The sequence below is a fragment of the Cervus elaphus genome, chromosome 7 (assembly GCF_910594005.1).
Source record: "Cervus elaphus chromosome 7, mCerEla1.1, whole genome shotgun sequence".
NCBI classification, from domain to species: Eukaryota; Metazoa; Chordata; class Mammalia; order Artiodactyla; family Cervidae; genus Cervus; species Cervus elaphus.
The window spans coordinates 28772068-28831092 of NC_057821.1; the positions used below are offsets into that span (position 1 = coordinate 28772068).

The 59025-nt window shown below is 48.8% G+C and overlaps 4 protein-coding genes across 12 annotated transcripts; 3 read left to right on the forward strand and 1 right to left on the reverse strand.

The window, feature by feature from the left end:
- Positions 1–25237: 25237 nt before the first annotated feature.
- Positions 25238–26516, forward strand: IER3 (immediate early response 3). The gene is made up of 2 exons (XM_043908033.1): positions 25238–25491; positions 25592–26516. Exons 1-2 carry the CDS (start codon positions 25282–25284, stop codon positions 25850–25852), a joined length of 471 nt encoding a protein of 156 aa, XP_043763968.1. The 5' UTR covers positions 25238–25281; the 3' UTR covers positions 25853–26516.
- A 312-nt stretch (positions 26517–26828) lies between these two features.
- Positions 26829–37075, forward strand: FLOT1 (flotillin 1). 3 transcript variants are annotated; one of them, XM_043908029.1, is made up of 13 exons: positions 26829–27147; positions 27301–27509; positions 27833–27908; positions 27996–28086; positions 28313–28456; positions 28594–28713; positions 28806–28901; positions 29107–29259; positions 34431–34612; positions 34769–34814; positions 34918–35055; positions 35303–35467; positions 36731–37075. In XM_043908029.1, exons 2-13 carry the CDS (start codon positions 27467–27469, stop codon positions 36758–36760), a joined length of 1284 nt encoding a protein of 427 aa, XP_043763964.1. In that variant the 5' UTR covers positions 26829–27147; positions 27301–27466; the 3' UTR covers positions 36761–37075. The 3 variants fall into 3 exon arrangements, with proteins under 3 accessions (XP_043763964.1, XP_043763965.1, XP_043763966.1); XM_043908030.1 differs by having other exon boundaries at positions 26861–27147; positions 27453–27509; XM_043908031.1 differs by lacking the exon at positions 27996–28086 and having other exon boundaries at positions 26864–27147.
- Positions 37076–37844: 769 nt separating this feature from the next.
- Positions 37845–42285, reverse strand: TUBB (tubulin beta class I). Its single transcript, XM_043908028.1, has 4 exons — positions 42049–42285; positions 40569–40677; positions 40204–40314; positions 37845–39923 (listed from the first exon to the last, which is right to left on the reverse strand). Exons 1-4 carry the CDS (start codon positions 42103–42105, stop codon positions 38866–38868), a joined length of 1335 nt encoding a protein of 444 aa, XP_043763963.1. The 5' UTR covers positions 42106–42285; the 3' UTR covers positions 37845–38865.
- Positions 42286–44534: 2249 nt separating this feature from the next.
- MDC1 (mediator of DNA damage checkpoint 1) lies at positions 44535–58511 on the forward strand. 7 transcript variants are annotated; one of them, XM_043908023.1, is made up of 16 exons: positions 44916–45028; positions 46528–46669; positions 47616–47996; positions 48082–48148; positions 48497–49926; positions 50718–50783; positions 50952–51044; positions 51527–52324; positions 52432–52475; positions 52967–53538; positions 53653–55006; positions 55091–55210; positions 55331–55513; positions 55727–55852; positions 55946–56056; positions 56995–58511. In XM_043908023.1, exons 1-16 carry the CDS (start codon positions 45023–45025, stop codon positions 57160–57162), a joined length of 5661 nt encoding a protein of 1886 aa, XP_043763958.1. In that variant the 5' UTR covers positions 44916–45022; the 3' UTR covers positions 57163–58511. The 7 variants fall into 7 exon arrangements, with proteins under 7 accessions (XP_043763954.1, XP_043763956.1, XP_043763957.1 ...); XM_043908019.1 differs by lacking the exon at positions 44916–45028 and adding an exon at positions 44535–44720 and having other exon boundaries at positions 52967–55006; XM_043908021.1 differs by lacking the exon at positions 44916–45028 and adding an exon at positions 44744–44882 and having other exon boundaries at positions 52967–55006.
- The last annotated feature ends 514 nt before the right edge of the window (positions 58512–59025 follow it).

A 59025-nucleotide genomic window follows, 5' to 3' on the forward strand; every position in this document is an offset into this window, starting at 1 on the left:
CAAGTCTGACCTGGGTAATTCCTAATTGGCCAAGCGCACCCTCAGCAAAGCCAGGAGAGGGGAATAAAAACACCAACTTTGGAAATAATTTGATATTCAAGACAAAGAAGAAGAAGGAAGAGGAGGAGATAGAGAACAGGAAGGCATCAAAGTAGTCAGGCATCTAGGAAAAAATCACATAGTACATCCTTAAAGCTGTCTGGTTTTATGCAGTTCTTTTCATTTTTAATTACACTGGGATGAGGGGCACCACAACAGTTTCTGTGTTTGTCCACCGTCTCGATCTGGCCTTGCCTGGGGCGTGGGAAGCGGTTGTTGTAATTCCGAAAATACCCAGTGCAGAGTACCCATCGCAGTTCTTACAGAAGCTGACAACCAGTCCCATCAGAGAGGTTGCCCTTGAAAAGGCCCAGCACTCCACATGCTCGGGAGAAACTGAGTCCCCAGAGGCCCAAGAATCATCCAGGAAAGAGGTTACAGCCTTTTCAGCCTCCCTTCTCAGACCAGACAGCCAGCACCCTCCAAAACCAAGGCCTGCGTTGGTGTGGGCTTCCTATAAAGTCCCACCCAGCCTGATTCTTCCCTTTCTTTCTGAAACACACATACAAAAACAAACCCCTTAAGGGTCAAGGGTCCACAACTTTAAGGACTTTGTGTCCTGACAATGCAGAAGAGGAACGGAAGAATTCCTTTATTCCTTGTTAATTCTCAATAGATTATTGTTATAATAAATGCATAAAAAATAAAATGAAATAAATGCATAATAAGTTGTCCTGCTATATAACATATTTACTTAAATTTTCTCATTTCTTCAAATATGACGCCTCTTGGGAAAGTTATTGTGGGGGAGATCAATTAATAATCATTTATGAAATGTTTCTTGGATGAGGAAAACTATGATGGTCATAGTGCAGGAGATTTAAAGAAAAGACAGGATTCTTCTGAGAAATTTTAGTCCACTTTAGAAAACCAAACGCATATACTATCTGAAAAATCCTTTGAGGACAATGCGGGCCAATGGATACTTATGAAGCATCTACTCAGAAAAGCTAGTATTTGCTGATACCCATCCCACGAGGTGCCAGCCCCTGTATTAGTTCCCTGGATACTGCAACCATCCTGATGGAGATGCTTCCCTCACAATGGAGCTCCAAAGGACAGACATGAGACAAACAGAAATGAGGCGGTGACTCTTATAAAAGGTGAAAATAGGTCGCCGTAGGAATGCAGAGCCAGAGGACAAAACCCAGGATGGAGTATCAGGGAAGGCCTCCATTAGGGACTGACATTTAACTGAGACTTGCAAATGACGATCCAAAATAGAGAGACATCAGAGCTGGGGGAGGGGAAGCTGAGTTTATTGCTTATCTACAAGGGAGAGCCATGTTCCTCAAGAAGTAAGTCCAGTGGGTCTCCCTAAGAAGAAACTGAAAAGCCAAAATATAGACCCAGAAGGAGGAAGCTCACCAATAAAGTAGGAATTCAGTTCTGGTCTGTGACTCACAAAGGAAGTTGTACATGCCACCATCTTCAGTTCTTAGTTCTCAAAAGAGTATGTGATTCTCAAAGAGGTCCAAGTCAGATCCTGTGATGCCTCGATGGACTTGGGCCAAAAGAGGGCAAAACCATATCTGCTTATTGCAAAGCTAGATCAATTTTTCCTTACAAAGACACAATAGAAGTGGAGCAGGCAAAGGAAGGAAGGAAGATGATAGAGAACTTAGATCTGGTGACAGAAGGTGATAGAGGGCTTAGATATGCAAGAGATCTGGACATATTTGAGGAAGCAAGAGAAACTCAACTTACAGAAGCAGGAAGGCAGAGATTCTACAAAGCAAACGCATTACCAAGGACAAAATGAAACAATGGTGTCACCTCCCCCCAAGGTTTAGGGACCCTTCCTCCATGTGTCACTCAATACCATCAATAATCATGTACTTAAAGATGTAGTAGAATGTCCCACTTACTGCTCTGTGGATCCTTCAGAGGAGGGCATGGCACCCCACTCCAGTATTCTTGCCTGGAGAATCCCATGGACAGAGGAGCTTGAAGCCTGGAGGGCTACCGTCAACGGGGTCACAAAGAGTCAGTCACTTAACATGCACAATCCTTCAAAAGGCTAAGGGCTCCTTGAGGGCAAGAACTGGGTATCCTATACCTGGAGTCAGGTCAGGCCTATGGTAACTGATTCACTGTATTTGTGAAATTGACTATTTTAAAGTGCTGAGAGGACAGATACACAGTAATCCAAGAAGGCATCTTGGTGCCAGGTGTTGTGGTTTCTTTGTATCCAGGGCACAGTGGTAGATGCTAGGGTTGTCTGAATAAACAAGAAAGCCAGTCATGGACCTTAAGTCAAGTGGCCAAGACAGACGTTAAACACAAGAGGACAAAAATTATCGTTTATTTCTAGCTGTGGTAAGTGCTACAAGGAAAAAAAAGTACTGGGTATTGTGAATGCGTAATAGGGAGACTTAACTGAGAGAATGACCTTTATGATAGTAAGGGTGAGTTGATTGACTCACAGAACTAGGAGGTGAAGAAAGAAAGAAGAGGAGAGGGGGAGAGAGGGAGAGACTTTAGGAGTAATAAAAAGGAACAATACAGGTACATGAAGGCCTGATGGAGGAGGGAGTGCTGGTGAGAATACTGGAAGGAAATCCACTGGAATGGGAACATTAGCTACATTGGGATTGTGGAATTTGGGGTACTTATTATTTTCTTCCGTATGTACACATTTTGCATTTCACAGATTTTCCACAACAAACAAGCATTATTTTAATCATCGGAGGGGGGCGGGGTTGGGAAGGGAACATTGTAAGTTTAAACAAAATAATAAAGGATGTGGAGAGAATGGGTGTCATGGAAGAAGGGGCACATTCCAGAGGGACTAGTGACTTAAGCGGTGAGTAATCTGCGTGGGGGAGAGCAACAAGCACTTGATGGGGCTGGAACAAAGAAGCAGGGGTGACTCACGAATGATACAGTTGAAGCCGGTCCACCAAGGTCCACGAAGGTGAGGCCACAGAGTTGGAGGTGATATGAAAAGTCACAGTGAGCTCCCTTCAAAGGGAGCTCAGGAGCAGGGAGAGCAGGCACTGTAGCCAAGGGGAGCAGGATGGGGAGAAACCTGAGACAGAAGGACCCTAAGTGGGCCCTTCGCGGCTGCAGGGTGATAGCAGAGACCTGGTAAGGCCAGTAATCCTACAACATGGAGTAGATCTGGTCTTTAGTCACTTCCCCGGAACCAAGGGCTTAGGCTGCCCTATGCTTTCTACCCAACAGCAGAAGTGGAAACTGCGGTTTCCAAAGGTCCTTCCTGATCTGCAATCTCTCAGAAATAAACTGTTAGCCTGGAGACATTTCTAAAGAGATAAAGTCAAAGATTGGGTGTGAGAGGGTGGGGGTGGCAGGGCACAGGCAGGATTTGGAAAATTAGGGCCTGATACAAGTTCTAAGATCTGTTCCACCCACTCCTGATCTAGATAAGCACTCCTGCCACCCACACTGGATACTAGGCCAGAATTTCCTCCTGAGCCTGTGATGCAGTTGAGGGCTGGGATGTGAGTTGGGGTGGGGATGGACATTGGCTCCCTTCTCCCCTCCAGACTGGACCTACTGGAACTGCCTCAGCCACTTCCATTCAGGCTATCACCCACCTCTTCCCATGAGGTTGCCTCAGATCACCATCTGACTGGCCCAGCTCTTGGCGTCTCCACTCACCCCACACTCCTGACATAGGTGCTGCCCACTTAGAGAGATGACCAACTGGCCATCTACCCAGCTCAGAAGCTGAGCGCAGCCCGAAGGCCTGTGCCCTAGCCCTCACCTGCTCTCTTAAGAAAAGAGGTTCACTATCACATTAAATGATGGTATGAAATCACCATGCTAAATCAGTGCATCAAATGCAGGATTGGCCAGTCAGCAGCTGAGGGGTCACTGTCCATAGCCCCATAATTGGCCCTGGGCTACTATAAGGATGGAGCAGGCCAGGGCACTAAAGGAACACTTCCGCTTTTTGGAGGCATCAAGTTCTTAAAAAAATAGCTTCAACCCAGAAGACCTGGATTGACGTCACCAGCTGAACTCTTGCTGGCTGAGTCATCTGAGGGGTAGACCACTTACCCAAGTCTGTTAGTTTCTTCAACTGTGAAATGGTCACGATAGCTAGTTTAGGACCAAGTGATGCAGCATTTGAGAAAAATAGACTTAAAAAGAGTTCTTCCTCTCACAAGATCAACTGCAGGCCTACTACTCCTCAAAATGTTCAGGATAAAAGATAAAAAAAGACAATAGTAACAGGCCAGACCCCTGCCCTCAGGAAGTTCCTCCAGTTTCCATCATTACTGATGACTATTGACCAAGTAGGGCCACCCATAAGAAGCAAATGGAGAACTCTGACAGAGGATGAAAAGTTGCATTTTCCAAAGATGTGTGCCCCTCCCCCTTGCTCTTCTGGTCCCAGGACTGACACTCCAGGGTGAGTTCACGTTCCTTCCCCATGAATCTGGGTGTGGCTGTGACTGCCGTAACCAATGTGGAGTATGAGGAGAGCAATATGGATCATAATAAAGTGAGGTCATAAAAAGAACACAGTCCATGCCTGGTTCTCCTTCTCAGTAACCCAGACACCATGCAAGAGAAGCCGGGTCTAGACCATAGGAAAGGAACTGAGGCCCCCAGGTGATAGCCAGCATCCATGGCTAGATGCTGACCGAAGGATCTTGCAGATGAATGATCCCAGTCTCCAGGCTTCCAGTCTCCCAACTTTGACCCCAGACATCCTGGAGCAGAGATAAGCCATGCACATCCCCCCTGCACTCCATCCAAACTCCTGATCCACACAACCCATAAAGGTAATGTTGACTAAAAAGACACACAACGTGAGTTTTTGATTAGTCACTAAGTCATGTCTAACTTTTTGCAACCCCATGGACCGTAGCCTGCCAGGGTCCTCTGTCTATGAGATTCTCCAGGCAAGAATACTGAAGTGGGTTGCCATACCCTCCTTTAGGGGATCTTCCTGACCCAAGTATTGAACCCATGTCTCCTACATTGGCAGGCAGATTCTTTACCACTGAGACATTAGGGAAGCACAATGTGAGAGTTGTGAGTTAAGTTTTATTTGGGTCACAATGAGGATGACAGCCTGAGAGACAGCACCTCAGACAGCTCTTAGAGACTGCTCCAAAGAAGCAGTGGGGAGAAATCAATATATAAGATTTTGATGAAGGGGGAGTTCAGTGCAAGCAAGCACTCAATTTACAAAAGGTATTCTGCTAATCATGAGGAGCTGATGTCACCATGAAGGGATTTAATGCTTTTCTAGACAGAAGGAGCTGCAAGGATTGGGATCATGAAATAAGTTCCTGAAAATAAAACTATCTAAAGACCTGTTCCACCAGTTTCCCTGGAGCACAGAGTGCCTCACTTTCTATCTTGAACTCTCTTCAGGGAGGGTCAAAGGTCAGCAGCCACAGCAGCACAGGCAGATGGCAAATGCCCTTGTTGATGTTCAGTCGCTGGCAAATGCTCTTGGCAAGTGCCAATTAGTAGTTGACAGTAACAAAGAGTGTCATGCCCGCTAAATCTTGGGGTAATCTTCTAGGCCATGTTAGATAATCAGATCATTTAGGACTAGCAGGAATGTTCAGTTCAATTCAGTTTCTCAGTCATGTCCAACCCTTTGCAACCCCATGGACTGCAGCACGCCAGGCTTCCCTGTCCATCACCAACTCCCGAAGCTTGCTCAAATTCATGTCCACTGAGTCAGTGACTCCATCCAACCATCTCATCCTCTGTTGGCCCCTTCTCCTCCTGCCTTCAACCTTTTGCAGCATCGGAGTCTTTTCTAATGAGTCGGCTCTTTGCATCAGGTGGCCAAATATGGGGCCTTCAACACCAGTCCTTCCAAAGAATAGTCAAGATTGATTTCCTTTAGGATTGGCTGGTTTGATCTCCTTGCAGTCCAAGGGACTCAAGAGTCTTCTCCAACACCACAGTTCAAAAGCATCAATTCTTTGGTGCTCAGCTTTCCATACAGTCCAACTGTCACATTCATACATGACTACTGGAAAAACCATAACTTTGACTAGATGGACTTTTGTCAGCAAAGTAATGTCTCTGCTTTTAAATATGCTGTTTAGGTTGGTCATAGATTTTCTTCCAAGAAGCAAGCATCTTTTAATTTCATGGCTGCAGTCACCATCTGCAGTGATTTTAGAGCTTGAATGGGCAATGTAGAAAAAAAAATTTTTTTAGTATTTATTTATTTGGCTGTGCCAGGTCTTAGTTGTGGCATGAGAGATCTTTGATCTTCCTTGCAGGATACAGGGTCTTTAGTTGTGGTATGTGGGATCAGTGATCAAATCTGGGCCTTCTGAGCAGCATAGAAATTGAAGGAGAAAGTGCCCTAGAGGAGCTGAGTTAGTCAGATGGAATGGCGTTAAATGTGGAAAGCATTACTAGCCTTGACCATGTGGTTTCTAATTCTGTCCTGTTGTGAAATTGCTCCCTCAAAGGCCACCAACAAACTCCCAAATGACCAAACACCTCAGCCTTTTCTCCATACTCATTCTCCTTCAACTTCTTTCCTTGACTTCCCATCAAAATATACAGTCAATTATCACATGGATGTGCTTCTCTACCCCTCTCTGCTTTGCTTTACTCACTGGTTCCTCCTCTCCCTTGCACCTTCCTACTAGGCTGTAACCAATTTGCTTCCCAAAGACTTGGTCCTCTCTCTCTAACACTGGCTTTCAAAGAGCTCACTCCTTGATGAAACTACCACCTGTGTGTAGAGTCTCCCATGCCAGTATCTCCATAACTAGTCCTATTCATCAACTGTGCTGTGCTCACTCACATCCGATTCTTTGTGGCCCCATGCACTGTAGCCCACCAGGCTCCTCCATCCATGAAACTCTCCAGGCAAGAATACTGGAGTGGGTTGCCATTTCCTACTCCAGGGGAATCTTCCCGACCCAGGGATTGTCTCCTGCATTAGCAGGCAGATTCTTTACCACCAGAGCCACCTGCGAAACCCTATTCATCAACATGAACTCCTATCTTGTATTTCCAGTTTCCCTCTAGTCATGTGTCAATGCCTTATTTCTTTGCCCCCTTGAATCCAGCACATCCAAAGTGGACCCTCTGTAATGGATTGCTATCTGGGCCTCACCCAGATCCACTTTACCAGCTGGTCTACTCATCCCCAGGAACCAGGCTTGTTGTCTGATAACCCCACACAACTGTCCCCTTTTCTGGAAAGTTGACTCGGACCGAACGGTAGACAAGCCACTGCCCCCACAGCACACTTTGGACCGACCTCCACCACTGACTACCTGATGCGCGGCTGCAGAACACCAGCCCCCTCCTCTCAAGATGGCGTCGGCTCTGATTTGATTTGTGCCAGAGAATCTCCCTGTAGACTTGGATTATGGCTTAACCCACATCCTTGCTTAGATTCTTCCCTTTGTCATTTTATTCCCCTCACTCTTCTTCTCCTTCCCCCATCAGTCCTTTGGAGAAAATTTCCGTGCCAGGCTCTGCCTCTAGGTGACCCAGCCTAAGACATCTATCAAGCCAGGTTCACTTGTTTTCTCGTTTCTTGGCCACCCCACCCTGAAACTCTCTATCAGGTTAGCCATCAATCCTAACATATTTTCTAGCAAATGCCTCTCAGATGCATTTCTTCCTCCTCATTCCCACTGCCCCCACATAATCACCTCACCTGGGTTGTGAAATTGGTCTCCTCTCCAACCTCCCTGCCCTTTCCTGTTTTTCCTCCCCCGCCCTGACCCCCACCAACTGGACTCACACGTAAACGCCAGATTAAAATCTCTCAAGTGCCTTTGATCATGCAGCACCCCTACCCCAAAGTTCACTGTGTCCTGTTTCTAATGGCACTAGATAAAGATTCTTTTGTCTGTTTTCCTGGACTCTCACTGAGATCTCGCTTTCACCTTGCTTATTTAACTTCATTTTCCAGTATTTCTAATCTTCTATTCCAGCTGGCGCCTTCAAAACTCCACAAAGAGCACTTATTCCCATCACACCAGCGCGGCTCTCCCCTTTCTCCTATGCTTACCTAAACCCTGCCCGGCAGTGGCAGGGCCAGCCAGCTGTCCCCCAGTATCCATCCTTCTCTTCCTTTCCTTTTCCAGCCAGGCACAGGGCTGCCTTGAGTAAATAAGATATATCCCAGCCTCCCTTTGGAGAAGGAAATGGCAACCCACTCCAGTATTCTTGCCTGGAGAATTCCATGGACAGAGGAGCCTGGCGGGCTACAGTCCATGGGGTCGCAAAGTTTCAGACACAACTAAGTGACTAACACACAGCCTCCCTTGCTGCTGGATATGGTTAGATGACTTTGCTTCAGTAAGCAGAAATTCTGTGCTTTACTTCTGTCAGTGAATTTACAGAAAGGGATGTGTCTCTTTGCCCTTCTCTGTCCTACCGACTGGAATGTGGAGTTTGGGCAGCCATCCTAGATCATGAAGTAAACGACCATGTATTCAAGACATGACAACAAAATAGAGCTTCTAGCCAAGCCTGAACTGCCAATCTTAATCTAGACTTTGCTTCTGTCGGAGAAAATGAATTTATAGCTGCTGCTGCTGCTGCTGCTAAGTCATTTCAGTCGTGTCCGACTCTGTGTGACCCCATAGACGGCAGCCCACCAGGCTCCCCCATCCCTGGGATTCTCAAGGCAAGAACACTGGGGTGGGTTGCCATTTCCTTCTCCAATGTGTGAAAGTGAAAATTGAAAGTGAAGTCTCTCAGTCGTGTCCAACTCATAGCGACCCGATGGACTGAAGCCTACCAGGCTCTTCCGTCCATGGGATTTTCCAGGCAAGAGTACTGGAGTGGGGTGCCATTGCCTCCTCCGGAATTTATAGCTAGTAAACCACTATTCTAGTTTTTTGTCACTCACAACTGAACCTAATCCTAACTGACACACATACTCAACTTTTCTGTTAAAGTTAGCCATGATGAGTTTCTATGGTTCGAGAGCAAACACCAAGCAAGGAAGGTAAAAAGCTTTAGAAAAATTAAAGGAAGCTGAGGCAAAGTGCACAGGGCTTTAGAAAGATATTTCTAAATCACTACTGGCAGGGAAGTGGTGATGATTATGTAAGGAGAACCTAGGCAAGCCCAGTCAACATGCAGGCTGGATTTCCATGCACTGCAGAAATTCTGAGCAGAGCTGACCTTGTATAAGCGAGTGTTTATAAGGTAGTTGAACTGTTCTGTGGCTCTGCTCACATCTGGTGAAGGAAAGAAAACAGCGGATGCAGTGCTCTGCTGAGAAACATTTAACAACTGCCTGGAGGGGAGTCAAACTGGCTGCATTTCCAGTTTCCATGGTGTAAATATTCTCATCAAGGTCACCTAAAAGCTACCAATGTTATGTCAGTTGGCTCACAAAATTCATGAAAACATCACAATCTGCTCTTGTGAGCTGGTTTGAGCTGGTATGCGCTGGCTCCAGTACATGGGTGAGGGGCAGGGGAGATAAATGGCAATTCATGTAATCAACCTCACTAGGTGCCAGGCACTGTGAGAGGCATTTTACATGTATTATCTTCCTTAATCTTTTTACTTTTAAAGGGGTTCCCTGGTGGCTCAGTGGTAAAGAATCTGCCTGTGAATGCAGGAGACAGATTCGATCCCTGGGTCAGAAAGTCTTTTGGAGAAAGAAATGGCAACCCACCCCAGGATTCTTGCCTGGAAAATCCCATGGACAGAGAAGCCTGGCGGGCTACAGTCTATGGGGTCGCAAAAGAGTCAGACATGACTCACCTACTAAACAACAAGTATCCTTTTACTCAACCCTAAGAGGTAAGGCCAAACTTCCGCAACCATCACTCTTTTGGGAGAAAAATTCCAGTAAAGGTATATTTATATTTGTATATGTTTTCCACAACCCTGAAAGATACATTGGTCATTCCTACTGTGGATAATTAGAAAAAGTAGCAAATGGAGGTTAGGAAGGAAAAGTGGGGTTAAGTGGATGTTTTCTGGGTTTTGACAATGCAGCAATGACTCTCTCCTCTTCTGACAATAGTCTTTGGATTCTTTGAGGGGACTTACCTATGGGCAATCCCATTGAGCTGTCAGTTAGGATGTCCTTTATTCCCTGGGCCCTACCTAAACCAGACTAATCAGACTCTCTCTGCCAGAGCTTTGAATGATGAACATGAATGTGAGGAATGGAAGGAAAAAAAAAGAAAAAACTAGTTGTCATTCATTTCATCAGGTAGTGAGGGTGAGACTTGATTCCTACTGTGGAGTCCCAGGAGCTGCCCTGGTTCCTGGGTTCCCTGAGCCTGGCTCATTAACCTTCCTTTGAGTCTGTGAGCTACTCAATATCCTTGCAACACTCAGCTTTTCTAAGTTCGCCATTATGAGTTTCTGTGGCTTGAAACCAAAGCAAACCAAATGCTAAGGAAGAGGGCAGAGACTTTAGAAAAATTGAAGGAAGCTGAGGCAAAGAGCACAGGGCTTCAGAAAGACATTCCTAAATCACTACTGGCAGAGAAATAGTTACAATTATGTAAGGAGAATGTAGGCAAGCCCAGTCAACTCACAGGCTGGATTTCCATGCATTGTACACTGCAGAAATTCTGGGCAGAGCTGACCTTGTATAACTCTGAGTGTTAATAAGGCATTTGAGCTGTATCATCAGATGCTCGTCACTGGGTCATTAAGGCAACTCAAACTATTTCACATCTAGAGTATCCAAGTTACTCTGTGTTTTTAGAATCACTGTGAAACACATAGGAGTATTTTTTTTTTTAATATGTTGATCATTTGGGTGGAGGACCAGTGACAAAACACAGACCAGTAAGCACTCTTAGACAGCGTTTTATATTCTAAAAGGTAAGATGAACTTATAATTATCTCATTTAAAACTATTAGCAATGAAGAGCCTGGCAGGTTTCTGGTAGGGAAGCCAGGAGTTGTATTTGGGTTTGTGTGACTACCGGCATTTCTGCTAGTTCTACGCCCCAACCAAAATTTTCCCCATCACCCTTCCTTGCAATGATCTCACCCTGCTCTGAATTCCTAAAATGCTTGCTTTCTGTCTCAACATTCCATTCATTTGACATTCAACACTAATTTGCTGGGTCTTCATATGAGGAAAAGTACTTGTTAAGTTCTAATATACCAAATAAATAAATGTTAGTTATTATGTTATTGTGTCTGTGCATATATATTAGTGTGTGTGTGTTGTGTGCTCACTCGTGTCTGACTCTTTGCGACCCTTTGAACTGTAGTCGGCCGGGCTCCTTTGTCCCTGGGATTTTTCAGGCAATAATACTGGAGTGGGTTGCCATTTCCTCCTCCAGGGGATCTTCCGGACACAGGGATTGAAGGTGCATCTCCTGGGTCTCCTACATTGCAGGCAAATTCTTTACCACTGAGGCATCAAGGATGCCCATATTAGTGTGTACATATATATAAAATATATACATATAAGTATACACTATACATATATGTGTGTATATGTATGTACAGCTACAGTTTTATAGTTATTACATGTTTGGCTCTTGTTTTCCCTTGACTAGACTATAAACTTCTGGAGGCCCGTTTATCCATCTGTCTGTCTTCTGCTTCTCACAACTGGATCACATTTGACAGTCAATCTACTGATGACCTGAGTGCAGAGAATAGCCTCCATCATTTCTGTGACCCTCGGCCACTTATCTCCACCGCCCTCTTGTGTCCTCTGGGGCCACTTCTGGGAGGACTGGATGAGATAATGGGTGCAGAGCACCCTGGATTAGTTGGTTCCATGTGGCCTGTGAAAGAAAAAAACTCAACGGCTTAGTTCCCCCTTCAACCTCTTGTCTTCCTTTTCGCAGAAGTTTGGGTCATGCATGTGATCAGAAATACATTTCCCTTTTTAAGTAATAGGTTTCTGAAGAAGTAGTTTCTAGACCTCTGAATGGGTGGTATGAGACATCATCTAAGGAGAACAGGCTGATGATGACTGCTTTAAAAGTACTGAAAGCAAATGAAAGCCATTTGCCATCACTGAACATTTTCACAGGGCAGCATTTTTCCTTTTCTCACTCTACTCGCCATCTAGCCCCGTGCTATCCAATAGAACTCCGTAATGATAGAAATGCACTGTATCTGTGCTTCCTGATATGGTAACCACTGGCCACCTGAGGTTATTGTATGCTTGAAGTGTGGCTGATGTGAATGAGGAACTGGATTTTAAATTGTACTTAATTTTAATCAGTTGAAATTTAAATAGCCACATGCTACCATATGGGACAGCACAGGGCTAAATTAAGAGAATCTGGTTCTTTTTGTTCATTTATTCATTCATCATTCAACCAAAATATTTTAAGTTCTGAAAATAAGTTAGGCACAGTACTCAGTCCCCACAGGGGCTTCAGTGGTTAGTCTCTTATCTGAAAGAGCTCAACATTTATTTGAGGAAATGATCTTTTGAGATGAACTTAAGACTTTCATGTGTCTTCTGGCTACACCACGTCCTCCTGAGAAAAGTAGCTGGAGGTATCTTAGGTTTGGGTCACCCTGCAGATGTCCTTACCTCCCCCACTTCCCCTGCTGGGTTAGGATCTTTGCCCCAGCTAGACACATTTCCCAGGGGCTGGCAAGAGGCCAAAAGTATAACCAGAGGTGAGACTGCCCAACATGGCTGCCCAACAAGGTTGTTCTACCTTGGGGCATGTGTGCATAGCCCATTCAGAGTTTGAAAGTGAGACCCAAGCAAGGAGGCAGACATGAGGGCAGCATGAAACCCCAAAGACACAAAGAGCCAGGGCAGTGAGCCAGGCGATCGTGTTAATAACGAGGACTGCTGAGAGGCAGGGAAGCATAGAGTTTGGCTGCTTTGTCTCTGGAGCCAAACTTCCTGGAACTCAACGCCAGCTCTAGCCCTCGTGGCTATGCAGTCTCAGTGCTGTCTCCTCGTCTATGAAATGGATACTGTAAAGGCCTTCTTCTGAGACTTACCACGAAAATTAGATGAACTAGAACATGAAATTGAACCCGAACATGGAACTGACTCTCCAGCTTGCACTCTCTGATCGATGTGGTACAATGCTGGATTGTAGGATGAGCTAGAGTTTGAATCTAACTCCCACTATGTAATCTTGAGAAAGTGAACTGCCTTATGGAACCTCTCAGTTTCCTCTTCGGTAAAATGAGGAGAGAGACAACGAGGACAGTGGGGGTTTGTGAAGGTTTAATGGATTGATTCCTCGGGAGTGCTCAGGACAGTGCCTGGAGGCACTGTGCGGGCCCAAACAGTGTGGGCCACATTCCTTTATACTCTGTCCCGGGGAGTGCAGAGCCATGCGGCAGACACAGAGGCTGGGGAGAGCTACTGAACCACAGCGGGGTCGGGGAGGCCGCCGGGAAGCAGGAGGTGCTCCTGGAGCTTTCAAAAGCAGGGTGGCCCTCGAATCCACTGTGGCCTCCTGAGGACATGACAGGCATCTCAGGGCGCAGCAGGTTCCGGCCCATCCCTGTCCCCTGAGGGAACCCGAGTGTGAACCTCTTCCCTGACAAGGAAAACATTTTGACTTGGCAGATCTGATGCAAGAACTTAACACCAGGGATTCCCCCCGCTCCCAGGGATGTTTTGATGTAGTTTCTTAGAACAGCCCTGTCAGCCTGTAAAATGGGTAATGATAGCCATTTCTTTCTTTCTTTCTTTTTTTTTTTTGCTGTACCCCACAGCATGCGGGACTTCTCTAATCAGGGGGACCAGGGATGAAACCCATGCCCCCTGGAGTGGCAGCATGGAATCTTAACTGCTGGACCACCAGGGAAGCTTGGCCATTTCTTATAAAGTTAAATATATCCTGAGTTATACTATTCCTAGATATTTATTCAAGAGAAATAAAAACACACATCTACAAAAAGAGTTGTATACGACTGACTACTCATGGCAGTTTTATTTAGAATAGCCAAAACCAAGGGGGAAAAAAAACACAAAAATGCCCATCAATGGTGAGTGAATAAGCCAACTATATCATACTATGAAATACTATTCAGAAATCAAAAGGAAAGAACTACTGATTCAACCAAGAAAATGGATGAATCACAGAAATACTGAGCAAAAGAATCTAGACACAAAAGAGTGCCTACTGTAGTTTTATTTATTTGACATTCTAGGATAGGCAAAACTACAGGCAGAAATCAGATCAGTGGCTAGGACTGAAGAGAGTATTGACTCCAAAGAGCATGAGGAACTTTCCGGGGCAATGGAAATATTCTACATCATGATGGTAGTGGCATTTACACAACTATATGAGTATGTCAAAACTCATAAAACTGCATTCCTAAAAAGGATAGATTTTATTGTAAAAGAAGCTATATTTCAATATGTTGTTGTTGTTTAGTTGGTAAGTTGTATCTGACTCTTTTACAACTCCATTGACCGTAGCCTGCCAGGCTTCTCCATCCATGGGATTTTCCAGGCAAGAATACTGGAGTGTATTGCCATTTCCTTCTCCAGGGCATCTTCCCGACCCAGGGATGGAACCCAGGTCTCCTGCATTGGCAGGTGGGTTTTTTTACCGCTGATCCACCTGGGAAGCCATATCAATATACCTGGTTTTGAAAAAAAAGAAAACATAGGGAATTCCCTGTTGGCCCAGTGGTGAGGACTTGGCGGTTCCACTGCAGGGGGTTCAGGCTTAATCCCTGGTTGAGAACTAAGATTCCCCATGACACACAGGCCTTCCAAAAAAAAAAAAGTATTATCATCAAGCACTACCAAATTCTCTGTGAAAGGGTGGGAGTCATAGAGATAGGATGAGCACAATCCACAGGGATGGGCTGAGAATATCTTGTTTATACATTTATTACTGATTTTATTTATTTGACTACACCAGGTCTTACTTGCAGCACTCGGGATCTTTGACCTTCGATGCAGCATATGGGGTCTTTAGTCATGGCGTGGGAACCCTTAGTTGTGGCATGTGGGATCGAGTTCCCTGACAAGCGATCAAACCCAGGCCTTGCATTGGGAGCCCAGAATCTTAGCCACATGACCACCAGGCAAGTCCCATTTTTACTGATTTGCTTTAAATGTTGACAATTTAATAACTTTAGAAGGCCTTGTCAAAAGGTCCCTGGCATCAAAATGGCTGCATCACAATGCAAGTGCACTTCTAAGCAGTCAGAAAGATCTACAGACAAGTGTCTATAATATACTATGTTTGATGCTTCAAGATATTTATATAAAAGTATTAATAGACAGACTGGTCTGCACAGAGTCACCAGTGGCGTTTTCTCAGGAGGATGGAGAGAAAACAGCATGTGTGAAGGGTCTAGTGGATACAAGTCTGGCCTGAATGAGAAAAAGTACAAAATCATATATGGTGCCCTAGCTCAGGGTGCAGGGAAAGCAATGGCGGAGTTGAGAGAGAAGGCCGTAAAGCTGCCTGGATTCAGGATGGGAGGCCAGTGTCAGCCCCACCAGAGAGTTTGGACCTACTGAAGTCACCCACCCACAGACACTGAGTTGGTCCAGTCCATCTTTTCTTTTTGTTTCATTTATTTTTATTAGTTGGAGGCCATCTTTTCTTAAGAAAGCTCTGGGGAAGGAACAGAAGATGAAATGCAGGGAGAGGAGTTCGAAGTGTTCTCTGCTGCCCATCCTTGTCATCATTTCCATTGAAATGAAATGTGCCTTTCTGGTCGTGGACTTTCTGAATACCAAAAGTATTAGGTAAGTAGGTCTCAACCAGGGTACATCAGCCCTGAAGGTGGCTCAGCTGCCCGGTACTTTGGAACCCTCTGCTTTTCTCCTGAGCTGGGGAACCCTAGGTCCCAAGAAACCTCTTCATTCAGGCTCCCAGGGTTAGCATCAGTTGGTCTGTGTGGGAGCTGCAGCCATCACAGGAGCAAACCCTAGTAGTCATGGTCTGCAGCGGAGATCATCAGAGTCAAGGGATGCAATGATATTTTCAGCCTCCCCTTGTGAGCAATCCCCATCACTGTTGGGTGGTATTTCCAACCTGGGGAAACAAGTGACCAATGGTCTGGGAAGAGAAAGTGTCATAAAAGGGCCAGGGCCGCTGAGCCAGGATGACGGTAGCATGAGGCTCAGACACTCCTGGGAATCCATGAGGTGATGGAGACAGAACATGAGGGAAAGCAGGGCTACCGGCCAGCCAGGCCCAGCTTCCTCTTTCATGAGCTCATGGTCAAACCCAGGCCAGACCAGGAGGGTGCCAGCGATTGAGTGAGCTTGTTTTTTCCCTAACTTGGTTCTGAGTCACACAGGGCAACTTTCCTTCCCAGAAAACCGCCTCAAGGCTCACCCGCTGGCAGCCGGTCAAGCCCCAGTCCTAACACGCGATCCTCTCTGGGACTAAACGGGCTTAGCCGGGAGCATCCGCCCCGCCCTGCGAGGCCTCTCTGGGCGGAGCGTGGGTCTCTCCCAACCTTCAGAGAAAAAGGGCCTATGGCCTCTGCTTTGGAGGCAGCAGGGAGGCACGGCTGAATTTTGAACATACAGAGGAGACGCCAATGAATCACAGAGCTGCAGGGGAGGGAGGCCCCTAGGAGAGCCTTTAATCTTAAGCTCGACTTTACAGATCAACTCATGCGGTAAATACAGGGTGTCTGAAAAGGCAAGACAAAAAGGGGAATACTTTACTTATTGCACTTCCTGCCCTCCCCGCGCCATGATTATATGGGTTAGTCGTTCGTTCGGTCACGTCGGACTCTTTCGGTCGTGTCGGACTCTGCGACCCCATGGACTGTCGCCTACCAGGCTTCTCCATCCATGGGATTTTCCAGTCAAGAATACTGGAGTGGATTGCCATTTCCTTCAGGGGATCTTCCCGACCCAGGGATTGAACCCGGGTCTCCGGCAATGCAGGCAGACTCTTTACCACCTGAGCCACCAGGGAAGCCCCCCATGATCATGGTTTGAGTTAAATTTCAATCATATACTCCGGTGCTGACACCAGAGCGTGGACGGAGCAATATCCACGTGAACAACTTTAACATTAATGGGAAAAAAAAAACATTAATGAGTGAAAGAGCCCTAGGTTTCTAGCCTTTTCAGGCAGCCTTTATTTTTTTAAAACTTTTTATTTTGCATTGGGGTAAGCCGAACTGTGGTGCTGAAGAAGACTCTTAGGAGTCCCTTGGACAGAAGATCAAATCAGTCAATTCTAAAGGAAATCAATATTCTTTGGAAGGACTGATGCTGAAGCTGAAGCTCCAATACCTTGGCCACCTGCTGGGAAGAACTGACTCATTGGAAAAGACCCTCATGCTGGGAAAAAATGAGGGCAGGAGGAGAAGGGGGCGACAGAGGATGAGATGGTTGCATGGTATCACCGACTCAATGGACTTGAGTTTGAGCAAACTCCTGGAAATAGTGAAGGACAGGGAAGCCTGGCATGCTGCAGTCCATGGGGTTGCAAAGAGTCAGGCACAACTTAGAGACCCAACAACAACAAAGCCGATTAACAACGTTGTGATAGGTTCAGGGACTATCCAAGTATGGATACTATCCAAGTATCCATTCTCCCCCAAACTCCCCTCCCATCCAGGCTTCAGACAGTGTATATTGATCTAGACAGTGAAAACAGAATGATTAACAAGATGGATAAAGTCCTGCTCTCAAGGAGTTATAATCTGGTCAGAAGGAAATTGAGGCCAGAGGGAGGAGTCACAACCCTGGGGTCCTAGGAAGTCAGTGTTGGACCAGAACAGGGTTACTGGGTTCTCTTCCCAGCTCCCCACTCTGAGCAGCCTTTGGGGAGGTTTGGCTGAGTGGGACTGGGCTGGGCCAGGCCAGGCTGGACTGCATCCAGGGCAGGGGATATCAAGGTAACCTTGGGACTCCAGGCACCCCTGCTATCCTTTTGCATCAGGGAAAACTGCCACGGCCTGATCTTGGCCCTCCTTAAGGCCCAAATGAAAGTCTTGGGGGTCATTTATTAAGTTGCTGGCTAGAACTCGCCAATGCTCCCTACCACCACCATGCCTCTGGCAAGAACTGTTCTCGCTAGAATGTGTGTGCATGTGGGAAACAGGGGAAAGGTATTTACAGCCATTCTCATTGGCTGAACAGAAACTAGGAATACAGAAGGCTCTGCTTCTCTGGGGAAAAGGAAGAGCTACAAAATCTGCTTGAAGTGGAGAGGGAGGGAAAGGTCGATGGAAAAAGAAGCTGTATCCTCTGATGATCTTGGTACCTGGAGGCTATTTTCCCATCCTGGTCTTCTGTTCCTGGGTTAGTTTATCACTGTCCATGTCAGCTCCAAAGCAGCCCCTCTTCCGTTAATCATAACAACAGCCACCACGGAAAAAGCACCTACATTGTGCCTATTAATTCAACCTTAAGGCCAATTGACCCATATTTCAGTTAAGGAAACATTGTCAGTGAAGTTAAGTAGCTGGCCCAGCACCTTGTAGTTAATAAGTACCAGAGCTGGAATTTAAACCCACTTTCTTCCAACGCCACTAGATGATAACATTTCTTTTGCTACCCCATGTTTCCCTTCTATCTTAAACCCATCTTAAGTCAACAAATAGCTATTGAGCATCTACTAAATGCCATGCCCAGCTGAGAGCTTTCAGTTTTCATTCCCTGACCCCAAGACCTTGGATCCATCCCTCTCCCCTTGTTTCTCTTTCTCAGAAGCTCCTATTTCCAAATATCTGTCTCCCTCTCCGCTGCCCATTCTGCTTCCTTCCCATTACCTTTGTCCCCCATTCTAGCTGGTGGTCAGCAGTGGAGCAGTATTCCAGTTGGGGCAGCAGGCATGACTCAATCTTATGTCAGTCATAAAGGGTGAGGGGCACAGCTTTGCCATCCACCAACTGCACAGTTATTCTGATTCAATGGCAGGTCACCCTGAGCCACAGTTGAGCATTCCCCAACTTCCTCTTTGAAGAGGAAATGTAGGGGCCTCTGAAGAGACACAGCTGTATAAACAGAACCTCTGGGGGTGAGGACTAGCTCCTCAGAGGAGATGGATTTAAGAATATTTATCAAGGGTTCCCTTAGTAAATTTATATTCCCTGTTGGTAGGAATGTAAATTGGTGCAGCTCACTATGGAAAACAGTATGCAGTTTCCTTAAAAAGCTGAAAATAGAACTGTATAATCCAGCAGTTCCACCCCTGGGTATATATCTGAAGAAAACAAGAACACTAATTTGAAAAGGTACATTCATTTCCATGCTCATAGCAGCCTTATTTACAATAGCCAAGATATGGAAGCCACCTCAGTGTTCATCAATAGATAAATGGATAAAGATATGATATATATATGTGTGTGTATATATATATGTATATATATATATATACACTTAGCCATATTACTTAGCCATAAAAAGAATGAAAGTTTACCATCTGCAACAATGTGGATAGACCTAGAGAGTATCATGCTCACTGAAATAAGTCAGACAGAGAAAGAAAATACTGTTATCATTTATATGTGGAATTTAAAAAATAAAACTTATGTATATAACAAAACAAACCAATTCACAAATGTGGAGAACAGACTAGTAGTTACCAACAGAGAGAAGGAAAGGGGGAGGGGCAAGATAGGGGTTTGGAATTAAGAGATATAAACTACTAGGTATAAAATAAATAAATGACAAAGCTATATTGTATAGCACAGGCAAGCAGAGTCATTATTTTGTAAAAACTTTATTTTTATTTTTTATTGTTATTATTATTTTTTGGCTGTGCCATGAAGCATGTGGGATCTTAGTTCCCTGCGCAGGGAATGAACCCATCCCCCTGCAGTGGAGGTGTGGAGTCTTAACCACTGGACTGCCAGAGAAGACCCTATAGTAACATTAAATGGAGTATAATCTATAAAAATATTGTGTTACTATGTTGCACACCTGAAAACTAATAGAATATTGTACATAAAACATACTTCGCTTAAAATACATATATTTATTATGCCCCCACTAGGTGAAAGGCCAAGTGCTTTCAAGAGAAGCCACAGAGGAAATGGGAGGATATTCTCGTGATGAGATTCCAGTGGGGAAGACAGACAACGGAAAGTAAACAAACACATAAAATGATTCCCTACTGTGGTCAGCGTTAAGAAGAAAACAAACAAGAGGCTAAGAAAAGTTAGTGGGAAGTCAAGAACACAGGTCAGAGGAGAGGAATGAAGGAACTTGGTGATCTTGTGCAGACGGGGAGGAAATGGGGAGAACTGGAAATGGAAAGGGGCAAAGGTCTTTCCCTAGGATTAGGGCAGTGAGAACCGGTGCAGTTGCTGGTCTCAGCCCCTGGCCCTTTCTGGCCTTAACTCATCCCCCGGCCCCCACCCCCGCACCGTCATTGACTTAATGATTCACTCTCAACCTTCCCCAGCTTCCTGTGTGGCGGGGAGGGGGTCGGGCAGAGCCCTGGCTCTCAGAGGATCCCAGGACCAGGGATGGGATTGGTCGGAATGAATGGAGAGCCATCTGGGCGCTCTGCTGCTTCTCTTGGTCCCATTCTGGCTTTGCCACAAAGAAAGGTCTCTCTGTGCCAGGAGGACACTGAGGATAACTAGGTCCAGCTGGAGCCCCAGATTCCAGATGTGGGAGGTAGAGCGGAAACAGGATCCTGACATCCCCTTAATTTCCCCTCCCCTGCCTAATGCCCTGGAGAAATTTTCCATCATAAACAAGTTATGCATTCCTGACCTTGGGTGACTCTCCCCTTCTCCCACAAGCAGTTTTCTTCTAGCATCACTATCTCCCCCATCCCCAGTTTATGTCTGAGTGAGCATGTGAGCCTGTCCACACGTGTAAATCGTCGTGTATTGATGCTGATCCTTGTGTCGTGTGCAGGTTGCCTTGGAATGAGGGCGTGGGTAGGTGGGTAGGCTCACTGTGCTTGGGTGTAAATGTAAGGTTGATGGCAGGTGTGAAAGGCAGGTGTGGGAAAGCGATATGTCTTTGTTTGTAGAGGAGGTGTGTTTCATACCTCATCAGGAAGAGGTGTGCAATGCTGGAAGTTTCTCGTGTTTAGACAGGAGTGGTGGGTGTCAAATAAAGCAACCTATAAGCCCAATTCAGCAAGAATGTCTCTATTTATAGCCCAGTTTGGGGCTGTTCTCTTATTTACATTCACACACATTCTTGATTTAAAATGCCCTTAGGTGGTCCTTGTTTGCCGTCTGTGTGAGGCTTGTTCCAGCTTTTCTTAAGAAATTCATATGTGGGATTTGAAGGAGTGTATGCCTGTCTCAAAAGCTTGCGGTGATCCAGCCAGTGTATGTATACTATATGAGCATTTTTAGTTCCGTGCTTTCATCTTTCATTTATCAAGATTAGTGAACAACTAGTACAAACAAGGCACTCCGCTAGGCTCTATGAAAGACACAAAGACATGTGTGACACAGCCTCTGATGGAAGAGGTCAGTCAGACATGTGCTTATCTTGTGGTGGTGTTCAGTTGCTCAGTCGTGTCCCACTCTTTGAGACCCCATGGACTGCAGCATGCCAGGCATCCCTGTCCTTCACCATCTCCTGGAGCTTGCTCAAACTCACGTCCATCGAGTTGGTGATGCCATGCAATCAATCTCACCTCATCCTCTGTTGTCCCCTTTGCCTCCTGCCTTCAATCTTTGTGCACCAGGCATGATATGATCTGGTACAAAGCTCTGTTCCAGAGGCACTTCACATCCATGGAACCAGCTTTGGTCCCTTCATCCTCACACTGTTAGCACCCCAACTCTCCATGCTTCCTGACTCTAATGTTACCCATTTTATCACTAAATTCTGGTCATTTTATGCTGGCGGTATCTCTTGAAGCCACCCCTTCTCTTGGTTTCCTGTATCATAGCCCATTTCAAGCCCCTGTCTCCTTCTGTCCGAACCTCTCCAGTTGTACCGCCTCTGGCTCAGTTTCTCCTCATCCAGGGCATACTCATCCCACTCAGTTCCCAGCTTTGAACGTGCCCTCCTTTGATGTCATCCCGTGATCCACAAGCTCCATGGTCTATAGTCAAACAGTATCCCTTGGCCTGACAGCTAAGCTCTCCCCAGTGCCCAGTTCCTTCCCGGCCATCGTCACTTCCCACTGTTGTTGAACCCAGATTCCTGTGCTTATTGCACAGTGAGGTCAAACAAACAGAAACGTCAGAGTTTGGGCAGAGAAAGGCTTATGGGAAGTGCCAAGCAAGAACAACACCTCTCCACCAGAACTCCCCAGTGGTTTTCAGGGAAGAGTTATTAAAGGCAAAATTTGGATCTTCAAGGGCTATGTCATTCTTTTAAAGATTGTGCACTGTCTCCTTCCCTCCTGTTTTATGATGAGGATGAGAAGTTGCCAAAAGCTGCAAGTGCCCAGACAGAGCAATATAAGCAGACGACCTAAGGTGAGAAACAGCTTTGTAATTCCTGGGAGCTAAAAGGCTGAGGCTCCGGGTGGCTGGAGCATAGCAGAAGAGGGGAAGAAAGGTTAAAATGAATTTGGAGAGGAAGAAATGAGATTTTGAAGATACTGTTAAGGAACAAAGTTCATGTTCACCAGCCCAAGGCACAGTGAGGCCACATAAACTGAAATGTCAGAGTCTGGAGCAGAGAAAGGTTTATTGCAGGGCCGAGCAAAAACACGTGGCTCTACACAAAAATCCCTGATAATTTTTGGTGGGAAAGTTTTTATAGGCAAAATTTGGGGTGAGGGCTGCGGCGTGTGTGACTTTCTTCTGATTGGTTGGTGGTGAGGTAACAGGACAGTGCTCCTGGAATCTTGTGCTCAGCCAGAAGTTGCCATCCTCCAACTGAATGGGTTCCTCACTTTCCTGTATAAGGAACTAAGATACACTGGTATGTATATTCCTTGAGGGAGCTTCTCCAGTGGCTCAGTGGTAAAGAATCCACCTGCAGTGTAGGAGCCACAGGAGACATGGGCTCAATCCCTGGATCAGGAAAATCCCCTGGAGGAAGGCATGGCAACCCACTCCAGTATTCTTGCCTGGAGAATCCCATGGACAGAGGAGCCTGGGGGGCTACAATCCATGGGGTCACAAAGAGTTGGACAAGACTGAAGCGACTGAGTACTCTTGTATATCCCACGAGGGGGAATCAGGACCTTGCTTTAACCGTAGTATTTTTTTCTTTTTTAATTGTTTGGCCACACCATGCAGGCATGTGGCATCTTCCCTGGACAGGGTTCAAACCCATGCCCCCTGCAGTAGAAGCTCAGAGTCTTAAACCTCTGGACCCCCAGGGAAGCCCTGCACTGCTGTTTCTTCACTGCTCCTCCTATGTTTCTGCATTCCCTTCTGTCCCTAATTAGTAACTGTTTGCATCTGCCCTTTGGAGCCCAGGGACGGTCTAAGAGGCTGAAGCTTTTTTCCTAGAAACAAGAAACGGGGGACACAGAAAGGTTTTGGTCCCCAGGAGGGCCCCACAGGGTCCTGCTGGGTTTCACCACCACTTCTTGACGGGAAGCTTATCCTGAGATTGTTTTTCTTGTGATTCCCCAAACACATCCTGTACTTTTCCAGCTCAAGGCCTCTGCTGATTCCATTCCCCTTCTCAGTCATCTTCCACATCTGACTTTGTGTCATCCCACCCACTGTTCAAGGTCATCTCAAATGCCATGCTTCCCTGTTGCCTTGTCTGATTGATTAGATACACAGGAACAGTTGCTCTGTTGGGTTCCCCTTAGACTTACTCTTCCATTTTCTTAGAACCTGATGTGCTTGCTTTATCTGGCTTAGCTCACTCACCAACACACATGCTGGAACCTACCCCAGTACTCAACAGTACCTTTTAACAGGGTGTCTGGCCCTGTTGGGGCTTCCCAGGTGGCACTAGTGGTAAAGAACCTGCCTGTTAATGCAGGAGATGTAAGAGATACAGATTCAATCCCTGGATTGGGAAGATCCCCTGTAGGAGGAAATGGCAACCCACTCCAGTATTCTTGCCTGGAGAATCCCATGGACAGAGGAGCCTGGCAGGCTGCAGTCCATAGGGCTGCAGAGTTGGACACGACTAAAGCAATTTAACACACACACACACTGGCCCTGTTGAATGCTCAAAAGATGTTAAATTCTGTGTCCACAGCAACTGTCTCTAAGGCAGTTATGAAAATTTGTCCATTCTCTCTTGCATCGTTATCATCACCACATTTGCATAATGTCTCACAGTTTAAATGTTCTTCATATAAACTTAAACCCAGGTGGCTGCTAACATCTTGCCTTTGTATTTTGTGGTCCTCTGCGCCAGCCATGAATGAACATTTCTGCACATTGTGGGGTTGCCCCTGTGTAGTCTCTGCAATTTTGTTCGTTGCGTGTAACACGCATGTTGATGGGGAACAGAATACACCACTCCAAAATGTGCTCCTCTGTATTGTGAATTATTTGGAGCAATCAAGAGCCAGCAGAATCTCCCTTCACTGCTTAAATAACTGAGGTAGGGGGCCTGGTCCAGCGATAACATTCACCGGAAAAACTTACCTGCTCGGCAGGACAAACATCTCATTAGCAATCACCTGCTCTTCCCATCTTCCTGTGAGTTACCCACCCCTCCTTCAAGCCCCAGGCCTCTTTCCCATTCCTTAGCTCAAGATGGCAGATAAGCTTCAATTGCCTGACTGCCTTTGAGTCGCAAGTTTTGTTGGGCTCCTGTTAAGTATGCAATTACATTTGTTTTCTCCTGTTAATCTGTCCTAGGTCAATTTAATTATTGAACCAGCCAAAGAAACTAGAAGAAAAGGAGAAATTTTTCCATCTCTACAACATGGTGTGTGTGTGCGCGAGCTAAAGCAGGCAGACTTGTGTCTGTGTGTACTAGTGTGTTTATTTCTCTTGGGCTTCTTGGCTGTTTCTTAATGACTTCCCTCCTAGGCTACTGTTTTCTGAGTCCCTACAAACGTGTGAATATGCACTGTAACTGTGGTTCCTAGACTGCTGGATCAGGATTGTAACAAGGGAGCCAGACTTCCTTATGTAAGCCTTCCAGCACGTCCCCAGAGATGGGGATTTGTGGCTGAACCGTCTCAAACTGTCTGTGGGCCCCTCTCCAGTTGCCACATGTCCTGACATGTGCCCGCAGTCTGGGATTTCACCCGCCTCCACTCACAACTCACACACTCACAACGCACACTTGGGGTGCCTACGGTTGGCACTGGCCAAGTCTCCGCCCCCTCCTTTGCTTAATCTTCGGAATTTCCAGCCGACCGTCCAACCTCTCCCAGCCCAGGGTGGAGTTGAGAAGGGCCCGCCCAGTTCTCGGGGTACATAACTAGCTCTGCGGGACTGCGGGGCCACTCGTCCTTCGGCTCAGCTCAGCGCACAATGTGTCACTCTCGCAGCTCCCTCCCCACCATGACCGTCCTGCGGGCTCCGACCCCGGTCTCCTCCACCAGCCCGGGACCCCGACGGGGCTCCGGTCCAGAGATCTTCACCTTCGACCCTCTCCCGGAGCCCGCGGTGGCCCCCGCCGCGCGCCCAAGCGCCACCCGCGGGCACCGAAAGCGCAGCCGTAGGGTCCTCTACCCACGAGTGGTGAGTGTCGCCGAAGTGGACAGCCCCGGGGGAAGAGCAGGGTTAATCACTGGACGCCAGGGCCCCGATCTGACCTGTTCTTTTTGTCACCTCCCCTCAGGTCCGGCGTCAGCTGCCAGTCGAGGATCCGAACCCTGCCAAAAGGCTGCTCTTTATCCTGCTGACCATCATCTTCTGCCAGATCCTAATGGCTGAAGACGGTGCGTCTGCACCCCTGGCCCCGGAGGACACCTCCAACGCGCCGTCCCCCGCGCCCACCGCTGCAGCCCCGGTCTTCGAGCCCCTTAATCTGACCTCGGAGCCCTCGGACTACGCTTTGGATCTCAGCACTTTTCTCCAGCAACACCCGGCCGCCTTCTAACCGGGACTCCCCACATCCCCACAAAGAACCTGAAAAACCAAGAAACACTGGGTGTACCTGGTGCGCAAGAGCGTATCCCAAACTGGGACTCGCGAGGCAACTCGCACTCAGAACACTACGGCGGAGACGCCAGTCCGAGCCTGGGAGAGACAGGAACCGGCACGCCGGGGCTAGGCCGGGTGGGGAAGGAGTGCGTCGTTAACTTATTTCTCATTGCTCCTAATAATATTTATGTGTATTTATGTGTGTCCCCTAGGTGATGGAGGGGTGTGTGTAATATTTATTTTAACTTATGCAGGAGTGCGAGATGTGCACCTTGCTGCAAATGCAGGTCTCTGGGTATTTATTGGGCTCTGTGGGATTGGTGGAGGCAAGCACCCAGAACTGAGGGAGGCCGGGAAAAGGGATGGAGGAAGCCCGGGTCGAGATGGCGCCCGGGCTGGGAGTCAAGGACGGTGGTGGGTCGTAGTGACACTCTCAGTCCTCCAGCATCTCAACTCGTGAGTCTGTGAAGATTCGGGGAGCCGTTGAGAATAAGGTCCCTGGCCTTCGATCTCCTCCAAGTTGCCTCCAAGGGGGTGGCTGCGGGGTCGGTGGGCTGTCAGGAGGCTGGGGTCGCCCCGTATGTTCTATGAACACAAATAAACTTGATTTATTGTCAGCAGTCATGTGTCTCTTTGCAAGCGGCGGTCCCCCACTCTCCTTAAGGCGCCAGGGGGAGGAGGAGGAGCCGGCCGGAGAAGCCGCAGTCAAGTCCCCAGCCGATGCTCCTCCCCGGGTCCCTGAGCCCCTCCTCCCAGAACCACTGAACCCAGCATCTTGTGACCGGATGCTGTCAATCGTTGCCCAGTCTGCGGTTTTTCTCAGTTCACGAGGGGCAAGTCCGACGTGAGTCAACCTCCCTCTCCCCGGGTGCAGGACTCACGGAAGTCACGTCGCGCGAGGCGGGGCGTGAGGCGGCCTGGGCGGGACTTCCGGCCCCAGAAGGGCGGCTGAGTGGGGCCTCCTCCCCCTTCCCGGGGCCTCTTCTGCAGCTCTCGAGGGCTGCGGATCTGAGCTGGGCCTGCCGGGAAAGAGGCGGGTCGGACGCCCGAGGCGCGGGGCGGGTGGGGAGGGTGGTCCTACGTGGGGGGCGGGGTCGCGTCTGCAGTAGCAACAGGGTGCGGCTGGGCTGGGGGCGCGGGCCCAGCTCCCAGGGAGACCCTGCGCGGGCGGCACCTGCTAGACTCCCAGGTCCCCTGCGCAGCCCCGCCCTCCCTGGGACCCCGGCGCGGCCGCCGCCCGAGTCCGGGAAGGTAGGTGGGGGAGGGGAGATGGAGTGGGTTGCAGAAGAACAGGGAGGGTAGCGCAAGGGTCTGGGGACCACTGCGGTTTGGAGAGCTTCATATCACTGAAGGTGGGGCGCGGCAAGCGGCTGAGAATCGCTGGCTGTTTGCGAAATTTCACAGGAAAAGCCTTAGCGGATCCCGGGCTGCGGAAGAGCCTGGGGCCTCGGCGTCTGCAAGCTGGGCGGGACTGACTGGAAAGGGAAAGAGTTCTCTCCTGTGGACTGCGCGGTGCCCCTTCGCATCCGCAAAGGCTTTCTCTCCCCCTTCTCCAGCTCCAGCCTGAGCCATGTTTTTCACCTGTGGCCCAAATGAGGCCATGGTGGTCTCCGGTAAGTATTGTTTTCTGCTCAGCCAGTGATCCCCCCTGCAGAGGTCCGTTCAGAGGAAGTCCCTGCAGAGGTCTCTTCCCTCTCTCCCTACCAGCTCCCCAGCGCCAGACCTTCTGTCTACGCCACCCACGATGGCTGCATGCCACCCACTTGTGATTATTCCTTCCCTAGCCTTCCAAGGCCTGGACTGCCCCTGGCCCCTGTCAGCTTCCAGCTTTCCTCGTGGAGGTTGCTCCCACGCTCCCTTCCCAAGTTCTGTCTCCCATGTTACACCTCTACAGTGGCCACGGGCCACCACACCTCACTGCCCCCTCCCTTTTCAGGTTTCTGCCGGAGCCCCCCAGTCATGGTAGCTGGAGGCCGTGTCTTTGTTCTGCCCTGCATTCAGCAAATCCAGAGGTAGGTAGCAAGAAAACTGGGGAAAGGGAACCCCCATTTTCTCCTTTTCTTCCTTTTCATGCTGTCCACCCCTTCTCTTTCCCTTAGGATCTCACTCAACACACTGACCCTCAATGTCAAGAGTGAAAAGGTTTACACTCGCCATGGGGTCCCCATCTCAGTCACTGGCATTGCCCAGGTGAGGCTTTCAGAGCCTTTCCCCCAAAGCCCGCTCCCCAACCCAGCAACTTCTGTGTCCCCAGATGTTAAGAATCTTCCACGGCCTTCCCTACCTCTGCCTGTGGAGAAATTTCTCTGTGAGTCTCCACTTCTCCAGGGATCCCCAAGGCACCTGACTCTCCCTGCCTCTACTCTGGCTTCAGGAGGGCTTCCCCACACTCACCCCAACTCTGTTCTGGCTACAGGTGAAGATCCAGGGCCAGAACAAGGAGATGCTGGCTGCCGCCTGCCAGATGTTCCTGGGGAAGACGGAGGCAGAGATCGCCCACATTGCGCTGGAGACACTGGAGGGCCACCAGAGGGCTATCATGGCCCACATGACCGTGGAGGTGGGCCTGAGGGCAGGGAGAGATGGGGAAGGGATGCCAGAGTGCAAGGGGTCTAGGAACCCAACTAGTCTGAAGAAGACAGTGCCCAGAGGATCTGAGCATGTCCCTTCCTTCCTCCTTCCATCCTGTTATCCCAGGAAATCTATAAGGACAGGCAGAAATTCTCAGAGCAGGTTTTCAAAGTGGCCTCCTCAGACCTGGTCAACATGGGCATCAGTGTGGTCAGCTACACCCTGAAGGACATTCACGATGATCAGGTAAACCTCAGCAGTTGGTCCTCCCTGCTTCCCTGCTCCCATCTGATAAACCTTCCCTCCTGAGGATTGTGACATCTGCATCTCTCCCACAGGACTATTTGCACTCCTTGGGGAAGGCTCGAACAGCTCAGGTCCAAAAAGATGCTCGGATTGGGGAAGCAGAAGCCAAAAGAGACGCCGGGATCCGGGTGAGAGAGCTGGGGGTTGCTTGGTCTCCGAGTGCTTTTTGTGGGGCAGGGGGGCTGGCGCGAGGGCCAGTGGAGCAGGGTTGGCAGAGGACATAAATGAGGCCAGGCCCAGGGCGAAGTCGGAGGAGCTCGGTGGAGAGCAGGCTCTCTCCCTGGGGCCACCTTCTTCCTACTCTGATGCCCTACCCGATCTCTGCATGAACAGGAGGCCAAAGCCAAGCAGGAAAAGGTGTCTGCTCAGTACCTGAGCGAGATCGAAATGGCCAAGGCACAGAGGGACTACGAACTGAAGAAGGCCGCATATGACATCGAAGTCAACACGCGCCGAGCACAGGCTGACCTGGCCTATCAACTTCAGGTCAGAGTCCCCATGCTGGCCCTGCAGCCAGGCTGGACTTGACTCTCTCCCCGTTCTCAGGCCACCACTCTCTCTCATATCCTGCTCTGATCCCCTTATTCTTACTCTCGGTTTCTGACCCAACTCCTCCGTATTAGGAAGATTTAAAAGACCTGAATGTTTCAGCTGAAAAGTAAAGAAAAGGCCTAGAAAGGGGGTGTAGATAGGGCTGATCACGGGCTTGGGACAGGTTGTGTCCTGGGCAAGGGCACCTGGATGAGGGGTGAACCAGAGCTCGGATCAGCCTGTGCTCCACTACCCAAGCTGTGCATTGGGCTGAATGAATGGGTCTGCATCTCCCCAGAGGAACGGGTGCCTTTTTCTCATGGCGGTCCTCCACAGGCTCCCAGCAGCCCTGGCAATCACAGAGGGTATGAGGAAGGGAAACGTGGACTTGGTCTCTGAATCCCGCAAAGTGACCTGTGGGGGCCTTGATAGTGCAGCAAAGTGTAGTTGATCCTTATCATTTGCAGATCTTGTATTTGAGAATTTGCCTCAGTGCTAAAATGTTTTAAAGAGCTAATGCTAAATGAGCACTGGTTTAAATGCTAAAAGAGCACTGGTTTCCCTACTGCTCTTTGTATTGATGACCATTTGCAGACACGCACAGAGTGGAGAAAAATTTGAGTTGCCTGATAATGAGCCTCTCAGTTGAGGTTGAACAACATATTTTTCCCTTCTTGTTTTAGCTCCTACTGTAAACAATGTCATTTTCACAGTATATTCAGTGCTACATATTTTGCACTTTTGTGCTCTATGTTGGTGATTTCACAGTTCAAAATGCCCCCAAGTGCTGAGTGCCGTCTAGTGTTCCTAAGTCCAAGAAGACTTGATGTGCTTGAGGGAGAAAATACGTGTGTTAGATAAGCTTCTTTCAGGCATGAGTTACAGTGCTGTTGGATGTGAGTTCATTGTTAATGAATCAACAAATACATTACATATGGTGTCTTTACACAGAAATACATAAAACAAGGATATATAGGACTTCCCTGATAATCCAGTGGTTAAGACTGTGCTTCCAGTGCAGGGGTCAATCCCTGGTTGGGGAACTAAGATCCCACAATAAGTATTTGTTAATTCAGTGTTCATGGCTACTTTATGAAAACCGGAACTACCATGAATAATGAGAATCAACTGTACTTTGAGACCTTTACCCAATATTATGAAATTCATTTTTGCCAAGGGTTGGTGCAGGCTGAAAGCATTAAGGGCAACACATCTTTAGTTATGATATTAAATCCCTTGTGGCTTGACGGGTACCTGAGTGTGGCAAAGTACTTTGCTGCTCAAAGTGTGGTCTGCCTCCCAGCAACAGCACATCCCTGGGGAGCTTGTTATAAATACAAAATCTGAGGCTCCAGCCCAACAGACCAAATCAGAATCTGTATTTTAACAAAATCTCTAGGTGATTCACGTACACATTGAAGTTTGAGAATTATTGATTTAGTGAAAACCACCAGCTTGGGTGGGAATTTTATCTTCTCAACATGGCTTTCCTTGTCTGCTAATCAAAGGATAGCCTGGTTTGGGTTCTGTTCAACTTTTATTAGTTCCTCATTTTGTGTCAGACTTTGTGCTAGGTGCTGGAAAAATAAGGATTTATTCAACCGAGATCCTTTAGGTGCCTACTATATGCCAGGCATTGGAGGTGAGTATATAAGTATGAAAGAGATAGAATAAAAGTCCTGCCCTCGTGGAGCTTTACATTATAATACATGAAACAACAAATAAGCCAATAAATATCTTCATTGGCTCTAATTAAGTTGTTTAAGTGCTATGAAGGAAATAAATCAGTGGTATTCTGTTGGAGGGGTACTCTATTAGGTTTGGGGTGATCAGAGAAAGCTTCTGTGAGGAAATGATAGATAAGATAACCCTGAAGATGAGAAAGAGCCAGCAATGTAAAGAGTTGCAAGCCAAGAATGTTCTAGTCCAGTGCTGTTCAAAGAGAACTTTCTGTGATGATGGAAATGCTATATATCTGTGCCGTGATGTTGAGCACTCGTAATGAGGCTTGTGTGACGGAGGCACTGCATTTTAAATTTTTTTATTTTAACTTACTTATATATACAAGTGACTAGGTAGGGGACTTGTACATGCAAAGACTTTGATATAGGAAAGAGGGGGTGTGTCCCAGGAACACAAAGGAGGTTTCTGATCCGGCATGGCTGGTGTGCTGTGAGGGAACCAGATCTCCTAGGGTTTGGGGAGCCAGTATTCTTGTCTGGAGAATCCCCATGAACAGAGGAGCCTGGTGGGCTACAGTCCATGGGGTCGCAAAGAGTAGGACATGACTGAGCGACTAAACACACAACAACAGATGGAAACTTAGAAGAAAATTCAAAGCACGATGGGAGCCTATTGGAGAACTTCAGGAAGGGAAGTGCTCTGGTCTAATTTACATTTTTACAAAGATCAGTCCAGCTGCTGCATCGAGAATTGATTGTCAAAAGAGAACAGAGGAAGCAAGATGAATTAGAAGGTTTGTCAAAGCAGATGAATGGCATAAATGCAGCTAATTGCATTCCCTCTTAACATCTCACTAAATCCACATAGAGTAATGGGGGGAAAAAAGTGGAGCGAATAGGAACAGAAGGAACAAACCATAGCATCACTGTGGAAGCTGCAAAATCGTGGCAACTGATGACTAAAGAAGCGTCTGAGACAGCTGAGCGCAGAGCTGCAGGGGAGAAAACAATGAAATGACCTGAGGCACAGAAGTTGTCAGCACCAGGGGCCTCTGGAGCTGGGATAAGTCGGTTGAAATAAGGAGAAACAGGTGAAAAGTGACTTCTTAGAGCTGTCTGCCTCTGAGTGATGCTCCCTGTCCCAGTAACAGGCATGAAGAGACTGCCTATTGAATGCTGAATACTGACCGCTTCCCCAGCCCCTTATTCCACATGGCTCCCAGAACCCCCATATTCCAAAGAAGAGATCAGAAGACTGCTCTGGGGAACATGACCAACCCAATATGAAAGACTTGAAGGGCCTGAGAGGTTCCTCAGCAGATGAACTACCCAGGTCACCCTAGAGTGAAGCTCAAAGCCTCTGAGCCTCACCCACATACCCAGAGCTTCCTTCAGTGTTTCTGACCTTCCTCCCTGTGAGCAGACAAGCACAGACTCCCTGACATGTGAAGGATCCTGCAACAAGAAGGATAGGCCAAAACCACAAACAAGCAAAGCAGTTTGGAGGATATGTGCCATGCAGAGAGAAGAAAGCTTAAAAAAAAAATAATATCCTCAGTAAGATAAAAGAATAATTCATATCCAGCAAATCAAGACATAGAAAACAAAGAGCTTTTAGAAATTAATAAGGTGGCAGAAATGGAAAAAAATGGAAGAGAAATTCTAATAAACTTGTCAGAAGATAGAACAAAACAGATGGAAAAATTAGGAAAAAATATTAGTGGCCAGCCCAGGAGACGCAACAGAACAAAACGGAAGGAAATCATCAGTGAAAAAAATCAGACATGTTTATCTGACTTTCTAGATTGAAATGATCCACCAAGTACCTAACATGGTGGATGAAAAACATCTGCCTTGAAGCACATCACTGAAATTTCAGAACAACAAGGATGAAAGAACTAAAAGCTTCCAGAGAGAATGAAGAGATCTCAAGCAAAGGGTCAAGCAGCAGAATGACTTCAGATTTCTCAAGAAGCTAGAGGACCATAGAGCAATGCCTTCAAAATTCTGGTGAAAAATTAATAACAGCATAGTAACCTGAACTCGGGGGGCTTCCCTGGTGGCTCAGGAGGTAAAGAATCTGCCTGCAATACAGGAGACCCTGGTTTGATTCTTGGGTTGTGAAGATCCCCTGGAGAAGGGAATGGCAACCCACTCCAGTATTCTTGCTCGGAGAATCTCATGGACAGAGGAGCCTGGCGGATTACAGTCCATGGAGTTGCAAAGAGTCGGGCACGACTTAGCGACTAACACTTTCACAACCTGTACTCAACTGAATCATCATTCAAATAGAAGAACGAAATCAACCCACAGAAGCAAGATCTCAAAAAACTTATATCCCATGTACTCTTTCTGAGGGAGCTGCTGGAGGCTGGGTCTAAAGAAGAGAAAGAAGTGGGTGGAAGTGGGGGCTCTAACAGGAACACTGTGATGCTGCACACTGAGGTCAAGTGTTAACTAGTCCAGTTTGGAACAGGTTTGAAATTTTAGGGTCAAAGAGGACAGGGCACCACGTCTAGAAGCTCCCTTCCTCTGGAATGAACACATGGGCCCTTTAAAGGCAGGGGCTCCATCTCTCATGTGGCTATATCACAGGCAAGATGGTGCATGGCTAAGCCAGAGCAATGAGGCAAGAAGTATGTTCTTTTTCCAGACCTCTGCTCACCGACATGTTGGCAAGCGCCTTCTGACCCTTGTACTCTCCAAGGAATAAGAAAATGAAATCTGCCTAAGTAAGAGGAAGTAGTCTATGATGTATACATACCCTTGTAGTTGCTTACAGTAGTTCTGGAAGGATACACAAGAAGCTGGTCACAGTGGTGGTTTGAGAGGAAGGGAACCAACGAGGTGGCTTGAGAAATAGGTTGGAGGAGATCTTGCTTTACTTTTTTTCTTTTGAATTTGGACCACCTACAAAAGATAAACCATACACACCATCCCCCTACTCCCCAAAAGCCGGCGAGAGGCTATTCAGAAGCCAGTTGCCAGTGGCTTGCACTCAGATAACCGCTGTGCTGATGGAGAGAAATGGCTGGACTTGGAGGTCCATGGTCACCATGCGCTCAGTGCCCTCCAGGCGCTCATATTCTACAGGAAGACTTGGTGGAGAAATAGGATGATGGGGAGCTCAATGGAGGGATGCTTCACCTGGCCTGAGGGCAAACAGGGGCTGGGTTACAGCCCCATCCAGCCCTGAAGCTAGTTAAGACTGCCTGGGGAACAGCCCTAATCATGGATATTGACTCTGTTGGGGGAGGACCGGACCACTCCCCAGGTCATACCTCAGATCTGTCCCAGAAATGGACTGCACTGGGCAGGCTGAGCCCGCGGAGACTAGCTGCACGTCGTGTGCTCTATGTGAATATCCTGCCCTGGAGCCTTGGCCCTCCCTGCTTCCCAGGCACTTGCTCTTCAGCTCTGACTCTGAGCATCCCTCCTACGCAGGTGGCCAAGACGAAACAGCAGATCGAGGAGCAGCGGGTGCAGGTGCAGGTGGTGGAGCGGGCCCAGCAGGTGGCAGTGCAGGAGCAGGAGATCGCCCGCCGGGAGAAGGAGCTGGAGGCCCGCGTGCGCAAGCCGGCGGAAGCGGAGCGCTACAGGCTGGAGCGCCTGGCGGAGGCAGAGAAGTAAACACCCCTCCCTGCCCGCCTGGGGGCTCCTTCACCACCTGGGCGCCCCCAGACAAAAAGCTGAGGCCTTCTCTATCTGTCCTCCATCTGCGGAGTCTTTCTCCCAGAGCGAGGGCTGTTCTTCAACTACCCCCTCCACTCCCCTTTGCCCAGGTCCCAGCTGATCATGCAAGCGGAGGCAGAAGCCGAGTCTGTGCGGGTGAGTTAGCCGACTGGTGGAGGGAGTGGGGTGATGCTGGTGCTGGGGTCTCATGTCCTTACCTACCTCCGTTGGTACCTCACGTGTTCTGTACCCTCCTCAGATGCGTGGGGAAGCCGAGGCCTTTGCCATAGAGGCCCGAGCCAGGGCCGAGGCTGAGCAGATGGCCAAGAAGGCAGAGGCATTCCAGCTGTACCAGGAGGCTGCTCAGCTGGACATGCTGCTGGAGAAGCTGCCCCAGGTCTGGGGCGGGGCCGGAGGCAGGGGGTGGGGGTCGGGGTGGTGGAGGGCATATGGACAAGAGCAGAGAGGGACAGGAGAGAACCAGGCTAGGGGCCATGAATTAGGGGTGGGAGTTACAAACCAGTGACCAAAGCAAGGAGGGGTGATCCTCACAAAAGCGAAGAACACAGGTCTTAAAACCCAGGATAAGGAGTCTTAGGATGGGTGGTGAGACCCTGGTGCTGAGTGGACATCTTACCTACCAGGTGGCAGAGGAGATCAGTGGTCCTCTGACCTCAGCCAATAAGATCACACTGGTGTCCAGTGGAAGTGGGGCCATGGGGGCGGCCAAAGTGACCGGGGAAGTGCTGGACATCCTGAGCCGCCTGCCGGAGAGCGTCGAGAGACTCACAGGCGTCAGCATCTCCCAGGTGAGGGTTTCTAGGGTTTCTAGGTTTCTAGGGTGGGGCTGGGAGCCGAATTGCCGGGTTCCTGTGGCACACGACACAGCGGGCCCAGCACGGGCCAGCACCCAGGAGGCCTGGGGCTGCTGACATTTAGCAGTTGCTTTCCATGTACCAGACACAGTGCTAAGCTCCTGCACAAATGGTTTAAAAAACTTTTTAAAATCAAACTTCCTTTGGGGTGTGTAGGGTTTTACAAAGTGAAGAAACTGAACTTTCAATTTAGCCCATGTCATTCATACATGGTGAAGCTGGGCTTCAAACCCAGGCCCGCTGTCTCCAGAGCCTGTGCTTTCTTGGTCAGCCCGTGTGTGTGTGTGGCTGTGTGTGTGCGTGTGTGGTTGTGTGTGTGCGTGGCTGTGTGTGCACATGGCTGTGTGTGTGTGGCTCTGGCTGTGGCTGTGTGTGTCTGGCTGTGTGTGTAGCTCAGTTGTGTGCAACTATCTAAGCCTATGGACTGTAGCCCACCAGGCTTCTCTGTCCATGGAATTCTTCAGGCAAGAATACTGGAGTGGGTTGCCATGCCCTTTTCCAGGGGATCTTCTTGATCCAGGGACTGAACCTGGGTCTCCTGCATTGCAGGCAGACTACCTTCTGAGTCACCAGGGAACTAACCCACTAGCAGAAGGAACTGATTACAGCCTGTTGATGTTGAATTCCAAGGTGTATCACTGCTTTCCTTGGTGCCTGTTTATTCACCTGTTGGTTATGGTAGAGATCAGGGAGTGGGATCTGGAGCCAGACTGTTGTGGCGTGAATCCTGGCTGCAGTGCATGCCAGCTGACCTTCGACAAGTTCATCTTCTCTGCACTTGTTTCTTCACCTTAAAGCCAGGTCAATTAAAAGTAACCACCCTGTTGAATTGTTAAGGGGATTAAATGGGTAAATATTTGCAGTGTTTAGTGCCTAACACATAGTAAGTATTATATGAAGAGTGTGTTAAATAAATGCCTGTGTAAATAAAAGCACTGGGCTGAATCAGTGACCTTTGAGCTGGGTTCCCTGGAGTCTCCCTGAGGGCCTGTACAAGCAGAGATCTGGCCCCCTTCACCCCTTTCTTCACTCATACAAGAATTTGAATGACCGCTTGGCAGAGGGGGTGAGATAGGGTACTAGGAGAAGCTAGGATACTTCTGTAAGAATGTCCTCTCTGCAGCCCATTCGTCCAGATGGGAGCCTGGGAGAACAGGGTACCTGGTTCAGAGAGTCACTACTGTTGTCTTTTGCCAGGTGAACCACAAGCCTCTGCGAACAGCCTGAGTCCTGGACCTTCGTGATGCCCCATCTCATAACTCATGTTGCCTGAATGGTCGTTATTGCACGCATTTCAGTTGGCTCCCTGAGCACATCACCTCTCCTTGCCAAATAGCCTGTGCCTTGCCCTGGAGGGGAATTGTTCCCTTTCCTAATCCCATACTGCCAAGACTGCCAGTCCCCCAGGGCTCCCATGCCTTCTGATGACCCACCTTATTTAAACTAAGCCTGTTGTCCAGAATTCTTCCCTGACCAAATCTTGAGGGATGGTCTGCAGGTTCTCAACTTTGTCAAATAAATCAGTTAAGTACTGATACTTAATTCAGTGTAACATTCAAAATGAACACTAGAGTGTAGCTTTCTCTCTTGCATTCAATGTGCTTTTTTACAGTGGGAGCAAAGCGGTAGTTACTTGTATACTGTTAAGAGTTGTAAAGTACCCCCACTCTACCCTGAAGTTCATTATAATCAGAAAAGCATGCTTAAGTAGAAGCAGTATCATTAATTATATTAGTTCCTAGTTACTGAAAATAAAGCAAAGGGAAATTTGAGACTGTTAACATTGTGCTCTTTGAAGCATGAGTTATTAGGTGTAACATTAAAGTGTCAGTTTAGCATGGGACTATGATGTGACACCACCCCTCCCCAGGTGATTTTTGCTTTAGGCTGAGAAAACCCACATACCCATAACTGAAAGGAACCCTGGAGGCACTGTGTGTTCCAAGTAGTAAATAGTGTCTGTGCATTTCACAAGATTCTTCTGGAGCACTGTTAAAAACAAACTGTTGGGGTCCAACCCACTTTTGGTTCAGTATATCCGGGCAGGTGGGAGAATCAATTTCTCCAAGTTCAAGGGGATGCTCACCTGGCAACCTCTTATATGACGTTCACCTCATTTCTCCTTATTCTATCCCTAGATCTCACATCTGAGCCTATAGCTATCCCAGTTACTAAGACAGGGTACCAGGGATTAAGGTGTAAGGATATTCTCACCTGTTTATAGGAAGCAGAGTATATTGTTTAACTGACCTGGAGCCCCATGCCTCCTCCACCAGTGATCTTTCCCTGAATGAGCACACGTGTCGCGAAATTCTTTTCAGTTCCCATTTATTTTTGGCTCTTGGGGCAATGTCATCTTTTCAATATGAAAAAAAGCAGCAAGTTCAACACAATAGAAATCTGAAGTGTAGAATAGGACAAAATCAAGAGTGGGGGAAGCAGTAGCAGAAGAGATGAGATGTTTGCCAAAAGATGGAAGGTGTTCTGTCCCCTCTCTGGGGAATGATGTTTAGGTGGCAGCACATACCTTTCCATATAGGTACAGAAGGGGCTGATGTATTTTTGGTAAGAAAAGATGGGGTGGGGAGGGGCTTTCTGGAAGCTGAGAGACTAAGGCTATCTCTTGCTTCTCCCCGCTTTCTCAAACAGGGGAAAGGAGGGAATCCAATGTTACTATGAAAGAGATAAAGTGGAAGAGGAAGGGATTCCCACTTGATAGGGTGGGGGCCAGAAATTTGCAAAGGTAATAGCTCAGGACAGAGCTTGGAAGGAGACTGCAAATGAAGATAATACTGTCAACACCTCCGCAGAAGCTGAGAGGAGCGGGGAGATACCTGGCACCTAGGACTTCAGTACCCTGGATGCCCCTCTCCAAAACCCAACCCTTTCTTGTAGGGACTTCTACCTGCCACTCAGTTTCCTTTCCCCTGGGCCAGCACACCAGCCTGGGATGGCAATCACCTATCCAGGTTTTCAGCACTCGGTTCTAAATGAGATGTGAGGAGACCCAGCCTCTTGGAGAGTTATCTCAAAACCAGAGAGGGAAATGTTAACTGGACAGATGGGAGGAGTGGGCACCAGCAGGAAAATGACAGGGTTACCCAGAATGGCAGAAATCTAGGTTCCCCAAGAGTGGAAAGAGAGAAGAGACATTCAACAAACAACAAATATTTATTGAGCGCCTATTATGTGCCAGGCACTGTTCTAGAATCCCCCCCAAAAAAGAAAAAACAAGATAGAGGCAGAAAATGCAAATTCTGAGGGAGAGGAAAGGGGTCGTTGAGGAAGAAGGCTGAGGGGATTGAGAAGCCTAAGGTGACAGGGACTTGGCCTTAGGCCTCCTCTTCGGCCTCCTCACCGAAATCCTCTTCCTCTTCTGCGGTGGCATCCTGGTACTGCTGGTACTCGGAGACGAGGTCGTTCATGTTGCTCTCTGCCTCGGTGAACTCCATCTCGTCCATGCCCTCACCTGTGTACCAGTGGAGGAAGGCCTTCCGGCGGAACATGGCAGTGAACTGCTCCGAGATGCGCTTGAACAGCTCCTGGATGGCTGTGCTGTTGCCAATGAAGGTGACTGCCATCTTGAGACCACGGGGTGGGATGTCGCAAACAGCTGTCTTGACGTTGTTGGGGATCCATTCCACGAAGTAGCTGCTGTTCTTGTTCTGCACGTTGAGCATCTGCTCATCCACCTCCTTCATGGACATCCGCCCACGGAACACAGCTGCCACGGTGAGGTACCGGCCATGGCGGGGGTCACAGGCAGCCATCATGTTCTTGGCATCGAAGACCTGCTGGGTGAGCTCAGGCACTGTGAGGGCCCGATACTGCTGGCTGCCACGGCTGGTTAGGGGGGCAAAGCCAGGCATGAAGAAGTGGAGACGTGGGAAGGGCACCATGTTGACTGCCAGCTTGCGGAGGTCAGCATTGAGCTGGCCAGGGAAGCGGAGGCAGGTGGTGACACCGCTCATGGTGGCCGAGACGAGGTGGTTCAGGTCTCCATAGGTTGGTGTGGTCAGCTTGAGGGTGCGGAAACAGATGTCGTAAAGGGCCTCGTTGTCAATGCAGTAGGTTTCATCAGTGTTCTCCACCAGCTGATGGACGGAGAGGGTGGCGTTGTAGGGCTCAACCACAGTGTCAGACACTTTGGGTGAGGGCACCACGCTGAAGGTGTTCATGATGCGGTCAGGATACTCTTCACGGATCTTGCTGATGAGCAAGGTGCCCATTCCGGAACCAGTGCCCCCACCCAGCGAGTGGGTCAGCTGGAAGCCCTGCAGGCAGTCACAGCTCTCGGCCTCCTTCCGAACCACATCCAGGACCGAGTCAACCAGCTCGGCCCCCTCTGTATAGTGGCCCTTGGCCCAGTTGTTGCCTGCCCCGGACTGACCTGCGATGGGGTTAAAAGGCAAGCTTGTTCAGTCAAGTGTGAAAAATACACAGCCCCATTTCTACCTTTCAACTTCTGGAGTAAGGCCAGTGGATTTATCTTTCTTCTTACTTCCCGATGATACATCTGCCCCTGTATAATTTACTATCTAAATTACTACCTCCACTCTCCATTAGATTTAAAGTCACAAGCCCGTATAAACTCCAGTACAATCATTTTTAACTCTTGCTGCACCCAAGTAACTCAAATAGCAGTATCTATCAATATCTCCCTAACTCACCAAAAACAAAGTTGTCTGGTCTGAAGATCTGACCAAAAGGACCTGAGCGAACAGAGTCCATGGTTCCGGGTTCTAGATCCACCAAAATAGCACGAGGAACATATTTGCCACCTAGAGGAAATAAAGTAAAAGAGTGAAACTGGGAGATATAAAGGTAAATAAGTTGGGGCCGAGAGAGCTGGGGACCCAAATGTGTGATTTCAGACATTGACACCAGGTGGCAGCAGAGCCACTGGGAAAGCGAGAAACGTCTCCAAAGGGGGTGGATGGATTCATTCAAAGGGAATAAAGGGTTTCCCGGGGAGGCAGAGACCCCAGAGAAGTGGGAGTGATGGGACCCGTGCTTCCCGGGCCCTCGCCCTCACCTGTGGCTTCATTGTAGTACACGGAAATGCGGTCCAGCTGTAGGTCGCTGTCCCCATGATAGGTGCCCGTGGGGTCGATGCCATGTTCATCACTGATCACCTCCCAGAACTGCCAGGGAAGAGCAAAGAGTCTTCAACATCTCAGGGTCCAGCCAATTATGCTCCCCTAGTGCCATTTTAGCTCCACATTCGCCTGTGGCGGGCCTTCCCCAAGGATCTAGCATTTCTTCTGCCTGCCACACCCTTCCCCTAGCCACCTGCACCTTCGGAAAAACGGCAGCTTTCACTGCCTGGGACGTGAGATGCTGTGTGGCTTAAAGGGCCCGGCGATCGCAGGCACGGGGGTGGGTAGATGGAGGCGGTAACCCCGGGCACAAAGAGACGGGGGCCGGAGAAAAGGAGCCACTGCCGCAGGCGCCCACCCCGCCCTGCACGTGACCGCGGCGCACGCACGCGCCAGGCGGCCGACAAAGGGAGGTGCCGCGCGAGGGCGGGGCCGCAGGGCGAATTCCGCGCGCCAGGGGCGGGGCTTGGCTCGAGCTCGCGCGCCCCCCGCCGGCCGGCCTGGCCGCATTGTCCCAGCGCGCCAGGGGCGCCCGGGTCCCGCCCTTCTGCTACAACGTAGCAGCCGCACTTCCTCCCTGCCCCTCCCCCGCTACACTGTAACCGCGCGCAAAAAAAAAAAAACCCTCCCCCTTGGCCTCGAAATTTCATTTCTTTGCTAGCTTTTAACCCCCTTTCTTTAAATGGGGTTTTTCTTCCTTTGTCCTATTCTGTAGCTCTGAGGAACCTTTTCAAAGAATGGACTCTTCCCCCCCCTCGCCCTTTCTCCCTATCTGTCCACGCCCTTAAAAGAGTCTGTTAAGGGGAAATAAAAGGAACAAATTAGTCCAGCACATAGTAGCCTTCCATGCACGAAAAACTGCGGGACCGCCCCTTGGGGATAGCGGGCGCCCGGAGATTCCTAATCATTTGTAAAGGATATCGCCCAGCCCACCTGGCGCATCGCGTCCCCCACATTTGGATCTGACCTCTCGGCAGCTGCCCGCCATCCTCGCCCCTTCCCCCTCTGGCTTAGCCCCACGAAGCCCCGCCAAGGGGGATGCACATGGGGAAAACCTCATCTAGCTTTTGTCTCGGCCGTTTCCGCATCTCCCTCGCTCCCCGGTCCTCGGACCGTTAGGAGATCCCCTTTCTAAGTAAAATTTTACAGAAACTCGGTTTTCCCGCCCCCTAACCCTGAAGGGTGCTTTTAACAAGCTTCCCCAAAATGAGCCTGCCAAGAAAAAGAATTCCTCATTTTTCAAAAGCAAATCTTAAGGTTCAAACGTGCATTTATATATAAAAGTTTTGAGGGGCAAATCTTGACTAAGAATGGAAAATGCAAACGTTCTACAACCATCCGTCACAATATACCTGTTTGGCTTTTTTTTTTTCCCCTTAAAAATAAATACAGTCAAAAGAGGTTAAAAATCCTTACCTTGGCACCGATCTGATTGCCACACTGACCGGCCTGGATGTGCACGATTTCCCTCATTGTTAAAATTTATTCAAATCTTTTTGCTCGCCTCAAAGTGTGTACGGGGCAAAAAAAATAATATGGAATTAGTTTTTCTCTGCTGCTGGTCGCAGGGCGGAAAGATGGAACTGGACCCGGAGGCTTAAGCAGCACGGTCCGAACGCGGCGGCAGGAAGGTTCTGAGAGGGAGAAAGGAGAGGGGAGGGCGCGGGAGGAAAGGCGGGCAGGGCGGGGCGCGCGTGCGCGGGGGCCGGGAGGCGGGAGAACTCGCCGCGCGCCGCGGTGGAGAGACAAAGCCTCTCTAGGCTGGCCCTGATTAGTCCGTGCCGGTCCTGTATCAGACGTCCATTGGTCCCTGCTGGACGAGCGCAGTCCTTCCTGGGAGTTGTAGTTCTCTATTGTTGTCCACGCTGCAAAATGAAAGGACGAATGGGTGGGTACTGGGTCGAGGGGTTTTGGTTTGGGTGTTTTGACTGAAAAACGGCCCGGCGCGAGGGTTCCTTTCCCTATGCCTGACTCTTCTGGTATCAAAAGAGAGTAGTTTTCGGGGATACAGAAATTGGGAACCCTGGTGTGCCAGGCTCTGGAAGGTGGAGTGGGGGCACGCCCTGAAAGCTCCCCGCTGCGGTAGCTCTTGGGAAGACAGGACTGCTTAGCTCAGCGAAAACGGGGAGAAATGCGGCACCCTGATCTGCTATCTAACAGCTGGTCCCTGGTGACCCAAGGCATGAACTCCAGTGAGCTGCGGCTCCCCCAGATATCTCGGGAAGGAGGAAGGCATTGCCTTCCTGCTGTTTCCTTGGGAGCTTTCTAATGATATTTAGAAAGAAACAAAATTGCATCAAGGACTTTTCAGTATAGAGAAGTAATTGTCTGGAGGGTATGTTCAAGAATAGAGAAGCAGATATGCCGGAAGTCTCTGTCCATGTGGGGAATCTGGGCCTTAGAGCAGCGTTTAACACAGTTTTGTCAAGAGGCGAACTGTGGGGTGAGATACCTGATAGGCACTTTGATGAAGTCAGTGTTTTTTCAATTCGCTGATTTCACTGAGAGGTGGTTGACCATTGCAACCTTTCAAGAACCTCGGGATTAAAATAAAAGGGGTAGGGGGGGTGATGGGAAAAAAAATTGGATGAGCTCAAATCTGAGTGGCATGCTTCTTCTCAGGGATTAATTCAACTTGAGAGATTAAATGTCCACCAAACCAGGAGCTAGGAATACAAAAATGATAAGGATTACCTCACTGTCCTCCAGGATCTTGCAATTTGGTGAGAAGTGTATAAACACTAGAGTGTGGTAAGCACCATGATAAAGGACATGGCATATCAGGCTTCCTGGATGTGTGCTCAGTCATGTATGACTCTGCGACCCCATGGACTGCAGCCCGCCTGGCTCCTCTGTCCATGGGATTGCCCAGGCAAGAATACTGGAGCTGGTTGCCATTTCCTTCTCCACGGAATCTTCCCGACCCAGGGATCGAACCCGTGTCTACTGCGTCTCCTGAATTGGCAAGAGGGCTGTTTACCTATGAGGTACTTGGTTAGATGATAGCAAGGTGTTAATTCACACTGGATTCAACACACATTTCTCATCTTCTAAATAAAAGGACATAAATTTCTGTAAGACGCATCTACCCAGTTAAAACGTTAATGTTTGAAGGCACAATCACAATGAAAGTAGTTATGTATTTTGTGGTAGTGAAGAGAGTTCAGAATTTACCATTAAATTGTTTCAATTTGTCTCTAACAATAGTCGTAGGAGCCCAGGCAAGCTAACTTCCGCAGAACTCTTATTTCTGGTCAGAATGAAGTGAGAATACGAATGCAAAAGGTCCTCATAAATTATTCCTGTGAAATTGTCTTGTCTTAGTATGAAATTTAGCAAAATAAAATTTATCATCCTGTAGCCCTTCAAAGACCTCGGTCAGCCTTTAAGATGGTTAACAAAAGAGTTCTCTCCGTTTGCCTAGATATCTTTACTCCAGGAAAATGACCTCAAAGTGTCCATCAGGAAAGGATTCTCAGGGAGGAAATGACATGACTTCTAGATGAGCTAAATCAAAAGGAAATGAACTTCCATTGTAGTGAGTCCTCAAGCGCCACGCCTACGGGCTATTCTCCAAACTGCAGTCTTCAGCCACGACTGCAGCCCGCAACCCTTATATTTCTCATGAGTCAGCGGACACCATTTCTGGGAGGACCAGAGAAGCCGCTCTGGCCTCACTACATGCTTAGGTCGACAACGGTGGTAAGCCCCTCTATCCGCTGCTGGCATCCAGACTCTGTGGTCGCAACTTGGAAATATACGCGGGAAGTGGGTGGTGAAACCGCAGTGGGTTGTCCCTTTGGAGCTGCCCAATCGAAGTGCGCTATTCAGTGCGCCTTCAGCGGCTTCCGATTACCGCCTCGCCCAACGGATCTGTCTCCCGGGAGAAGCCGCCCCTTTGAGCCGTAAGGGGGCGGGGCGGGGCTCCGGCTGTGCCTCCGCGTTGGTGGATTGCTCCGTCTGTTTGCCACAGGGCTGAGAAAGACAAAGGCTTCAGCCAATCAGCTAATCGGCCCCCTCCCCGCTAAGGCACTGGCACCACCCCTGTCGCAGCCGTTACTGGTGGCGCGCGCGGGGACTCAAAGTAGGTGAGTTCTGGGGGGCCTCGCCCACGACTCCCCGGATGCCATCTTGGTTTTCCCGGAGGGCGGGAGGGGCGTGCCTTGGGTAAGACTGGGCGGAGGAGTCTTGGAAATTTGCTTTTCGGATTATAACCCTCATCTTCACTTGACGGCCCTCCCTGAGTTTAGGTATGAAGACACTGGGAGAGGTTGGGCTCGGAGGGAACCCTTGGGATCGAGATCAAAGATGAAGGCCCATTGGATTGGAGCCAAAGGTCATGGGCGCCAGCTGACTTCGCCATCATGAAAACGATGTTAACACTTTCTCCATGGAGGTGTCCCACTTTCCTTACTTGTCAACATTTTCCCTTTAGGGTAGCATCTTTAAAATTTAATTCCCACCCATACTAGTTTGACTTTTCATCTTATTATTTCATCAGGAGAGCAGAGTTAATTTTACGTTTGGCTCATGAATGTATTCGGAATACCTCTAGTGGTACCAGATACACAGTAACTACTGTTGAATGAACATGATGGACCCTTGGGGAAAAGACAGTTCTAACTGGTCCAGTTCTCAAGGGGGATGTGTGAGGCAGAAATGGAATGTAATAGTTACACTATGGTGAGACCTATTAGGAAAATATGAGTCCGCCAACCACTGTGAAACACTTAGGATACATGGGGAATAGGGGAAAGTACCAGAACACAGAGAAGACTAAAGGCATCGCTTTGCTGAGAAAGTGACATTTGAGCTAAAAGGATGGATAGGAGTTGGATCAGAACACTAGGGACAACGTCCTAAGGAGCTGGCTAAGGCCTGCAAATGTGAGAGACAACAGGGACAGTGTGTTCAGAGATTAGGGAGAAGTTCCATGTTGTAGAACCACAGGATTGGATGGGGTGGGGGTGGGACACACATTTCAGGAGATGAGGTTCTGATCGTTGAGGGTCTTGCTAAGGAGTTTAGATTTATTTTATCCCATGGGTGTGGAAAACCATCAAAGAATATTAAACAGGAAGAGACATTATCTGAGTGAAAGTCACTCAGTCTTGTCTGACTACAGTCTCTGGAATTCTCCAGTCTACAATACTGGAGTGTGTAGCCTTTCTCTTCTCCAAAGGATCTTCCCAACCCAGGGGTTGAACCCAGGTCTCCTGCATTGTAGGCAGATTCTTTACCAGCTGAGCCACAAAGGAAACCCATTATCTGAGTGATCTTGGACAAATCTGTTAATCCATCCTTATTGCAGTTTCTTTATCTCAGAAATAGAAAGTAAAATAAGGAATTTTCTGGCGGTCCAGTAGTTAGGACTCAGTGCTTCCACTGCAGTTCCACTTCCACATGTGGGACTCAGATCCCACATGCTGTGTGGCCTTAGTTGGGGCATGTGGGATCTAGTTCTCTGACCAGGCGTTGAACCCTGACCCTCTGCATTGGGAGCACAGAGTCTTAGCCACTGGACCACCAGAGAAGTCTCACAACTCAGTTTTTGTTTGTTCTTGTTTTGTTTTGTTTTTTCGGCCATGCAGATTCTTAGTTCCCTGACTAGGGATGGAACCTGCACCCCGCAGCAGTGGAAGTGCAGAGTCTTAACCACTGGACAACCAGGGAAGACCCTTATATTTCTGTACTTGGAACTCTGTAACATTTCTTTCTTATTCTGTGTCCTGGTCAAAGATATTTCTTAAATGCTTCAGAAGAATAACAACAGAATGATTGGCAGAAAGAAGCATCAGCCTCCATAGCTATCCAGGAGACTGCAGTTACCAGTCTCCTCCCTGAGACTGTGTGTGTGAGCTACTGAAGGAAGGGATAATGTGTTTTTTTTCCCAGATCATGGAAGACACCCAGGTTTTAAACTGGGAAGTTGAAGAAGAGGAGCAGGTTGAAGAGAGCCCCACTGAATCTGTGGGGTATAGCTTGGAGCCCCTAGGGCAGCTGCATATCTTCAGTAGTTCCTATGGACCGGAAAAAGGTCAGGAGTAATTTCTTGCTAAAGTACTGGTATCGGCCTCTTATTTCTTTTCTTTTATTTATTTATTTATTTTTTTTTTCGGCCTGTTATTTCTGTGGGGAGGTAATGGGATGGTTCCAAGCTTAGATATGCATCTGTGAGATCTAAAAAAAATGTCTTACTGGGGATAGAAAAGTGGGGGTGATTATCTGATTGCTCCAGGCAAGGGACCTGGACTCCATGGGGGTGATTTTACTTTGGTAGGAGAAGATGAAGGAATTCAGATAAAAATCCAGTGAGGTCTGGAAATGGAAAGTGGTGATGTTTTGCACAACAGTGTGAATGTACTTGATGTCACTGTGCTATACATTTAAAAATTGGCTGAATGGTAAATTTATGTATGCTGTGCTGTGCTTAGTCGCTCAGTCGTGTTTGACTCTTTCTGACCCCATAGACTGTAGCCCACCAGAGTCTTGTCCATGGAATTCTCCAGGCAAGAATACTGGAGTGGGTTGCCATGCCCTCCTCCAGGGGATCGTCCCAACCCAGGAATCGAACCCAGGTCTCCCACATTGCAGGCGGATTCTTTCTAGTCTGAGCCACCGGGCAAGCCCAAGAATACTGGATTGGGTAATCTATCCCTTCTCCAGGGGAGCTCCCTGGCCCAGGGATCAAACCAGCATCTCTTGCATTGCAGGCAGATTCTTTACCAGTTGAGCTACCTGGGAAGCCCAAATTTTATGTATATTTTACCGCTATAGAAACAGTCCAGTGTAGATAGAGGGAATGTTGACTATGAATAATGCATTGCATATATTCTTTATTAGCTAGCTATTCTAGGGCCTTTTATTTTTCTAATGCATGGGGGGGTACCTTGAGTGAGTCGTGGGGAACTTAACAGAAATGTTTTTCTTATTAGCAAGTTAGGACTATGGCTTTGGAACTCACCTACCTCTCTAATTCTTAGACTTCCCACTCTACCTCGGGAAGAACATGATAGGCCGAATGCCTGATTGCTCTGTGGCCCTGCCCTTTTCATCCATCTCCAAACAACATGCAGTGATTGAAATCTCTGCCTGGGACAAGGCGCCTGTTCTCCGGGATTGTGGGAGCCTCAATGGCACTCAAATCCTGCGGCCTCCTAAGGTCCTGGGCCCTGGGGTGAGTCATCGTTTGCGGGACCGGGAGTTGATTCTCTTTGCTGACTTGCCCTGCCAGTACCATCGCTTGGATGTCCCCCGGCCTTTTGTCTCCCGGGGCCCTCTAACTGTAGAGGAGACACCCAGGATACAGGGAGGAACTCAAACCCCCAGGCTTCTGTTGGCTGAGGACTCAGAGGAAGAAGCAGGTAAGTTTGTGTATCAGGAGGGTGGGTGAAGAGACAGGGATGGTGAGTGTAAAACTTTCCACTTACTCCTTTCTACTCATGACAGATTCCCTTTTGCACAAGTGTGTGGTGAAAAGAGCAAGGACCTCTTTGGCAACAGTCGTTCCAGAGAGGTGAGTGTCAAAGGGCCAGGCATCTGAGTCTTCAAATAGATGAGGAATCAGGGACTAGAGGAGCCGTCTCTGGGAGAGCTAATTACCATCAAAGTCTGGGCTGGGTGTAAAGTAATTAGCCTCCAACTAATAAAAATAAATGGAAAAAACAAAAAAAGTCTGGGCTGGGGAACCACACATACTTCTTCACTCAACTGAATTTTTACTGAGCATCTCTCATGTGCCAACTAGAAAACTAATTGCTGGAGTACTACCTTGTGTCTGCTCTCAAGGAGTTCCTACTTGGGTGGAATATCCCTTCTGGGGGGATCGATTCTATAGGTTTCTTCTCTTCTCTTCCCTTCACAGTGATGAAGAAGGGCCTTCCCCTGCCCCAGATGGGCCTGGGCCACCTTCTGCCTTCAACTTGAACAGCGACACAGATGAGGAAGAAAGTCAGGAATCAGGAGCAGGAGATGCCTCTTCAGCTGCCAGAAGAGGTACCACTGCAGAGACAGAACAGCCTGAACCTGTCACAGCCGAAGTCCAGATTGAGAAGGATCAGTGTTCTGTGAAGGAGAGGAACAGGGACACAGAAATCAAGAGGGATGTGAGGACTGGGGTTGTTCCGATTGGAGTGATTCTGGAGAGGAGCCAGCCTTCTGGGGAGGGCAGTGACACAGATCTAAGTGATGAGAGTGGGCCTCCAAGAAGGCTTGCTGGGGTCCGTCCGAAAAGGGCCTGTAACTTCATAGACAGTGATACCGATGGGGAGGATGAGGGGATCCCTGCTACCCCAGCAGTGGTTCCCATGAAGGAGAGGCAGACCTTCCACGAAGCTGGTACACAGAGCCCCCAGGCACCTGGTGTGGCACGTCGGCAGGAGAGCCCAGCTGATGGTGATACAGATATAGAGGAGGGGGAGGCCCCCCCGGACAGAAGCCAAGCCTCCATGGTGATCGACAGCAATACAGACGATGAGGAGGAAGTCTCGGCAGCACTGACATTGGCACGTCTAAGAGAGAGCCAGGCTGGTAAGTGGAACCGAGATCCAGATGCAGAAGAGGACAGGGCTCAACCAGTGGCCCTTCTGGAGCGAAGCCAGGCCTCTGCTGGGGGAGACAGTGACACAGATGTGGAGGAAGAGGGGCTCCCAGTGGAAAGGAGGGGAATGGTTCCCAAGGGTCACATGGACAGGGAATATTCAAAAAAGAGCCAGCATCCTCCCAGGGACAGTGATACAGAGGGGAAGGAAGATGAGAGCTCACCGGGGGTCTACCTGGAGAGAAGCCAGGCCTCTGCACAAGTGGAGGACAAGGTCTCACTGGGGCCAGCTGTTGCACTTCCGGAGAAGCGTCAGGTACGAGGCATAGTGTGGACACATCACACCGATGCGGAGGCAGAAGGGGGCCCGGCACAGCTGCCTGTGCTGCAAAGCCTAGAGGAAGCCCAGCTTCCTCTAGCTGGGGACTGTGAACCAGACGCGGAGAACACATCCTCAGCAGCGGCAGGTGTCAGAAAGAGCCAGCTTCCGGTGGAAAAAGATGCTGGGACCACGTGGGCCGCAGCCGTTCCTGAACAGGACAGAGCACTTGCCACCAGGACCCAGGGTGGGTCATCCACAGCACCAGGGGAGCAGGACCTTCTCCCGGCCTCAAGGGAAAACCTGGCAGATCTGGTGGTGGACACAGGCACTCCAGGGGAGCCCCCACCGCAGAGAGAGGGGGCCCAGCCCACCACAGGAAGGGAGAGAGAAGCACATGGGAATAGGGCCACAGACTCTGGAGAGAACCTCCACGGTAAGTGCTGGCCTTTCTTCCTCCCTGGAAGCCTGCAATAAAGAATGCTTCTAGCTTCTAGCGTATCTTAGTTCATGCGAGCTGCTGTAACAAAAGACCATAGACTGGGTAGCTTATAAACAACAGAAGTTTATTTTTCACAGTTCTAAAGGCTGGGAAGTCTAAGATCAAGACACCAGCAGATTCAGTATCTGCTGAGGCCCTGCTTTCCTCTTAGAGATAGTCGTCTTCTCATTATGTCTTCATATGGCAAAAGGGCCCAAGGGAGCTCTCTGAAGTCTTTCTCTCATTTTTTCTAAATGACTTTATTTATTTTTGGCTGTGCTGGGTCTTCCTTGCTGTGCTGGCTTTTCTCTAGTTATGTGGAGCCGAGGCTACTCTCTAGTTGTGTACACTGACTTCTCATTGCAGTGGTTTCTCTTGTTGAGTACGGGCTCTAGAGCTCAGGCTCAGTAGTTGTGGCACACAGGCTTAGTTGCTCCAGGGCATGTGGGATCTTCCTGGATCAGGGCTCGAACCTGTGTCTTCTGCATTGGCAGGCAGATTCTTTACCACTGAGCCACAGCTGAGCCTGCACTAATACCATTCATGCAGGCTGTGCCCTCGTGACCTAGTCACCTCCCAGTCACCTCCTAATGCCCTCACACTGGAAATTAGGTTTCAACATAAGAATTTTTGGGGAGACACAGATTCAGTCTATTGCATGGGATTGGGGCTGTGGAGAGAACTGTAGAGAAAGGGAGTTAGGATCAGCTCTGATTTTTTAATTATCCTGCATTCTTCCCCACCAGATTCTGAAGATCTGGACCTACCAGCTACCCAGTGCTTTGTAGACAAAGAGAATCAGAGCCTGGAAGGTGAGGCCATCTGTGTTGTGTGGATACTGGTACAAGCCAGGAGCTGGGAGATTTAGACTGGTGGTCCTTGAAGGATGTGAAGGCTGGCATGGGCAGTGTAGAAAACTGGGAATGGGGCCCTCAGAGTTCTGTGGAGGAGCAGTGCTCAGGCCATGCTTTTTTGTGTAGCAGTCCCCAGCATGGAGGATGAGCCCACCCAGGCCTTCCTATTTCCTCTGCCCCAAGAGCCTGGCCCTTCCTGTTGCAGCTTCCAGGCCACAGGTATGAGAAACTTTCGCCTCTTCTGTGCCCCCAACTTGGCATCCTTATTTCCCTCCTCTGCACGTGTTTTTTATAGTCTTTGACATTTTTTTGCTGATGTTCTTCCATCTCATCAGAAAAGAATGCCACATTAAGTCAGACCCAGAGAGCAACTACTCTAGCGAGTAGTTTATTTTAATTTATGTATTTGGTTGCACGGGGTCTTAGCAGCGGCATACAGGATCTTTAGTTGCAGCACGAGAACTCTTTACTTGCGGCATGTGGGATCTAGTTCCCCGACCAGGGATCAAACCTGGTTCCCCTACATTGGGAGCTCAGAGTCTTAGCCACTGGACCACCAGTGAAATGTTATGACTCTCTTCCTTATTCCCAGCTTCCCTTTAATAACTCACTTAAATTTCTTATGCATGAATTTGTCTTAATCTTTTCTCAAGCTGTTACCTCTTCAACCTACATCCCTCTCTCTCTGACTCTGCTTCCAGGTTCCCTGGATGAGGCATGGGAGGTCTTGGCGACACAGCCATTCTGTCCAAGAGAGTCTGAGGCCTCTGAGACCCAAACCGCTGTCACCCTCCTTGACACCCCTGCATCTTGCCCCCATCCATCTAGGACAGCACAGCAAGAGCAACATCCAGAGAGCCCAGTCCACACAGAGCCACTGGGGATGGAAGGCAGAGGGATGCAGACTCTGGAGAAAGACATGGGTACCCCAAGAGAAACAGCAGAGAGGGTGATCCCTGAGGGAGGGTCACTGCAGAAGGAAACCAAGAAACTGCCCTCGGAAGGAGAGAGGGAAGATGCAATGGGAGAGGAAGAATTAATCGGGGCAATACAGGACAGAGAACAAAATCAGGTGTTAGCTAGAGATACTCAGAGCCAAGAATCTGACAAAAAAGTGGAAAGCGCAAGTACTGGAAGGGGAATGGAGACTGTGAAGGTAGAGATCGAGACACCCAAGGAAACACAGGAGAGAGAGAGAGAAAAGCAGACCCTTGCAGGGGAAATATTTGAGAGTGAAGCAGGGAAACTGGTAGCAGAGAGAGAGAGTGAGGCAGGTGGGTTAGAAGTCAAGGGACCCCAAGAGCTACTGGACAGAGGCCCACAGAGGGGGGAGACAGAGGCGGGGGGCCAGGACCAGAAAGGCCAAGCCTCTGGTCCGCCACCAGAGCCTGGAGCAGGGGCAGGAGACCTTCAGGGACTTGCCTCAGACCTAGTAGCTTCTGGGAGCCAGGCAGGTGGAGGAAGGGGAGCCCCAGGGAGCCCCAGGAGGCAGCAGAGAGGTAAGTGAAGGTAGAAGGGAGCCCAAAGTGGTCCACATCTCCATGATAATTGATTGCTAGGTGACTGACTGCTTAGACCTCAGCTGCTTGTCTTTCCCTCTGTCCAGGTGACTTGAATTGCGAGATGCCACCTGCTGAGAAGGCTTCCAGGGTGAGAACTGTCTCTACCCCCACCCCACTCCACAGGTCATCTCTACCTCTTCTGCACAGCCCCTTCCCCTGACCTTGCTTTCATCTACTCCTTTCCTTTCCTTTTCTTCTTTCTTTTCTTCTATTTTCACTGCTCCTTAGTTAGCTTTTGTCTGTTTACCTTGACACCTGTTGTTTTCCATATCTATTTCCCAAGTTCTGTCTTCCTCTACCCATCTCAGAACGTTCCTTTTTTCATGTCCCTTCCCTCCCTGCTTTCTCCCAACCATCCTCTTTATTACTATTGTCTATATATGGCCTTTTGGGGCGAGGTCTTTGGGAAAGAGGAAATTCCAGTTCTAATGGAACTAATAAAATTCTAGTTCTAATTCCAGTCTAATGGAACAGAAAGAGAAGTGCCATGAGCACACTGTCTAAATAAGTATTGAGAACAATATCCAAGTCCTCTCTCCCTTCTCTCTGCCTCTTCCTCACTGGCTTCTTTCTCCCCAGGGTGATCAGGAATCCCCAAAAGCTTGTCTGCCTCCTGCAGCGCCTGAAGCCTCAGCCCCACTCCCAAACTCCCTCATCTCTCAGATCCAAAAACATCCCGCACCTCAGTCCCTCCTTTTTCCCTCTCCAGCTCCTTTAGAACTACCCATTCCCAGGACCAGACAAAATGAGAGTCAGGAAGCTCCAGAGACTCCCTTCTCCTCAGAGCTGAACTCTGTCCACCCAGAACCCAAAGTCAGGCCCCAGGGGTCCTCTCCAGTTTCTTCTCTACCCCTTGAGCCTCACCCTACCACCCCCACAGGCCAGCCTATTGCCCTTGAACCCACCTCTGGGGTCTCTCAGAGCAGGACACATAGTTCCTTTGATGTAACTGCCTCATCAGTTGTCCCCACAGCCCTTGCACTGCAGCCATCCACCTCCACAGACCAGCCTGTCACCCCTAAGCCCACACTTCGGGCGCCTCGGGGCAGGGCACATAGGTCTTCTGTCAAAACCCCTGAACCCAATGTCCCCACAGACCAGCCTGTTGCCCCTGAGCTCACAGCTAAGGCCACTCGGGGCAGGGCACAGAGGTCTTCTGTCAAGACTCCCAAACCAGATAACCCCACAACACCCCAGCCCCAGCCTTCCACTTCCACAGACCGGCCTGTCACCCCCAAACCCACATCTCGGGGCAGGACACCTAGGTCTTCTGCCAAGACTCCTGAACCAATTGTCCCCACAGCCTCTGAACTCCAGCCTGCTGCCCCTAAAGACCAACCTGTTGCTCCTGAGCTCACATCTAGAGCCACTCGGGGCAGGACACAGAGGTCTTCTATTAAGACTTCCAAACCAGATACATCCACAACCCCTGAGCCCCAGCCTTCCACTTCCACAGACCAGCCTGTCACCCCCAAACCCACATCTCGGGCCTCTCGGGGCAGGACACTTAAGTCTTCAGCCAAGACTCCTGAACCAGTTGTTTCCACAGCCTCTGAGCTCCAGCCTGCTGCCCTCACAGACCAGCCTGTCACTCCTGAGCTCACATCTAGGGCTACTCGGGGCAGGACACAGAGGTCCTCTGTCAAAACCCCTGATCCAGTTACCACCACCACACCTGAGCTCCAGCCTTCCACCTCCACAGACCAGCTTGTTACTCCCAAACCCACATCTCGGGCCCCTCGAGGCAGGACACGTAAGTCGTCTGCCAAGACTCCCGAACCAGTTGTTCCCACAGCTTCTGAGCTCCAGCCTTCTGCCCCTGCAGACCAGCCTGTTGGTCCTTGGACCACTCAGTGTAGAAGACATAGGTCTTCTGTCAAGACCCCGGAACCAGTTGTCCCCACAGTCCCTGAGCCTCATTCTTCCACTTCTAAAGACCAGTCTGTCGTTCTTGAACCCACATCTCAGGCCACTCAGAGCCAAACACATAGGTCCTCTGTCAAGACATCCCAGCCAACTGAACCCACAGCCCCTGACCTCAAACCTTCCTCCCCCACAGATGAGCCTGTCACTCCCAAGGTCATAGCTCAGGGTGGTCCAAGCAGGACACGAAGGTCTTCTACTGCAAGTGCTGTGCTGGTTCCTACTACCCCTGAATTCCAGTCTCCAGTCCCCTCAGAACAGCCTCTTCCCCCTGACCCCATCCCTGAAGTCAACTGCAGCAGGAGGCCGAGGGCCACTAGGAAACAAGGGTCTCCCACAGCTCATGTTCATGAGCCCTGCACCACACCCCCTGAACCTAGCTCCCGCTCCTCAAGGAACCAAAGACGAGGGGCAGTGAAAGCAGCCAAGCCCCTTAGCACCATTCCTGAGCCTGCCTTTGCCCAGCTTCCCGAGGCACCGCCTCACACTCCCCAGATGCCAGAGGAGGAGGCAGCAGATGGCTCAGGCTTCACCCCAGAGCCCCAGCCTAAGGCCTCTCAAAACCGCAAGAGGCCTTCAGCTACTGCACATTCACCTCCACTTCAAAAACGGCTCCAGAGAGGGAAAGTCCCTCAGAAGGCAGCATCCCTTAAGGAAGAAGAAGAAAATCCAGCAGCGAGGCCGAGGAAGGAAGAGGTGAGGAGAGGGCTTGGGGCCACGAAGTTAGGAAGGGGCCTGGGGGCTTGGAAACTTCCACCAAGTTCTCTCTCAATCCCCCAGGGTGTAGTGATTCCAGGTCCAGGCAAGAGAAAGAGAGAGCAGACAGAGGAGGAGTCCCAGGGAAGACTGAGCCGCAGCCTGCGACGGACCAAACCTATCCAGGAGTCCACGGCCCCCAAAGTAGGAGAGAAGGGCCATGGGGCCTCATGGGAGATGGAGATGTGGGAGGACGGACGGAGACCCAGGGGATTTGGGGCAGGGGTGGTTGCTGCGCCCAGCTCAGGCTAAGCCCCTTCACAGGTGCTCTTCACGGGCGTGGTGGATGCTCGCGGAGAGAGGACGGTGCTGGCCCTGGGGGGCAGTCTGGCTAGCTCAGTGGCTGAGGCTTCTCACCTGGTGACTGATCGGATCCGCCGGACGGTCAAGTTCCTGTGTGCCCTGGGCCGGGGCATCCCCATCCTCTCCCTGGCCTGGCTGCATGAGGTGAGAAGCCAGGAGATGGTGAGAGACCCACAGACAGTGACAGGAGAAGGCTGCTCAGGTGGGGCTCTTAAGAAGTGGTAGGAGGAGCGGGATACAGGAAGATGAGGTTAGTGAAGCAGAAGGCTTCATTCCGTGAGCTCCCTACTGTAAACTAGACCGAAGAGCTGGGTGAAGGACTGGGCTGAGTGTGGTGCTGACTGTTACCGTCCTTAGTCCCGCAAGGCAGGCTGCTTCTTGCCCCCGGACGAATATTTGGTGACTGATCCTGAGCAGGAGAAGAACTTCGGCTTCAGCCTTCGGGAGGCCCTGAGCCGAGCTCGGGAGCGAAGGCTCCTGGAGGTGAGGCTGTCTTCTGACCCAAGGTTCAGCCATTTCCCAGCCGTCCACAGCCTTTCAGTGCATCTACTGTCTCCACTGTTTCCTCCCTCCTAGGGCTATGAGATTCACGTGACCCCCGGAGTCCAGCCACCGCCACCTCAGATGGGAGAAATCATCACCTGCTGTGGAGGCACCATCCTAGCCAGCATGCCCCGGTCCTACAAGGTAGGGGTGGTGTGCTGAGGGTCTGGAGAAGTGGCTGGGATGGGTTCAGGTGAGAGGAGATGGAGGTACAGCTGGCAGCACGGAGCAGTGAGAGGCTGGGGGAAGTCCTGTGGTACAGAAACGGGTGGAGAAGAGGGAAGAGGTCTGCTGATACCAAATGGACTTATTTTTTTTTTATATTCAGTCTTTTCAAATGTACACAAAGGGAACAATGCAGCAAACCTCTGTATACCAATCACTCAGATTCAACATTTAGATGTTGCTGCATTTGCTCTGTCACTCCCTTTTTTCTTTTTCTTTCATTTTGTTCACTGAGGTTGTTAAGGGAATCTGTAAACATCATTATTATTTTTTCCTACATACTTAAAATACACATTTGTAAGAAATATGCACATTTCTGGTATAATCACATGTCACTATTGGTCAATAACAAAATCGACAATTGTTTCCTGTCCCTTTGTCATGGTCCATTAATCAGATTTCTCCATCATCTGAAAGTGTCTTTTTGCAGTTCAAATAAGGATTCAAGCAAAGTCCATGTATTGCCACAATTGCTGTATCTCTTAATTCACTTTTAGTCTAGAGCATCCACCCCAACCCACCCAGCCTTTTTTCTGCCACCGACTTCCGGCAGAAACTAGGTCAGTTTTCCTTCAGAATGTCCCACGGTCTGGATTTTCCTGTTTGCTCTCTTGTTATATCATTTACCTTGTTTTTCTATCTTCTGTATTTCCTGTAAATCATAGTTCATTTTAAAAGCTGAACAAATTCAGGTTCAACTTTCTGGCAAGAGTTCTGCATAGACAGTGTGTGCCATGTGACTTCCTGTCAGGAGATACTGTTTTAGTGATGCTCAGAGCGATCAATGAGTCCTGAACCTATTTCTTGGATTCTTTTTCACCCCCGACTTTCTCTTTTCGCTCTTTGTCTTTCTCCAGCCTCAGAGGGTCGTGATCACATGTTCCCAGGACTTCCCTCGATGTGCCATTCCATATCGGGTTGGGCTGCCCATCCTCTCACCCGAGTTCCTGCTGACGGGAGTACTCAAGCAGGAAGTCAAGCCAGAGGCCTTTGCCTTCTCCACTGTGGAAATGTCATCCACCTGAAAACTCCACCCTGGTACCCTTTTCCCTCCCAGACCAATACAGAAAATGTTAGAAATATTCAGAAGAAAGAACTTAGGGCTTTAGAAAAGATTGGGGTGTCTGATCTGATTTGTCTTGGAACATGGGTGGGGCCAAAACAGGCCTTTTGGTAAACAAAGATAGGGAGATTGGGAGCCATGGATTTTCTTAAATGGCCATTTAAAGTTGGCCAATCCCAGGCTCAGATATCTTAAGTTGCTGCTCATATTTAGCTGGACTGATATACCTGTTGCTTTGTGGCACACACAGTGTCCTGCCTCCTGTTTGGAAGCCATTTATTTCTCCTCGTCTTTTCTTTCTGGGATTCTTACTCATCCTTCACAAGATAGTGAAAACAATTTTAGCATCAGGAACTTGAAAAGATGCTTGGAGTGAGTAAGTTTGAGGGTGGAGTTATCCAACGCTCCTCCATAAAAATATTTTCCTTTCTCCTTACCCCATTTTGTTAGAAGCATCCTTGTAGCTTTGACGTTGAGCTAATCTCTGCAATTTTTTTTTTTTTTTTGGCTTGCTTTTCTAGTATTTATAAATTTAGAGCCTAGACTTAATGTCTGTGATAAATAAATATTCACTCTGTGCCTTATGGTGTAGTGCAGTTTTATTTTGTAAATCTTAAAAGTTGGTTTATAAGGATTTGGGGAAATTAGAACCCATATACATTGCTCATGGGAATGTAAAATGATTGATTCACTGTGGTAAGCAGTTTGACAGTTTCTCAAAAGTTAAATATAGAATTACCATATGATCCAGCAATTCTCCTCATAGATATACAGCTAAAAGAATTAAAACAGATGTTCAAATACTTCTGCACAAATGTTCATATCAACACTTTAGCAAGAGCCGAAAGATGAAAGCAAAAATGTTCATCAGCAGATGAATGGATAAACAAATTGTGGCATATCCATACAATGGAGTATTATATTCAGTCATAAAAGGGGATGAGGTACTAATTGTGCTACAGTATTTTGAGGATGAACCTCAAAAGCATTATGCTAAGTGAAAGAAGTCAGACACAAAAAGTCACATTGTATGATTCCACCTGTTGGAAATATGCAGAATAGGTAAGTCCATAGAGACAATAGGCAGTGCTTGTCAAGGGCTGGCAGGGAGAGAAGATGGGGAGTAATTGCTTAACAGATTCAGGGTTTTATTTTGGGGTGAAGAGAAAATGCTTTGGAACTAGATAGAGGTGGTGGTTGCATAGATTATGAATGTACTAAATGCCACTGGACTGTTCTCTTTAAGATGGTTAAATTTTATGTTATGTGAATTTTACTTCAATTAAAAAAAATACTGATTGGTTTTGTGCACTTTTCCGCAGGTTGAGTTATACTTACGTTTGGAAAACTTTGGTGTAGTAGAAACAGCACTAGCTTTGCCAAACACTGTGCTAGCTTTTAAACATACTCAATCTTGCAACTTCCCTGGTGGTCCAGTGGTTAAGACCCTGTGTTCTCAATGCAGGGGGCATGGGTTCGATCCCTGGTCAGGGAACTAAGATCCCACATGCTGCTGGCCAAATAAAAACTAAATTTAAAAAATTAAATAAACATATGCAACCTCACAATATATATTAAGCACAGCCATTGTGGCTGTGGCCCACAGTAGGGGGTAGATAAATATTAGTCCCCTTGCCCTACCCAAAGGCTTCTACTGTCTGACACTGTTTGAGTCCTTGAGGTTCTGGATTTCTTACAGCATCTGCTGCCACTATAGCCCCACTTACCACTCATGTGCATATCCGCTTATGACTGGTAACATTTAAGTGCCCCAATTCAAATTTCTAGAGAAGAGATCGTTTCTTACACTGCCAGTGGATCCTAC

Bases quoted from the DNA above. Each gene is read 5' to 3' on its own strand.
- IER3 (XM_043908033.1), top strand. From the start codon at position 25,282: ATGTGTCACTCTCGCAGCTCCCTCCCCACCATGACCGTCCTGCGGGCT. The intron at 25,492-25,591 runs GTGAGTGTCGCC...ACCTCCCCTCAG, and splicing joins GGGTCCTCTACCCACGAGTG to GTCCGGCGTCAGCTGCCAGT.
- FLOT1 (XM_043908029.1), top strand. From the start codon at position 27,467: ATGTTTTTCACCTGTGGCCCAAATGAGGCCATGGTGGTCTCCG. The intron at 27,909-27,995 runs GTAGGTAGCAAG...TCTTTCCCTTAG, and splicing joins TGCATTCAGCAAATCCAGAG to GATCTCACTCAACACACTGA. The intron at 28,087-28,312 runs GTGAGGCTTTCA...TTCTGGCTACAG, and splicing joins CAGTCACTGGCATTGCCCAG to GTGAAGATCCAGGGCCAGAA.
- TUBB (XM_043908028.1), bottom strand. From the start codon at position 42,105: ATGAGGGAAATCGTGCACATCCAGGCCGGTCAGTGTGGCAATCAGATC. The intron at 40,678-42,048 runs GTAAGGATTTTT...CTTCCCTGGCAG, and splicing joins GCAATCAGATCGGTGCCAAG to TTCTGGGAGGTGATCAGTGA. The intron at 40,315-40,568 runs GTGAGGGCGAGG...TATTTCCTCTAG, and splicing joins GTACTACAATGAAGCCACAG to GTGGCAAATATGTTCCTCGT.
- MDC1 (XM_043908017.1), top strand. The intron at 55,211-55,330 runs GTAGGAGAGAAG...GCCCCTTCACAG, and splicing joins AGGAGTCCACGGCCCCCAAA to GTGCTCTTCACGGGCGTGGT. The intron at 56,057-56,994 runs GTAGGGGTGGTG...GTCTTTCTCCAG, and splicing joins GCATGCCCCGGTCCTACAAG to CCTCAGAGGGTCGTGATCAC.